This window comes from Balaenoptera musculus, chromosome 13, assembly GCF_009873245.2.
Source record: "Balaenoptera musculus isolate JJ_BM4_2016_0621 chromosome 13, mBalMus1.pri.v3, whole genome shotgun sequence".
Classification (NCBI taxonomy): domain Eukaryota; kingdom Metazoa; phylum Chordata; class Mammalia; order Artiodactyla; family Balaenopteridae; genus Balaenoptera; species Balaenoptera musculus.
In genome coordinates this window covers 21,920,682-21,982,013 of record NC_045797.1, presented here as the reverse complement: position 1 = coordinate 21,982,013, position 61,332 = coordinate 21,920,682, and the positions used below count along the sequence as shown (strand labels likewise).

The 61,332-nt window shown below is 37.0% G+C and overlaps 1 protein-coding gene and 1 long non-coding RNA gene across 2 annotated transcripts; one reads left to right on the top strand and one right to left on the bottom strand.

Annotated features, from left to right (window-relative positions):
* Positions 1 to 1,293: 1,293 nt before the first annotated feature.
* Positions 1,294 to 4,200, top strand: LOC118905661. The gene is made up of 3 exons (XR_005022310.1): positions 1,294 to 1,339; positions 1,979 to 2,217; positions 3,893 to 4,200. It is a non-coding gene; the product is annotated as an uncharacterized LOC118905661 (long non-coding RNA).
* Positions 2,162 to 4,823, bottom strand: LOC118905660. The gene is made up of 4 exons (XM_036872359.1): positions 4,195 to 4,823; positions 3,233 to 3,441; positions 2,675 to 2,714; positions 2,162 to 2,233 (listed from the first exon to the last, which is right to left on the bottom strand). The coding sequence occupies exons 1-3, from the start codon at positions 4,802 to 4,804 to the stop codon at positions 2,676 to 2,678; spliced, it is 858 nt and encodes a 285-aa protein (XP_036728254.1). The 5' UTR covers positions 4,805 to 4,823; the 3' UTR covers positions 2,162 to 2,233; position 2,675.
* Between the last annotated feature and the right edge of the window lie 56,509 nt (positions 4,824 to 61,332).

The following is a 61,332-nucleotide window of genomic DNA, read 5'->3' as shown; positions in this document are numbered from 1 at the left end:
TGTAGCCTGGGAACATAACTGAGGATTGATTCTGGAACCCTGTGGCCTGGGAACATGACATCAGTGGAATCTGGAACCCTGTGGCCTGGGAACATGAGAACGGTTTGATTCTGGAACCCTGTGGCCTTGGAACCTGTCTGAGGTTTGATGGTGGAAACCTGTGGCCTGGCAACATGACTGAGGTTTGTTTGTGGAACCCTGTTCCCTGGGAACATGACTGAGGTTTGATTCTGGACACCTTTGTCCTGGGAACATGACTGTGGTGTGATTGTAGAACACTGTGCCCTGTGAACATGACTGAGGTTTGATTCTGGAACCATGTGTCCTGGGAATATGACTGAGGTTTGATTCTGGAAATCTGTGGCCTGGGAACTTGACTGAGGGTTGATGGCAGAAACCTGTGGACTGGCAACATGACTGAGGTTTGATTGTAGAACCCTGTGCCCTGCATACATGACTGAGGCCTGGTACTGGAAACCCATGTCCTGGGAACTTGACATTGGTTTGATTCTGGAAACCTGTGGCCTGGGAATATGACTGAGGTTTGATGGTTGAACCCTGTGGCCTGGCAACATGACAGAGGTTTGATTGTGGAACCCTCAGTCTTGGGAACATGACTGAGGCTTGATGGTGGAACCCTGTGGCCTGGCAGGATGACTAGGTTTGATTGTGGAACACTCTGGCCTGGGAACATGACTGAGGCTTGATGGTGGAACCGTGGCCTGGCAACAGGACTGAGGTTTGATGGTGGAACCCTCTGGTCTGGGAATATGACTGAGGTTTAATTAGGGAACCCTGTGTCCTGGGAATATTAGTGAGGCTTGATTCTGGAATCCTGTGGCCTGAGAACATGACTGGGGTTTTATTTTTGGAACCTGTGTCCAGGGAACATGACTGAGGTTTTATTCTGGAACCCTGTGGCCTGGGAATATGACTGAGATTTGATTCTATAACCCTGTGGCCTGGGAACTTGAATGTGGTTTGATCGCAGAAAACTGTGGCCTGGCAACATGACTGAGGTTTTATGGTGGAAACCTGGAACTGGGAACATGACTGAGGCCTGATATTGGAACCCCGTGGCCTGGGAGGAAAATGACATTGGTTGCTTCTGGAACCCTGTTCCTGGGAACATGACTGAGGTTTGATTGTGGAACCCTCAGGCTTGGGAACTTGACTGAGGCTTGATGGTGGAACCCTGTGGCCTGGCAACAGGACTATGGTTTGATGGTGGAACCCTGTGGCCTGGCAAGATGACTTAGGTTTGTTTCTGAAACCCTGATCCCTGGGAACATAACTGAGGTTTGATTGTGGAATCCTGTGGCCTGCGAACATGACTGAGGTATGATTCTGGAAACATGTGTCTCTGGAATATGACTGATGCTTGATTCCGGAACCCTGTGGCCTGGGAACTTGACTCTGATTTGATCGCAGAAACCTGTGGACTGGCAAAATGACTGAGGTTTGATGGTGGAACCCTGTGCACTGGGAACATGACTGAGGCCTGATACTGGAACTCTGTGGCATGGGAACATGACATGGGTTTGATTCTGGAACCCTGTTTACTGGGAACATGACTGAGGCTTGACGGTGGAAACTTGTTGCCTGGCAAGAGGACTGAGGTTTGATGGTGGAACCCTGTGGCCTGGCAAGATGACTTAGGTTTGATTGTGGAACACTCTGGCCTTGGAACATGACTGAGGCTTGATGGTGGAACCGTGGCCTGGCAACAGGACTGAGGTTTGATTGTGGAACCCTCTGGCCTGGGAATATGAGTGAGGCTTGATTCTGGAACCCTGTGGCCCTGGGAACATCACTGGGATTTTATTTTTGGAACCTGTGTCCAGGGAACATGACTGAGGTTTTATTCTGGAAACCTGTGTCCTGGGAATATGAGTGAGGCTTGATTCTGGAACCCTGTGGCCTCGGAACATGACTTGGGTTTTATTTTTGGAAATTGTGTCCAGGGAACATTACTGAGGTTTTATTCTGGAACCCTGTGTCCTGGGAATATGACTGAGTTTTGATTCTGGAACCATGTGGCCTGGAATATGACTGAGATTTGATTATGGAAATCTGTGCCCTGGGAACGTAACTGAGGTTTGATGGGAGAAAACTGTGGACTGGCAACATGACTGAGGTTTGATTGTGGAACCCTATGCCCTGGAAACATGACTGAGGCCTGGTACTGGAAACCCATGGCCTGGGAACTTGACATTGGTTTGATTCTGTGAACCTGTGTCCTGGGCACCTGATTGAGGTTTGATGGAGGAACCCTGTGGCCTGGGAACATGACTGAGGTTTGATGGTGGAACCCTGTGCACTGGGAACATGACTGAGGCCTCATACTGGAAACCCGTGGCCTGGGAACATGACATTGGTTTGATTCTGGAACCCTGTTTCCTGGAAACATGACTGAGGTTTGATGGTTGAACCCTGTGGCCTGGCAACATGACTGAGGTTTGATTGTGGAACCCTCAGCCTTGGGAACATGACTGAGGCTTGATGGTGGAATCCTGTGGCCTGGCAACAAGACTGTGATTTGATGGTGGAACCCTGTGGCCTGGGAACATGACATCGGTTTGGATTCTGGTACCCTGTTGCCCTGGGAACATGAAATCAGTTTGATTCTGGAAACCTGTGGCCTGGGAATATGACTGAGGTTTGATGGTGGTACCCTATGGCCTGGCAACATGACTGAGGCTTGATTCTGGAACCTGTGGCCTGGGAACTTGAATGTGGTTTGATCGCAGAAACCTGTGGACTGGCAACATGACTGAGGTTTGATGGTGGAACCCTGTGCACTGGGAACATGACTGAGGTGTGATTCTCTAAACCTGTGACCTGGGAAAATGACATCTGTTTAGATTGAGGAATACTGTGCCCTGGGAACCTGACTGAGGATTTATTCTGGAACCCTGTAGCCTGGGAACATAACTGAGGATTGATTCTGGAACCCTGTGGCCTGGGAACATGACATCAGTGGAATCTGGAACCCTGTGGCCTGGGAACATGAGAAACGGTTTGATTCTGGAACCCTGTGGCCTTGGAACCTGTCTGAGGTTTGATGGTGGAAACCTGTGCCTGGCAACATGACTGAGGTTTGTTTGTGGAACCCTGTGCCCTGGGAAACATGACTGAGGTTTGATTCTGGACACCTTTGTCCTGGGAACATGACTGTGGTGTGATTGTAGAACACTGTGCCCTGTGAACATGACTGAGGTTGATTCTGAACCATGTGTCCTGGGAATATGACTGAGGTTTGATTCTGGAAATCTGTGGCCTGGGAACTTGACTGAGGGTTGATGGCAGAAACCTGTGGACTGGCAACATGACTGAGGTTTGATTGTAGAACCCTGTGCCCTGCATACATGACTGAGGCCTGGTATCTGGAAACCCATGTCCTGGGAACTTGACATTGGTTTGATTCTGGAAACCTGTGGCCTGGGAACATGACATCTGTTTAGACTGTGGAATACTGTGCCCTGGGAACCTGACTGAAGGCTTGGTTCTGGAATCCTGTGGACTGGGGACATGACATCAGTGTATTCTGGAACCCTGTGGCCTGGGAACGTGAGAACGGTTGATTCTGGAACCCTGTTGCCTGGGAACATGACTGAGGTTTGATTCTGCACACCTTGTCCTGGGAACATGACTGTGGTATGATTGTGGAACACTCTGGCCTGGGAAATGACTGAGGCTTGATGGTGGAACCGTGGCCTGGCAACAGGACTGAGGTTTGATTGTGGAAACCTCTGGCCTGGGAATATGACTGAAGTTTAATTGTGGAAACCTGTGGCCTGGAAATATGAGTGAGGCTTGATTCTGGAACCCAGTGGCCTGGAAGCTGACTGGGTTTTCTTTTTGAAACCTGTGTTCAGGGAACATGACTGAGGTTTTATTCTGGAACCCTGTGTCCTGGAACATGACTGAGTTTGATTCTGGAACCATGTGGCCTGGGAATATGACTGAGGTTTGATTCTGGAAACCATTGGCCTGGGAACATGACTGATGTTAGATTGTGGAATCCTGTGGCCTGGGAACATGACATCGGTTTGGATTCTGGTACCCTGTTGCCTGGGAACATGAAATCGGTTTGATTCTGGAAACCTGTGGTCTGGGAATATGACTGAGGTTTGATGGTGGTACCCTATGGCCTGGCAACATGACTGAGGTTTGATTCTGGATCCCTGTGGCCTGGGAACATGACTGAGGCGTGATTCTGGAAACCTGTGGCCTGGGAACATGACATCTGTTTAGATTGTGGAATACTGTGCCCTGGGAACCTGACTGAGGCTTGGTTCTGGAACCCTGTGGACTGGGAACATGACTGAGGTTTTATTCTGGAACCCTGTAGCCTGGGAACATAACTGAGGATTGATTCTGGAACCCTGTGGCCTGGGAACATGACATCAGTGGAATCTGGAACCCTGTGGCCTGGGAACATGAGAACGGTTTGATTCTGGAACCCTGTGGCCTTGGAACCTGTCTGAGGTTTGATGGTGGAAACCTGTGGCCTGGCAACATGACTGAGGTTTGTTTCTGGAACCCTGTTCCCTGGGAACAAGACTGAGGTTTGATTCTGGACACCTTTGTCCTGGGAACATGACTGAGGTTTGATTGTGGAATCCTGTGGCCTGCGAACATGACTGAGATTTGATTCTGGAACCATGTGTCCTGGGAATATGCCTGAGGCTTGATTCTGGAACCCTGTGGCCTGGGAACTTGACTCTGATTTGATCGCAGAAACCTGTGGACTGGCAACATGACTGAGGTTTGATGGTGGAACCCTGTGCACTGGGAACATGACTGAGGCCTGATACTGGAACCCCTTGGCCTGGGAACATGACATTGGTTTGATTCTGGAACCCTGTTTCCTGGGAACCTGACTGAGGCTAGATGGTGGAACCGTGGCCTGGCAACAGGACTGAGGTTTGACTGTGGAACCCTCTGGCCTGGCAACATGAGTGAGGTTTGATTCTGGATCCCTGTGGCCTGGGAACATGACTGAGGTGTGATTCTGGAAACCTGTGGCCTGGGAACATGACATCTGTTTAGATTGTGCAATACTGTGCCCTGGGAAGCTGACTGAGGCTTGGTTCTGGAACCCTGTGGACTGGGAATATGACTGAGGTTTTATTCTGGAACGCTGTGGCCTGGGAACATAACTGAGGATTGATTCTGGAACCCTGTGGCCTGGGAACATGACATCAGTGGATTGTGGAAGCCTGTGGCCTGGGAATATGACATCGGTTTGGATTCTGGTACCTGTTGCCTGGGAACATGAAATCGGTTTGATTCTGGACACCTTTGTCCTGGGAACATGACTGAGGTTTGATGGTGATACCCTGTGGCCTGGCAACATGACCTGAGGCTTGATTCTGGAACCCTGTGCCTGGGAACATGACATCAGTGGATTGTGGAACTATCTGCCTGGGAACATGAGAAAGGTTTGATTCTGGAACCCTGTGGCCTGGGAACATATCTGAGGTTGATGGTGGAAACCTGTGTCCTGGAACATGACTGAGGTTTGTTTCAGGAACCCTGTTCCTTGGAAACATGACTGAGGTTTGATTGTGGAATCCTGTGGCCTTCGAACATGACTGAGGTTTGATTCTGGAACCATGTGTCCTGGGAATATGAATGAGGCTTGATTGTGGAACCCTGTGGCCTGGGAACTTGACCCTGATTTGATCGCAGAAACTTGTGGACTGGCAACAGGACTGAGGTTTGATGGTGGAACCCTGTGCACTGGGAACATGACTGAGGCCTGATACTGGAACCCTGTGGCATGGGAACATGACATGGGTTTGATTCTGGAACCCTGTTTCCTGGGAACATGACTGAGGCTTGACGGTGCCCACCTGTGGCCTGGCAACAGGACCTGAGGTTTGATGGTGGAACCCTGTGGCCTGGCAAGATGACTTAGGTTTGATTGTGGAACACTCTGGCCTGGGAATATGACTGAGGTTTAATTGTGGAACCCTGTGGCCTGGGAATATGAGTGAGGCTTGATTCTGGAACCCTGTGGCCTGGGAACATCACTGGGGTTTCATTTTTGGAATCTGTGTCCAGGGAACATGACTGAGGTTTTATTCTGGAACCCTGTGTCCTGGGAACATGACTGAGGTTTGATTCTGGAACCATGTGGCCTGGGAATATGACTGAGGTTTGATTCTGGAAACCATTGGCCTGGGAACATGACTGATGTTAGATTGTGGAATCCTGTGGCCAGGGAACATGACATCGGTTTGGATTCTGGTACCCTGTTGCCTGGGAACTTGACTCTGATTTGATCGCAGAAACCTGTGGACTGGCAAAATGACTGAGGTTTGATGGTGGAACCCTGTGCACTAGGAACACGACTGAGGCCTGATACTGGAACCCCGTGGCCTGCGAACATGACATTGGTTTGATTCTGGAACCCTGTTTCCTGGGAACATGACTGAGGTTTGATGATTGAACCCTGTGGCCTGACAACATGACAGAGGTTTGAATGTGGAACCCTCAGGCTTGGGAACATGACTGAGGCTTGATGGTGGAACCCTGTGTCCTGGCAACAGGACTATGGTTTGATGATGGAACCCTGTGGCCTGGCAAGATGACTTAGGTTTGATTGTGGAACACTCTGGCCTGGGAACATGACTGAGGCTTGATGGTGGAACCGTGGCCTGGCAAACAGACTGAGGTTTGATTGTGGAACCCTCTGGCCCTGGGAATATGACTGAGGTTTAATTGTGGAACCCTATGGCCTGGGAATATGAGTGAGGCTTGATTCTGGAACCGTGTGGCCTGGGAACATGACTGGGGTTTTATTTTTGGAACCTGTGTCCAGGGAACATGACTAAGGTTTTATTCTGGAACCCTGTGGCCTGGGAACATGACTGAGGTTTGATTCTGGAACCATGTGGCCTGGGAATATGACTGAGGTGTGATTCTGGAACCCTTTGGCCTGGGAACTTGAATGTGGTTTGATCGCAGATACCTGTGGACTGGCAACATGACTGAGGTTTGATGGTGGAACCCTGTGCACTGGGAACATGACTGAGGCCTGATACTGGAACCCCGTGGCCTGGGAACATGACATTGGTTTGATTCTGGAACCCTGTTTCCTGGGAACATGACTGAGGTTTGATGGTTGAACCCTGTGGCCTGGCAACAGGACTGAGGTTTGATTGTGGACCCTCAGCCTTGGGAACATGACTGAGGCTTGATGGTGGAAGCCTGTGGCCTGGCAACAGGACTGAGGTTTGATGGTGGAATCCTGTGGCCTCGCAAGATGACTTAGGTTTGATTGTGGAACACTCTGGCCTGGGAACATGACTGAGGCTTGATGGTGGAACCGTGGCCTGGCAACAGGACTGAGGTTTGATTGTGGAACCCTCTGGCTTGGGAATATGACTGAGGTTTAATTGTGGAACCCTGTGGCCTGGGAATATGAGTGAGGCTTGATTCTGGAACCCTGTGGCCTGGGAACATGACTGGGTTTTTATTTTTGAAACCTGTGTCCAGGGAACATGACTGAGGTTTGATTCTGGAACCATGTGGCCTGGGAATATGACTGAGGTTTGATTCTGGAAACCCTTGGCCTCGGAACATGACTGATGTGAGACTGTGGAATCCTGTGGCCTGGGAACATGACATCAGTGGATTCTGGAACAATGTGGCATGGGAACATGCCTGAGGTTTGATTGTGGAACCCTGTGGCCTGGGAACATGACTCTGGTTTGATTCTGAAACCCTGTGGCCTGGGAACATGCCTGAGGTTTGGTTCTGGATCCCTGTTCCCTGGGAACCTGACTGAGGTTTGATTCTGGAACCATGTGTCCTGGGAATATGACTGAGGTTTGATTCTGGATACCTGTGGCCTGGGAAAATGACTGAGGTTTCATTGTGGAAATATGTGGCCTGGGGTCATGAGTGAGGTTTGATGGTGGTACACTCTGTCCTGGCAAAATGACTGAGGTTTGATTATGGAACCCTGTGGCCTGAGAACTTGACTAAGGTTTGATGGCAGAAACCTGTGGACTGGCACCATGACTGAGGTTTGATGGAGGAACGCTGTGCCTTGGAACATGTGTGAAGTTTGATGGTGGTACCCTGTGGCCTGGCAACATGACTGAGGCTTGATTCTGGAACCCTGTGGCCAGGGAACTTGACTGAGGTTTTATTTTTGAAATCTGTGGCCTGGGAACATGACATCGGTTTGGATTCTGGTACCCTGTTGCTTGGGAACATGAAATCGGTTTGATTCTGGAACCCTGTGGCCTGGCAACATGACTGAGGTTTGATTCTGGATGCCTGTGGCCTGAGAACATGAGTGAGGCGTGATTCTGGAAACCTGTGACCTGGGAACATGACGTCTGTTAAGATTGTGGAATACTGTGCCCTGGGAACCTGACTGAGGCTTGGTTCTGGAACCCTGTGGACCTGGAACATGACTGAGGTTTTATTCTGGAACCCTGTAACCTGGGAACATAACTGAGGATTGATTCTGGAACCCTGTGTCCTGGTAACATGACATCGGTTGGATTCTGGAACCCTGTGGCATGGGAACATGACTGAGGTTTGACTGTGGAACCCTCTGGCCTGGGAACATGACTGTGGTTTGATTCTAAAACCCTTTGGCCTGGGAATATGACTGAGGTTTGGTTCTGGGACCCTGTTCCCTGGGAACATGACTGAGGTTTGATTCTGGACACCTGTGTCCTTGGAACATGACTGAGGTTTGAATGTGGAACCCTGTGGCCTGGGAACATGACTGAGGTTTGATTCTGGACCCATGTGTCTTGGGAATATGACTGAGGTTTAATTCTGGATACCTGTGGCCTGGGAAAATGACTGAGGTTTCGTTGTGGAAATATGTGGCCCTGGATCATGAGTGAGGTTTGATGGTGGAACACTCTGGCCTGGCAAAATGACTGAGGCTTGATTCTGGAACCCTGTGGCCTGGGAACTTGACTGAGGTTCTCACAAGGAGATCAGCTTTGTGCTTTGTGACCACGTAGAGTTATGGGTTAGGGAGGGTGGGTGGGAGATGCAAGAGGGAAGCAATATGGGGATATATGTATACATATAGCTGATTCACTTTGTTATACAGCAGAAACTAACACAGCATTGTAAAGCAATTATTCTCCAATTAAGATGTTTTAAAAAAAAATAGATAACTCCATGGACCTGTCTCCCCACCAGAAGAAAATATGTATATGACAATTACATTTGAAGCTGTGTGACAAACTGAATTAGAGTCATGTAAAGGCAGTTCTGAATTCTTTTTCTTGGAGTCCTTTGTGGAGAGGACGTGAGTCAAGCTCCATGTAAACTTGGGACTTGGGTGAAGCTCTCCACCCAGGGACAGAAGATGAGGGGGAAAACACACACACACACACACACACACTCTGTCAACTATCATAACTGGTGCTGAACTCCTGTTGGGGATAGTGGGAATCAGATAGCCACTCAACTAGAGCCTGGCTTAGTAAGGTGTGAGCTCAGGTAAGTCCTGAAGGTTGAGACCTTGAATCACTAATGTGAGATCTGTTTGTGAACTTGTGAGAACAGAGGATTGGATGAGAGGAACTTAAAAAAACACTGAGAATAAGAAAGAACCATATCCCATTCAAGATAAGTTATCAAACACCTTCCACAGCACAGGTGAAAAATAAATCTCATGAAATTATCACAAAAATTCAGTAAGTTAAAAATACTATGCCAACAAATAGAAATGAGAGGGATATGAAAATGGCTTTGTAATAATTATGTTTCAAATTCCTCCAAGAGAAAAATGAAAGAATTGTAGTTAGAAAACAAGGTCAATAGATTATAAAAAATAAAAAGAAATGTGAAGAGAAAATAATATGAATTATAATGTTCATGCGGGTGATGTTTGAACAAGGTGAAAGAGATGAAAAATCAAATTAATATAAAACAGCATAAAAATAGATTGAAAAGTAGTAGAAGAAATAAATGGTGGAGAGGAAAAAGTTTAATAGAAATGGCTGCAAAATTTAGTGGATTGAAGAAAGATTTATGCACAGTTGGAAAGCATAAAGAAAACAAGTCAGTTTTATAATAAAGATGGCAGAGTAGTAGAATGTGGAACTCACCTCCTCCCACAAATACATCAAAAATACATCTACAGGGCTTCCCTGGTGGTGCAGTGGTTGAGAATCTGCCTGCCAATGCAGGGGACACGGGTTCGAGCCCTGGTCTGGGAAGATCCCACATGCCGCGGAGCAACTCGGCCCGTGAGCCACAACTACTGAGCCTGCGCGTCTGGAGCCTGTGCTCGGCAACGAGAGGCCGCGATGGTGAGAGGCCCGCACACCGCGATGAAGAGTGGCCCCCGCACCGCGATGAAGAGTGGCCCCCGCTTGCCACAACTAGAGAAAGCCCTCGCACAGAAACGAAGACCCAACACAGCCATACATACATACATAAATAAAAAGAATGTAAGCAGACAAGAATAGCATTAAAAAAAAATAATTAAAAAAAAAATTAAAAAAAAAAAAAAAAAAAAAATACATCTACAAATGGAACAATTCTCATAGAACACCTACTGAACACCAGCAGAAAACTTCAGATCCTGAAAGGACAAGAAAGATCTCCATGTAATTAGGTAGGACAAAAGGAAAATAAAAAAAAAAAAAGAAGGCATAGGATGGGACCTGAGCCCCTGGGAAGGAGCTGAAAAAGAGGAAAAGTTTCCGCACGCTGGGAAGCCCCCTCAGTGGTAGTGAGATCAGCCAGGACAGAAAAGGAACTTCAGAGGCCCAGAGGGGACCGCAACAACTGGTTTGTGACAGGCAGAACAAAGAGAGTCCTACGCAGATGGTCCTTGTCACTGCCCTGAACACCCCAGCCTAAGATGAGCATCTGTTGGTACAGGTAGGGGCTGGGGGCTGAAACTTGGAGTTTAGAGGACAGACATGGGGAGAGGACTGCTGTTGGCTGCACGGAGACAGCCTGAAGGGGCTGGAGTGTGGCACAGCCACAATCAGGTGTGTTCACGGAAGAAGCCTGGGCCTGCCATAGTAGCAAAGTACCATTACACACTCTTTCTACACGTGCAGGTCCTGGGGGCAGATGTCAGTGGGATGCCCATTCACAGAGTTCGAGCTGAAACAACTGAGCCCCAGGGGATGCATGACTTAGGAAGCAGGGCTGAAATCTCTCCCCAAAGCTGCGTGAGCCGTGGATTTACACCGCTGCCACTGGCTTTGTAAATTCAGTGTCTGTGGACATCTGAATGGATGACAGGTGCTCCCACAGCTGGAATAAGCCTGTCCTTAGCAGCTTTGTGGGTGTATGCATGTGGGGCTGAGCTGCCTCCATAACTCCCAAAGAAGTTCCAGGTGTGTGAATACTGCAGTCTTGGGGCCTGACTTCAGTGGATCTGTGCTGGTGGCCTTGTGAAAACAACACCTGAAGAGATACCAGGGCCAATTGCTAGCATTCCCAAGTTTGAGAAGGGACTGAGGGCAGTGCCGACAACAATGTACTTTGTGAATCCACACAATGGGTGAGAGGTGACACACAGAGCACACTCATTGGTGAACAGCACTGGCAGAGGAATACTCAGTGGTTCCTCACCCAAAGAAAACACTCCAATCCCACCTACCTTGCACCACAGCTCAGAAACGCAGCTCAGAAATGGATCTGGGGGTTTGCACTCCAACAACTAAGGAGTAGACCCTGCCCCTGACAAGACAGTGACAACCACACAGCAAGGAGGAGGTCCCACTCAACATCCAGTGAAGGCTCTGATCACCACAACACCAGTCACACCACTTATCAAGGAGATAATGGCCAGCACACACCGAGGAAAGAGGTGGCAGACATCCATACTAAAAACAGCTCTCGCGCCAAAAGTATTAAACTCATGCGGGCTACGAAGGGATGAGCCCACATAAAAATAGCCCTCTAAGACCACAGTAGAAAACTGTTTCTCTTAAACTCACAGAGCAAGAGAAATATAAGTAAAATGAAGAAGCAGAGGACCCACTCCCAATTAATGATCAAGAGAATTCCCCTGAAAGAATAAACAATGAAACAGACCTCTTCAGTTTAATAGACACCAAGTTCAAAAAGGAGGTAATGAAAATACTAAAGGAATTAAGAAAGGCTATTGACAGAAATGCAGATTACTGTAAAAAGGAACTAGAAACTATAATGAGGAGCTAAGAAAAATTAGAAAATTAATTTGCAGAAATGAAAGCTGAACTGAAGGCAATGTATAGCAGAATGAAGAATGAAAAAAATGATAAGTGACCTGGATTATAGAATAATGGAAATCACTCAATCAAAACAGCAGACAGAAAGCCAAATGAAAAAATGTATATATATATATGAAAGCAATATAAGAGACCTATTGGGTATATATAAATGCCAATCTATGCATAATAAGGATCCCAAAAGGAGAAGAAAGAGAAAAGGGGATTGAAAAAGCATTTGAGGAAATTATGGCTGAAAACTTCCCAAACCTAAAGAAGGAAACAGATATCTAGGTACAGGAAACCCAGAGGGTCCCATCCAAGATAAGCTCAAACAGAACTACACCAAGACATAAAAATGGCAAAAGTTAAAGATAAAGAGAGGATTCTAAAGGAAGCAAGAGAAAAACAAAGTGTTAATTACAAGGGAACCCCCATAAGGTTATAAGTTGATTTCTGTACAGAAATGTTACAGGCCAGAAGGGAGTGGAAAAATATTTTCAAAGCCTTGAAAAGGAAAAAAAATCTGCAACCTAGGATACTCTACCCAGCAAGATTATCATTTAGAATAGAAGGAGAGATAAAGAATTTCTCAGACAAGAAAAAACTAAAAGGACAGCAATAATAAACCTACCTTAAAGGAAATATTGAAAGGTCTTATCTAAATAGAAAAGAAGTAAGAATCTATAGGAAAGAGAATGTCACAATTGGAAAACAAGTCACTTAAATAAGCCAGTACACAGATTAGAAAAAAAAAAAAAAATCGTGAAAGAGATGATAACCACAGTGAACAGCAAAAAGATGAACATGAAGATGTAAAGAGGACATCAAAATTATAAAATGTAGGGGAGGTGAGTAAGAAAATGTAGATTTTATTTTTCTAGAATGTGTTTGAGCCTATATGTCTACCAGTCTAAGGAAAGTGGATATAAGAAGGGGTTAATATACATGAAAAATAGGGTAACCACAAATCAAAAACATAAAATCAATTCACAAAAAACAAAAAGAAGAGAATGTAGTATCATAGAAAAGAATATCATCAAGCCACAGAAGGAAAAACAAAAAGAAAAAAAAAAGATGGAGAAGAAATATAAGATCAATGGAAAATCAAGGTTTAAAATAGCAATAAATACATATCTATCAATAATTACCCTAAATGTCAATGGACTAAATGTTCAAATAAAGAGACACAAAGTGGCAGATTGGATTAAAAAATAGTCTACAGTATGCTGCCTACAAGAGACCCACTTTAGGGAAAAGGACACACATAGATTGAAAGTAAGTGTATGAAAAAGATACTTCATGCAACCAGAAATGACAAGAAAGTAGGGTTCACAAAAGGTGATAAAGAAAGATAAAGAAGGACACTATATAATGATAAAAGGATCAATACACAGAGGTTATTACACTTGTCTACATATGTGCACCTAATATAGGAGCACCCAAATACATAAAACAAATATTAACAGACTTAAAGGGAGAAATTGATGGGAATACAATAATAATAGGAGATTTTAATACCCCACTCACATCAATGGACAAATCCTCAAAATAGAAAATCAATAAGGCAACAGAAATCCTAAATGATAAAATAGAACAGTTAGACTTAATCGATATTTTCAGGACATTACATCCAAAAAAAGCAGAATCCACATTCTTTTCAAGTGCACATGGAGCATTCTCTAGGATCACCACAGACTAGGGCACAAAACAAGCCCAACAAATTTAAGAGTTTAAAAATTATTTCGAGCATCTTTTCTGACTACAATGGCATGAAACCAGAAATCAAGAAAAAGAAACAAGGAAAAAACAATTACATGGAAATTAAACAGCATACTACCAAAAAAAAAAAAAAAATGGGTCAATGATGAAATCAAAGAAGAAATTTTAAAATGCCTTGAAGAAAATGACAATGAAAACACAACCATACTAAATCTGTGGGATACAGAAAAAGAAGTCATAATAGGGAAGTTCTTCACAATACAGGCCTTCTTTAAGAAACAAGAAGAATCTCAAATAAACATTCTAACCCGTCACACAAAAAAAATTAGAAAAAGAATAACAAACAAAACCTAAAGTCAGCAGAAGGAAGGAGATAATAAAGATCAGAGAGGAAAAAAATAAAACAGAGATTTAAAAAACAATAGAAAAATCAATAAAACCAAGAGCTTGTTCTTTGAAAGGATAAACAAAATTGACAAACCTCTGGCTAGGCTTACCAAGAAGAAAAGTGAGAAGACCCAAATAAACAAAATAAGAAATGAAAGAGGAGAAATCACAACTGATACAGCAGAAATTAAAAAAGAAAAAAAAACCATAAGAGAATACTATGAACAATTATAAACCAACAAATTTGACAACTTAGAAGAAATGGACAACTTTCTAGAAACACACAGCCCAATAAAACTGAATCAAGACCCTGGTGGTCCAATGGCTATGACTCCACTCTCCCAATGCAGGGGGTCCAGATTTGATCTCTGGTCAGGGAACTAAATCCCACATTCCTCAACTAAGAGTTCACATGCCACAACTAAAGAGTTTGCATGCCACAACTAAAGATCCCACATGCTGCCAAAAAGATCCCGCATCCTGAAACTAAGACCCAGTGTAGCCAAATAAATAAACAAATAAATATTAAAAAAAAGAAGAAATAGATAACTTGAACAGACCAAGCACTAGAAGTGAAATAGAATCTGAAAAGGAAAAGAAAAAAAAAAAAAACTCCCTACAAAAAAAGTCTCGGACAAGATGACTGCACAGGCGAATTCTACCAAACATACAAAGAAGAACTTTTGCTAATCCTTCTCAAACTCTTCCAAAAGACTGAAGAGGAGGGAACACTCCCAAAGACATTTTTTGAAGCCACCATCACCCTGGTATCAAAACCAAAGACAATAACAAAAAAGAAAATTACAGGGCAACACCTGTGATGAATATAGATGCAAAACTTCTCAACAAAATTCCAACAACACATAAAAAGATCATACACCATGACCAAATTGGATTCATCCCAGGGTGACAGGAGGGTTCAACATACTCAAATCAATCTATGTGATGCATCACATTTTCAAAAGAGTAGGCAAAAACCACATGATCATCTCAATAGATGCAGAAAAAGCATTTGATAAAATTCAACATCCATTCATGATAAAAATCTTTATGAAAGTGAGTATAGAGGGAACATATCTCAACATAATAAAAGCTGTCTGATAAACCTAGAACCAATATAATATTCAATGGTGAAAAGCTGAAAGCCTTTGTACTGAAAGCTGGAACAAGACAAGGATACCCACACTCACCACTTCTCTTCAACATAGTATTGGTTGTCTTAGCCACAGCAATCAGACAAGAAAAAGAAATAAAATTTATTCAGATTGGTAGGGAAGAGGTAGAATTGTCATTATTTGCAGATGACAGGATACTATATAGAAAACCCTAAAGACTCCACACAAAAACTACTAGAACTGATAAACAAATTCAGTAAGGTAGCAGGATACAAGATTAACATATAGAAATTGGTTGCATTTCTTTACACTAACAATGAAATATCAGAAAGGGGATGTAAACAAAAGGTAAAAGACTTATATGCTGAGAACTACAAAACATTAATAGAGGAAACTGAAGATGATTCAAAGAAATGGAAAGATAGCCCATGCTCTTGGGTTGGAAGAATTAATATTGTAAAAATGGCCATACTAACCAAAGAAATCTACAAGATTTAATGCAATACCTATCAAAATACCCATGACCTTTTTCACAGACCTAGAACAAATAATCCTAAATTTTATATGGAACAACAAAAGAACCAGAACTGCCAAAGCAATCCTGAGGAAAAGGAACAAAGCAGGAGGCATAACCCTTGCAGACTTCAGACAATATTACAAATCTACAGTAATCAAAACAGTGTGGTATTGGCACAAAAATAGACATACAGATCAGTGGAATAGAGTAGAGAGCCCAGAAATAGACCCACACACCTGTGAACAATTAATCTTTGACAAAGGATGCAAAAATTTACAATGGAGAAAAGACAGTCTCTTCAGCAAGTGGTTTTAGGAAAGTTAGACAGCCACATGTAAATCAATGAAGCTAGAACACACTCTCACACCATATACAAAAATAAACTCAAAATGTCTTAAAGACTTAAATATAAGACAAGACACCATAAAACTATAAGAGAACATAGGCAAAACATTATGCTATGACCTAAATCATAGCAATATTTTCTTAGGTCAGTACCCCAAGGCAACAGACATAAAAGCAAAAATAAGCAAATGGGACCTAATCAAACTTTTATGCTTTTGCACAGCAAAGGAAACCAGAAACAAAATGAAAGAAACAGCCTACAGACTGGGAGAAAATATTTGCAAATGATGCAGCCAATAAGGGCTTAGTTTCCAAACTATACAAACAGCACCTACAATTCAATAATAATAACACAAACAGCCCAATTGAAAAATGGGTGGAAGACCTAAATAGACATTTCTCCAAAGAAGACATACAGATGACCAATTGGCACAATGAAAAGATGTTCATCATTGCTAATTATTAGAGAAATGAAAATCAAAACCATAATGAGGTACCACCTCACACCAGTCAGAATGGCCATCATTTAAAAGTCTATAGATAATAAAGTCTATAAATAATAAATGTTGGAGAGGGTGTGGAGAAAAGGGAAACCTCTAACCTGTTAGTGGGAATGAAAATTGCTGCAGTTACTATGGAAAACAATATGAAGGTCTCTCAAAAAACTAAAATTAGAGTTGCCATATAATCTAGCAATCCCACTCCTTGGCATATACACAGACAAAACTCGAATTCGAAAAGATGTATAGACCCCTATGTTCATAGCAGCATTATTTACAATAGCCAAGACGTGGAAAAAACTTAAATGCCCATTGACAGATGAATGGATAAAGAAGATGTTGTATGCAATGGAATATTACTCAGCTATTAAAAAGAATGAAATAATGCCATTTGTAACAACATGAATGGACATAGAGATTATCATACTAAGTGAAGTAAGTCAGAAAGAGAAAGACAAATACCATATGATATCACTTATATGTGGAATTGAAAATTCGGCACAAATGAATATATCTACAAAACAAAAACAGACTTACAGATTTAGAGAACAGACTTGTGATTGCCAAGGGGGAGAAGCTGTGGGGAAAGCATGGACTGGGAGTTTGGAATTAACAGATGCAAAGTATTATATATAGGATGGATAAACAAAAAAGTCCTACTGTACAGCACAGGGAACTATGTTCAGTATCCTGTGATAAACCATAATGGAAAAGAATATTAAAAAATGAATGTCTCTATTACAGAGTCACTTTGCTATACAGCAGAAATTAAACATGACATTGTCACTCAACTATGCTTCAATAAGATTTTTTTTTTTAAATGATTTTTTTAAATTTATTTATTTCTATTTATGGCTGTGTTGGGTCTTCGTTTCTCTGCGAGAGCCTTCTCCAGTTGTGGCAAGCGGGGGCCACTCTTCATCGCGGTGCGCGGGCCTCTCACTATCACGGCCTCTCTTGTTGTGGAGCACAGGCTCCAGACGCGCAGGCTCAGCAATTGTGGCTCACGGGCCCAGCCGCTCCGCAGCATGTGGGATCCTCCCAGACCAGGGCTCGAACCCATGTCCCCTGCACTGACAGGCAGACTCTCAACTACTGCGCCACCAGGGAAGCCCAGATTTTTTTTTAAATCAGTTTAAATATAAATAAATGCACAACCAGAAATATGGTAGCAATGTTGTAAAATATCAAGGTAAAAGAGAAAACTTTAAAAATATCCAGAGAAAAGACATTATCAATGAAAGAAGTGAAGATGACCGCAGTCTTGCAGTAACTACTGATGTTGGGTGTTAAGTAAAACTTTCAATACCTGCCAACCCAGAAACCTATAGCTATATTCAGTAGCACACAAGGGAGGAATGAAGTTGTAATTCAAAATTGCCACCCCAAGACACTGTCAAAAGTGACTTCAAAGGATATTAGGATAATGAAAAAATGAGGAAAAAATGGTGGGAAGAAAGAAGCAATAAGGAGGTAGATAATTAGAAAAAATAGGTTGGTAAATCCAATTTTGTAATGCAACTAAGACTTTTGTTCCTTGTAAAAGTGAAATCAATATTCTAGCTTATAATAACATGAAAGATGGGGTAGTCAGGAAATGGGAGAGATTCTTAAAGAAGTCAACATGTTAATTTAGCTGATCTGGCAAAAGGAAAGAGGTGCTGAATAAAACCAGAATGCATTTGAAAAAACGTAACTAAGCAGTTTCAAAGTTTATGGTTAAATTCTAAGAGGAAATAAATGCATTCTTTAATTTGTAAAATAGCTGATGTAAAAAAGAGTAAAAAATAACTATTTTGAGTTGTGTACATTAAATATGTTTTTTATCATATGCCAATAAAGTGTTATTTTAAAAAGCAATTAAAAGGAAGCAGTTAATGGGGGACAAGATAAATGTGTGTGTGTGTGCGTGCATGTGTGTGTGTAACATTTATACATTGGAAAGTACTAAAGGATCTGTAACCAAAATATAAGAACAATGCCAATGAAAAAAATTGATAATAAAATTTGAATGATTATCAGGAGTATTAAAATTGCATCAACAATATTACGGGACATTAAACAATAGGAAAATAAAATATACTATAGTATACTCCCATTACATTCACAAAAATTTAAATATTGTTAATATGAAGTGTTAACAAGGAGTCAAGGAAAGGAAAACATCTCAAATATTGATAGGTGGCATATAAATTTGTAAAGTACTTTTGGAAAATCCTTTGGCATTATCTAATGAAGCTGACAAACCAGCAATACCTACAAAATCTGTTATAAAAATGGTTGTTCAATAGTGGAGTTAAGTGAAATCAAGGGACAAGTCAAGAAAGGGAAGTACAGTCTCTGCATCACTTCACTGGTGGGGTTAAAATGAGGAGAGCAGCATGATTTCAAGTGTGGATAAATTTCCAAGTTTCTGGTATTTTCCAGCAACAAGGCTAATAGGGAGCTTAGGTTGAAAGGTCAGAGACACACCCTGAGTCATGGAATGAGGAGGAGCCCCACATTTCCAGATACACTAGGGAAGAATGACTTTTGAAAAGACGGCATTTAGACAATTGATTTGCATGTATAATTCTTGGAAGTTTAATCCACAAAATACTGAAAAGATGTATTGATATTTCTACTGCTATTCTCCCACTTTTTCTTTCAAATATTTGGCAGTTTTTCTTCTTGAGTATGAGGGGTTTTATTTCTACGTATAATAATGTATGATGTTCTAAAAATTGCATTGTTAGCTCCCCCTGTCTTGCTTAATTTGAGAGTTATAATTAGCTTCAATTTTCTTGAACAGAATGAATGCAGAGTGTATTGGATTTCAATTTAAAATGCTATTTCATAGTTGATTTAAGTACTAAAATGTAATACACAAATTTCACTTTTAGTCAAATGACTCTGAAGTATTTTTTGAAGTGTATAATTAAAATATTCAAATGTACTGATAAGCCACTTTCAGAAGCTCTGGAGTGCTCCTAAAGGTGACTTGGAAGAAACCCAAAACCAAACTTCTTCTTTTCCTGCCTTCCACAACACCTGGTAGATGCTTTGAATAATTTGTTTTTGAAGTGCTTTGGAATAAGATGCTTTTCACTAGTTATTAACATAACTCAGCAGAGTTACTCTAGTTTGCCTTTTATAGGCATTAGAAGTAGGACACATTTTTAAATGACTACACCTCATTACCTTTAAGAAGAGCAGCCTCCTGCTACTTCTATGGAAGCTATTCACAACTTCCTTGGCATGTGTGATTTAATAAACATGTTTATCTTACATACATAATCATTGCCATCTCATCATAATAAAACATTTTAAGCCCTTGACTTTTCTTCAGTATGGCCTATTCTTAAATATATATAACTTGGATGATTTGTCATGTTTACTTTCTGCATGTTCTTAAAGAATTCAGGTTGCCTGCAAGATAGTGTTTTCTCATCTAAGCTACATAGCCGGCACTGAAAAAGGCAAACAGGCATTTCACTTTGTCACATGATAACAGTAAGATTGAAAGATAGTGGTGACATTTCCTCTCCTCTTTCAGGAAAGTAGTTTCCTATGCTATATTCTGTGTTGGGTCAGTAATTTCTTGCACAATGTATACCAATTGAAATGATATTTCACTCTGTAGATTGAGGTTTCTCATATATCTGTAGAAGATCACAAATCATTACCCTTTTCCCTGATGCCAACACAATTTGAAAATCCAAATTTCCATTTATTAATGTGAATGATATTAATCTCTTTACTGTCAGATACAAGTTTCCTCTTTTAGAACAGATAAGAGCACACTTGGTATACTGTGGGACTTTATTTGTTCCACAAACACACTATGCATACCAGCTTTAAACCCAACTCTCATTATCGCCTCCTAACGTACTACAAAAATCAAAACAAAACTCAAACTCCCAGGACAACCCCCCTTCCCTCCCAAATGAAAACCTCTGTTTAGAAATGAAGTTTAGATCAAACATAATTAAACTTAAAGGAAAAAATTAATTATACAGTTGATGTAATGAGTTTAAAAATCATAATTTATGGACATACTGTATAGTTTCACCAAAATATAAAATGGACAGTGTTAGATATCAATGCATCATCACCTATGAGTCCTTTTTTCTTGCTGCAAAGTTCATAAATTGCCAGCTAATACTCAAAGGTGATGATTTTCAAACTGTGGTCAATGGTCACTTTGAATTAGGATCTCCTGAGAGCTTCAATAAAAATGCAAACTACTTGGATGCTCTCCAGGCCTACAACATCAAATATCTAGAAGGAACACTCATTTAGCCAACTAGCTTGGTGACATCAATGTTCAGTGATGTCTGAAGAGTACGACTCTGCTCTGTGGATTCTACTTTGTGAGTGTTTTCTTTCTCTCATTGCTGTCTCCCTTTCTCTGCTTTCCAGAAAACACATGGAGGGGATTTGGGTGACTGAGGGTGAGAGGGAAGCTTGAATCCTGAAAGAAGAAGGCCATAGACAGGAGCAGAGGGAGAAAGTACAGCAACCAAGGCATGATAGTAACAGTGATTTTTCATGTACTCCATCTGCCAGAAGTGTCAGAGAGCCAGATCCTGGGGCTTAGATAAGAAGCTATCTTGGACCAGCAGTCTTCACTGCATGAAAGCCACAGCATCAGAATAAGAGCCTTGTATATCAACCTGCCATCCAGCTACAGATCTGAGAAGATTTGCACATCATTCAAGTGAATAGAAAGTAAGGTAGGAAAAAATAAAACACCAATCAAAAAATGGAAAGTGAAGGCCTTCTAAATTTCTGACACATTTGAAAATATGTTAGAAACATCATTGCAAGTAGGTGAGTAAATAATTATATAGGACAAGCTTGAAAAGTAAAATACTGAAGAGCAAAGAAAGGAGGCACTATGCTGAAAACTGCCAGGAGTGTCAGGCTTTCGAAAATTATTTCTGTAGGAGCTGAACCTTCTGACACCCTCTCTGCAATAGGAATCCATGGGTGCTGTGTAGGGAGAAGAAAGGCTTTGAGTATACACACATGTAACACTCCTTGTCTTCAGTGACTTTCATGGACATGCCCTCCTAATTATGAGTGCTGGGATTTAAGAAGGGAGGCAGACCTAAATGCTGACTTTAATGCTTCAGTAGCTATTGGCAACCTTGGAAGCAGATAGGACTTGACGAAGCCGCATGCCATGGAGCTACTAGGGCAGGCAATCACATCTTTATTGGGTTCATCAAGGTGAGAGCAGGAACAACAAACACAACAAGTTTTGAGGGATTTCTAAATTACGTAACTAGGAAAAAATACTATACCTCAATGAAAGGAACCACCCTGAAGGCTCACTAGAAATGGATATCTATTTCTACTACATAAAGAGATAGGACAGCATTTTTGGAAAGTGTACAATTTCTGTTTTTCAAGATTTTACAGTCCTTTTATTTATTAAACTAGAACAATTTACAGAAAGAAAAAACAGATTAATAGAACATGCGACTTGAAGATGTAGCACAAGATCACAGAATTTTGTATCATGATAGAGTGATCCTCTTTCAAGTATGAAACAGAATTTGATAAGCAAAAAAAAAGCAAAAAGAGAATTGACAAGTGTATAGATTTTTTTAATTAATAAGGAGAATGATCTGTTTTTGTGTATTTAGTGGCCATTTTTTTGTGTGTCAGAATTGCCTCTTCTCCTTAGTCTGCCGATGTTTATGTTTACCTTTAAATGTGTTCATTTTTTTTATGTTAAAAAAGATCCAGTGATAAGTGTTTCTCTTCTGTGTTCCCCAATGATCCAGTTCCATTTTTCAGAGCAAACGTTGTTGTCAAATTCTTAAGTATCTTGACAGGAACATAATAAGTTTACATAATAAAATCTATGTATTAATGTGTATATATGTGCATGTGTATCCATACCTATGTCTATGTCTACTTTTCATTATCACAGCACAAATTACACTGTACAACTGCACTTTCTTTATAAAATTCATTTATATTTATCGGATTTGTTCCATATCAACAATTCAATATATTTTAAGACCAACATAATATTTCCTTAAGTGAATACACCAGAACTCATGTAACTAGTTTCTTACTGGGAGACATTGAAGCCATTACCAATATTTTGATATTACAAACAATGTTGTGTTGGAAGCCATCCAGATGCTGCAACGCCATGACAAGGTCATGGGGTGCTCCAGTGCAGAACTGCAAGGCGGAACTGCACGTGGAAGGTGGACTACACTCCTGATAAAAGCAATACTTATAATTTCTATATATGTAAATTTAAGTGTGGCAGGATTTGCCCCAAGGAAAAATCTTAGATTTCCTAGATGAAGAAAAACTACCCTGACTCCCCCTTTGAGTACTGTATGGCAAGGCCTGGTGCCTAAAGAGGGACATTGGGAAACAGTGACTAGATCTGGACATAGGGAAATGTTTCTTTGAAAAACACCATCCTCCCTAGAGATACGGCCATATGAGGGTGTTTATGATGATAATAATAATTTGTAGTTCAATATTAATGGTAGTTTAATGATATTTGATCAATTAACTGGTGAACAGACATGTTCTAGATTAGGGACAAATAAAAATGATTTGGAAAGTTATTCTTTAATAGATTATTGGGATCCTAATATTGTTTGTTGCTATATTAAATTGCCTTTGAGTAGCAATATTCAAAATAGAAATTGTAAAATATATTTTAGATATTTTAATGGCATTATAAAAAAGTAATGTCCATGTAGGAAAAGCTATGTGGGGGCTAAGGATATATAGAATATAAGGATATATTTAGACTTAGGTGTTAAGGTTGGTTAACCACCAAGAATAATTCTTAGAACATGTACTGTACATAATGGTAACCTTGGAATTTATCTTATGAGAAAATCTAGAAACTAAAAGGTATGGTTTATGTAATCTTTTAAGGAAATCTTTGTGGGTTCAAAATGATTCATTCTTTCGACTCAAAACAATAGTATTATAATATATGTTAATGATTTATGTAATTCTACTGTAATCTATATATGAGTATATGAAATAAAGAAAGCACAAGATGGTGGTATTTTTACTTGGCTGAGTCCATGAGTCTCAGTCTCCTTCCTGTTGTTCATCGCCGACGCTGTCCATCCTTTTGGGGTATCCTGGATCCTGTTGGAGCTGGACTCCGACAATGTTGCAATAACATCTGTGTACATAAGACATTTTATATATTTATGAATGCATCAATAATATACATTTGTGAGTGCATCTATAATGTCAATTTCTAGAAGTGAAGGTTTTGCTATTTTATAATCCCAATAATAATAGTGTTTATGCCTTCATCCTTTTGCATACAACATATTAAAAAACTTGTTGAATTCTGCTAATCTGACAGAGAAAAACTTTCTCAGTGTATGTTAGCCTTATGTTCTTATTTTGAGTATGTTTGCCTAGGCAAATTTTCACATTTAAGAGGTATTTTTTTCTTTTCTTCCTTTCTTTGTCCAAACTGTTAAAATTAAATAGAAGCCACAAATACTTTTATAGTTTCTAATTTATATTTTGCCTTTGATTATTATTTATTCTACTTTATTCTGCATAATTGTTCCTTTGTAGCTTTAATCTTAACCAAACAAGTGGTTGGTTGCTGCTCTAGCTAAAGTGTTCTCTACAAAAATAAATTTGGCTTCCCTAAATCCCTACTCCTTAAGTGGTAATGTTGTCTTAATCATTCTCATAACTTTATAATCAGTATTTTGTCTGATACACAGGATATGTAAAGTAAGAGTTTCATAAAAGGGTGAGTTAGTCTAATCATTAATGAAGATTTTTTTCTTGGTAATTGAATTTTTTGATAATTTTCAAGCCCAGAGTGAAGTTGAAGGAACACTACACTAAATACCCAAATACTCTTCCTCCAGATTCACAAACTTTAACATTTTGCCACATCCTCTCCATTTCTATACATATGTCTATATCTATATCTACTTTGATGTGTATCTATCTAATCACACACAGATACTTCCCTTTTGTTAACTTATCTTGAGGTAATGTGAAGATATCATGACAGTTCATCTCTAAACATTTTCCGGAACTATGACATTCTTCTTTAAAACCATATCATCATGCAGCGCCTAAGAAAATCAAAATTATTTCAATACCATGAGCTAAGATATGGCTCATATTTCAATTTTGCTGAATAGTTTTAAAATGATCACCAGTGTTTTGTTTTGTTTTGTTTTTAATCCAGAATCCATTTAATGTTCACACATTGCTTCTGGTGTTATGTCTTATCATCTCTTAAAAAAAACAAGAACAATCTCAGTTTCACTTCTTTTGAGAAGGTCAGACCAGGTTTCTTCAGAACTTGAAATTCTGGATTCAATGGACTGTTTCTGCTTGATTAGATCAAGCTCAGTAATTTCCAGCAAAAGCACTACATAAGTGATGCATGCTCTCCTACTGCATTACATCACAAAGGCAATGCTAAACTTCACCACTTAATTAAGATCATGCCACCAAATCTCCCATTGTAAATACACATTTCTTCTTATAATTGAGATATAATCTGTGCAATGATGCTTTAAGATAGTGTGAATAGTGTTTTCCAAGTTTTTCCCATTAGCATTAGCATCCATTGGTGAAATTGCCTGATACAGTTATTACATGGGTTATTACAAAGAGGAGGTTCAGTTTTAATGAGCTAAAAATGTCTTTATGTATGCTACAATTCATTAAATAAAGGACATAAAATTAGGATGATATCTATATCATTAACAATGACAAATCATAATAAATTTAAAGCCCTTATATTAAAACTCATGTAAACCCACAACCAACAAAATTTGCATCCAATAAGTGTGTTCATTTTTAAGTCCTTAACTTTGTTTTAATAGTCTTAATGTTTATTCTAATTTTATAGATTTATTTTTTTACTTTTAAAATAAATTTGCAATCTCTGGGCGAAAACTAAGTTACAGAATCAAATGCAATATCTTCTTGGATTCAAATTTTATTTAGATAATTCACTGCATAGATAATGCCATGTGGATGATCAATAATTTTCAGTCATAATCAGAGAAGAGTAACTTGTCATGGCAGTAGCAGGAGAGTCATGAGAATTTTCCCAGGGATAGGCATCATTGATAAATGCTCCAAAAATGAGGAACAGCTTTAGGAAAACAAAATATTAAGATATAGGAGTTTAGAGGGAAAGAAAGGGGAATGGATCAATATCTGACCATGGATACAATATGTTAATTAGCCAGGTATCTCTGGTATGTGAATAGTCTTTGCAGTTCTGTAACTGAATAAGCAGAGACAGGATGCTTTGACTACATCTTTCACTCCTTAGACATTGATTTATTCCATTTTGCTAAAATTGAATGACCAGTACCTAATTCTTAGCTAGATCTTTTCTTGTTTAACAAATTGAAATACTTAGGTTAGTAACTAGCCATGTGAAAAACTCATAAATATTAATGCAATGTTCTGAAACTTTCCATTTATTGTCCATGAATAGTCATGAAATATAGTGAAATAACTTGATTGAAAGTAAGCCCTAAACTTCTGTAATAAAGACACACTTCATTGGAAATTTTCCTGTAATATCATGGTTTTATCTTTTGTTACTCTTTTTCATCAGTAATATAGAGAATTGCATGGAAGGTGACTAAGAAATAAAGGTCTGAGACTACCAAGCATAGCAAAATTCATTGCTTACATGAGGTTTAATGATCCCTACATTTGTTCAGTATTTGAGTCTGTATATAGTTCTTTACCATATTCAACCAAAATATGATATATTTTTAGATTTACAAAGCAAAAAGTTTGTCTTAAACTTGGGAAAAAATTGCAGTTGCTAATATAAAGTTACATTTTTTAATATCTTGGATTTTTTATATTAGCTAAATTTCTACAAGTAATGATTTGGGGACATAGTATAGCAAAAATTAATGTTTTAAAGAAAAACATGTGGAAGAAGGAAAATGTGGACATATTAATCAGTCACAACTTATTCTGATATAGTTTTCCCCTAAATGTCACTGGTCTATGCCGTTTTGTGAAAATGAGAGTTTAAATAAGATATGACTGAGGTAGAAGCTACAATTTTGGTCAGGGATACCATTATCAGAGTAACACTTCTTAAATGCCCAGTGTATGAGCTTGATTTTATAGATTTGTCCTTTTCAAAGCAACCTGGAACAAAGAAGCCCCCTGCCATCATAAGTAGAAGAGGCTAAGCAATGGGTACATACATGAATATTATCAAGAACAGTGGAATTTCAGCCTTTCCCAACTCTTGTTAATCATGGGTGTAATAACTGTGAACTGTACCACAATACTCAAAGAATAAGTCTGATAGTACAATAATTAAAACATTTGAGTTAATTAAAAATTGCTTCTCATCCATAGTCTAAATTATCAGTAATGCCATTCTCCCTTTATGGGACATTTCTCTTTACCTTTCTCTTCCTGAAAAATGCAAGGGCGTTATGCTACCAAAAATGGGTTTCAGTCTGATTCCCATAAACAAAGTGGGAAAGCTCTGAGGTCTGAAACATATGATTCTGCTACATATTGTGGTACATAGTATCACTGCTAAGTTCTGATAAATACTGGGATAAAACCTTTATGAAACAGTCTTTTACTCTAGTAAAATGAAGGTGATCCCACTGGCTTAAAGCAAAATTAGAGAAAATGTTTGTGACCTTGGGTTTTGATAGAGATTTCTTAGAAAAGCTAACAAAGCCCATAAATAAATAAACAAATATATGATGTCATGAATATTAAAATTTCTGCTGTTTAAAGGACACAGTTAAGATTGAAAAGATAAGCTAAAAACTGAGTAAAATATTTGCAAAACACACACCTGATAGAAAGACTTGTAGCAAAATGCATGAAGAGAAATCACAATTCCATAGCAAAGCAAACAATAACAACAAAAAACCAAAATAATGAAATGGGCTAAAGATTTAAACAAAAGGTATATGGACAAACCCACAACCAACATAAGATTAAATGGTGAAAAGCTGAAAGCCTTCCCACTAAATTCCAGAACAAGACAAGAATGCCCACTCTCACCGCTTCTATTCAACATTGTATTGGAAGTCCTAGCCACACCACAGCAATCAGACAGGAAAAAGAAATAAAATATATCCAAAACAGAAGGAAAGAGGTAAAATTGCCATTCTATGCAGATAATATGATACCCTATATGGAAAGTCCTAAAAATTCCACACAAAAACTATTCAAACTGATAAATGAATTCAATAAAGTAGCAGAATACAAGATTAATATACAAAAGTCTGTTGCGTTTCTTTACATTAACAATGAAATATCAGAAAGAGAAAGTAAAAAAAATAATCCCGTTTAAAAATCTCATCAAAAATAAATAAAATACTTAGGAATAAACCTAACCAAGGAGGTGAAAGACTTAAACACTGAGAACAATAAAACACTGATAAAGGAGATCAAAGATGATTCAAGGAAATGGAAAGATACTCTATGCTACTTGGATATGAAGATTTAATATTGTTAAAATGACTATACTACCCAAAGCAACATATAGATTTAATGTGATCCCTATCAAATTTCCCACGTCATTTTTCACAGAGCTAGAACAAATAACCCTAAAATTTACATGGAGACACAAAAATCCAAAATTGCCATAGCAAACCTGAGAAAAAGAACAAAGCAGGAGGCATAACCCTCCCAGACTTCAGACAATACTACAAAGCTGTAGTAACCAAAACAGAATGGCATTGGAACAGAAACAGACATACAGATCAATGGGACAAAATAGAGTCCAGAAATAAGCCCACACACCTGGGCTTTAATCTTTGATAAAGAAAGCAAGATATACAATGTTGAAAAGACAGTATCTTTAGCAAATGGTGTTGGGAAAGTTGAACAGCTGCATGTAAATCAATGAAGTTAGAATACTCCTTCACACCATACACAAAAATAAACTCAAAATGGCTTAAAGACTTAAATATAAGACATGACACCATACAACTCCTGGAAGAGAACATAGGCAAAACATTCTCTGACATAAATCATAGCAACACTTTCTTAGGTCAGTCTCCCAAGGCAATAGAAATAAAAGTGAAAATAAACAAATGGGACCTAATCAAATTTACAAACATTTGCACAACAATGGAAACCATAAACAAAATGAAAAACAGCTTACAGACTGGGAGAAAATAATTGCAAATGATGTGATCGACAAGGCCTTAATTTCTAAACTATACCAACAGTTCATACAACTCAATATCAAAAAAATAAGCAACCCAATTTAAAAATGGGCAGATTTAAATAGACATTTCTCCAAAGAAGACATACAGATGAGCAATAAGCACATGAAAGATGCTCAACATTGCTAAAGAACTGCAAATCAAACTATAATGAAGTATCACCTCACACCAGTCAGAATGGTCATCATCCAAAAGTCTACAAATATTGAATGCTGGAGAGGGTGTGGAGAAAACATAACCCTCCTACACTGTTGGTGGAAATGTACATTGGTGCAGCCACTATGGAGAACAGTATGGAGGTTCCTTAAAAGAGTAAAAATAGAGTTACCATATGATCCAGCAATTCCACTCCTGGGCATATATCCAGAAAAGTGAAAACTCTAATTTGGAAAGATACATGCACCACAATGTTCATTAGCAACACTATTTACAATAGCCAAGACATGGAAGCAACCTAAGTGTCCATTGACAGAGGAGTAGATAAAGAAAATGTGGTATATATACACAATGGAATATTACTCAGCCATAATAAAGAATAAAATAATGCCATTTGCAGCAACACAGATGGACCTAGAGATTATCACACTAAGTGAAGTAAGTTGACTGAAAATGTCAAATATTTTATGATATCATTTATATGTGGAGTCTAAAAAATAGTACAAATGAACTTATTTACAAAACAGAAAGAGACTGACAGGCATAAAAAACAAATTTACAGTTACCAAAGGGGAAAAAGTGGGAGGGGTTAAATTATGAGCATGGGATTAACAGATAAGCACTGTTCAACAATATATATAAAATGGATTAACGATAAGGATTTACTGTATAGCACAGGGAACAGTATTCAATATCTTATAATAACCTATAATGGAAAACAATCCAAAGAAAATAATATATATATATCTCCAAATCACTTTGCTATACACATGAAACTGACATAACGTTGTAAATCAACTATACTTAAATAAAAATGTTTAAAAAGATATATGTGTGACAATGTAACATATTTAAGATGCTCAACATCATTATTCATTAGGGGAATGAATGTAAACTTAAATCACAATGAGATATCACTACACACATAAAAGAATGAATTAAAACATACACATAAGCAACAACCTGGCAATATCAAGTGCTAGTGAGGTTGAAGAACAATTGGAATTCTTGTACCATTGTTGGTGGGAATGGAAAATGGGAAAGCTACTGTGGAAAATATTGTGTCAGTTATTTATAAAGTTAAACATGATTAAGAAACAAGAAGGAGGTCCCTGTAGCTTCTAAGTATAAGAAATAAAAGACTAGTAGGAAATTTGAGGACAATGCCATCTAGTAATTCTAGGCAAGGTAGATGTTTAGGTTGAAGGTATTTTGCAGGAACAAGATACAAGACTGTCTAATTTACTGCCCTATGGACGATTATCAGCTTTTTGGAATTAACAACTGATAGTGTATTTAATGAGAAGGGCAATAGTGGGAAAAGAAAACATTCAGGGAACATGCAATTCTAGTGCCAAACAAGATTTGAAGAATTGCTCCTTTCATTCATCTATATTTCTCAGGGAACATGATAGACCACTCAGTGCTAATACTGGACTAGATCTTATTAACAGTAACCACAGGACTCTGGACCACCTGTCTTACTAATCTGTTATGGTCCAGAAAAATTCCCTCTTGTTGTATCTTCCCATATATAGAATTACACTATTACAATCATTGATCTCATATAAAACTATATGGTTTTGTTGGAGTCTCAGTCACACATTTGGTAATGCAAGAAACAACAATCTTGTAAAATAGGCAAAATACAAATAACATAGCTAGCAGTATTATTAAAGTCATAAATAAGAATTAAGCCAAAAACTTCTATTAGGTGCAGCCCAGTATATCCTCAGGTCATCTGGTCTAGTCTGTTCTATACCAATCCTTATCTTTCAGGGAAATGATATAATGGCACTATCCATAAGGCTCCCAGCACAATTTCCTAGTGTAACTAGGCTGATTATCCTTAGTATAATTTGTTTCCAAGGTAAAGGAGGGGCTTAAAATTTAAATGACCATAGCCTGGTGTTAACCAAAAAAATCCGTCCCATAATTGTGGGAGGTTTTATTCATTGGCTGAAATTTTGCTTGTTGCTTTTACTGAGCTTGAGTAACTTTTGGGGAAAATTCATTTTTATGGCCAGGTATTATTTATTGGCTAGGTGAGGGGATCCCATCTAGTAATATCAAGAATAGCCTGAACAGGACTGAACATTCCTTCTTCTAAAAGAAATTTCCTAAGAGCCATCCAACTAGAGCCTTGGAGTGGAGAAGTCCTCAAAGGTAATCCAGAAGTACTAGACACAGGTAATTGGCCACAAACCCAACAAGTGGATTGATTTTTAAAACTAGCATAGGATCGTGTCCTTGATATCAAAATATTTGATTTATATGCAAAGGTCTAAGAAGTCAAGAAAACATTATAAATGATCATATGAATCCAGTCCAGCATCGTGGCTAAGCTGTTTACTTCTGATGTTGTCCTCTTTTCTTTCTGTCAAGAGTGTAGTTTCCTCTGTTTGAGAGCCGTTTTAAGGTGAATTTGAGGTCAGCAGACCTCTCTATAGACCAGTCCGGTGCAGGGGCCCTTTGTAATTGGAAATTAATCCAAGAGTCAATTCCCTTCAGTTTCTCTATGCATGAGCTAGTTAAGAGTACCTGATAAGGATCCTTCCATTTAGGTTGGAGATAGTCCTTTAAATTATGTCTTTTCCATTATGCATAATCCCCTGGTTGCAGGTTGTACGTCATCTGATCTTTATCCAAAGATAGATTACTGAGATAAGTTTCAGAAACAAACTTAGAATGTCATTTTAATAATTCAATTAAACTTTATATTAATATAACATAACGGCAAGGAACTATCCAGGAAGTGAGTCTTAGTAAATATAGACATCCATTAACAAGACTGGGATTTAACATTCATTGAAACATCTTTTTCTCTCTAAAATTACCCTCATTTCTACCAAATATAACCAAAATTAAGACTATTTTTTTTTATAAAATAAGTCTGGTCTCAAAAACTTGGCCTGAGAATTTATATAACTATAATTGATCATATAGGCTTTTTGTTTTGCTGACATTGTTATAAGGAGTCTGACTGGACTTTTAAAAGACCTCTCAGGGCTAGGAAATTCACTCCAAGTGCTTATCACAGATTTCACCTAACATCTAAGTGAATTCCTCCCTTTTTAAGGTCCCCCAAATACGTTGAACTTTCTGTACCTCTTACTGAGTGGCCTTCCTAATTTATCTGATAAAGCTGCTGGGAACCTAAGAGTGCACAATCTCTGGAGAGAGAAGATAGAGAAAAAAGATAAATGTTTCAATTCTGCTTACAAAGGTAAATTTTTTCAAATTACTGTAAGTCATAATTAGTTTGAGGGAAAGGTTTCCTTATACCTGGAAAACACAGGTTTAAACCAGTAACTTTTCAGATAGAAACCATAAAAATTATTACTGTATTCACCAGTTCACTCAGTCTTATGTAACTAAATCTTTTTGTTAACAGTATATGAAGCCATCAAGTTTCTCATTAAGATCTTTAATTTCTTACCCAGTTCAGCATTATGGTCTGAAAGTCAGAAACTTGTATTTACCCAAAAGTCCTTTCTATAAATCTTGAAGAGGAAGCATTTTTGCAAAGGCATCAGAATAAAACCATAATTGTCTATAATGACAGAAGACTTAAGAAGGCACGTTTAAAATCTGATTACAATGCAATTGACAAAGAAACTTGATTATTGCTGTGACATACAACACTTTAAGATAATAACTAGAGTTATGGCTGATAACATTTTACCAGGACATATCAGAATTTTAGGAACTCCATATAATTTCTAGGATATCTATATTAATAACATTTACCATACAATATAACCTAAGAAGATTTATTACTCATTTGACAATATTTCCCATGTAATTTAGCATATCAAATGAACCTAATTAGTTTAATATTTCTCTTTGGGATGTTTCAGGGGTCCTTTGAAGTATCCCAAATTTAGCTAGAGGTCAAAAGGACTTCATTAGAATTTGACTTAGGAAGACTTGCCAAAAAATATCAAAAAGGGTTTAGAACACTCAGTCAGATAGGATCACAGGTCACTGTGAAACAATAGTCATTCACTTAGCCAATGTAACAATAAAGATTTCAAAAGCAAATACGAACAGATCACTTAAACGGTAAAGAAACTTGAAATCTGCTATCAAAGGCAGTTCAACATTTTAAGAAATCTTGTCCTCTTAATAGAGAGAGAAGCCAAATTCAAGTTTTGCACCTGCTTACTTTTAAAATTATTCTTAATAGAGTTTATCTAAAAGTTCTTATCTCATTTATGTTTTCTTTCCCTAAAAGTTTCTTCACATCAAAGTACTTTCCTTGCTGAAAAATTTGTAACAGTTATAACAAGATTTTATTCAGCTTATATTAAACCTAGGCACAATAAAAGTATTAGACTTAATGCTGATGACTCTAAAGACATGTATATATTAATTAGATCAACAAACTTAAACAATAATACCAGGTATTAATTTAATACTGAGTATTTCTCAGTTCACATGAACCTGAAATTCATTTAGCTTAATTTCTCTTGTATTTAGAATTGTTTGATTTGTAACTGCTTACTTTTCTTTAAGCCAATTAAAAAGAGCTCACTTACAAATTAACCTCAGCAATATTATCCAAAGACAAAGACGCATACTGAGACATACATATATCCAGACACACACAACAAGAGATCTAGCTTCATTTTCTAAACTTAGTCATAAATCAGATATCACAATATAAACCTTACTAGTTTATAAATAGCAGTTGGAATAAGAAAAAATTTTAAAGACTTTTTTTCCCATACTTTTTTTCCCTCAGCCTCAGGAATTAGAGATGGTCTAGATAAGTGTTCCTGAGAGCTCTGGTTTCAAGACACAGGGAGAGGAAAAACAGGTTCTCCTAGTAGGACTTATTCCCTCAGGGTCAGAATTCTGAAGAGATTTTTTTTTTTTTTTTTTCCTTCAAGCTAGCTTTCTCTCCTGTTGGGAATTAAACAGGAGTCCGTTAACCCTAGACTGGCATTGTGCACTTAATTGGTGCAATTGAAGGTTCATAATTTTTGTAGATACCCCCTTTTCTTTCTTCTTTCCTTTTTTTTTAGTGATCTTGAAAAGTTGGTCAGCCGTTGTAACAAGGGTGTTTGTATGTAACATGGATCAACCTAGATTGTGTCTTTTGACTAGAGTAGCTAAATACTCATCTAAACCTTCTAAAAAGGTGGAGTTAAGCAAAGGATCATTTTGGTGGTTAGAGAATAATTCAGGAGTCAAGCCAGAATATTGCTTAAGAGTTTTTTTTTCAAACCTTTCATAATAGGCCAGAATGTATTCATCCAATCTTTGCTTGCATTTTTGAATCTCTGTCCAGTCTATGGTTTTTGGAAAAAGCTCTGGGATCAGTTCGAGTAATTTCTGAGTTAATTCCTTGCATTCAGTGTGAGCCTGTGGTTCAAAATCCATTAAGGTATGTTTCCTTCCTTTCTTTATTCATTCCCTTGCTTTGCTTTCAGAATCTAATAGCTGTATTAATTGATATAGATCTGAAAACTCCGGGCTCGTAGATTGTGACGGTTGACTCAAATTCCTTAGCAAATCCCAATGGATCCTGACTTGGATCGAGAAATTCCTTAGCCAAGGCTCTAAGTTCTGCTAGGGTTCAGGGTGTGTATGTAAGCACCGAGGACGGTTCGCCTCTCCCTGTAATAGATTTCTCCTTAAAGGGAGCTGTAATTACTGCTGATTTTTTTTCCCCTTTACTAGGGAATGGAGCAGCAGGAGGTGAAATACTTGGAAGGGAAAAAGAGATAGCATCTGGGCTAGGCAATTCAAATAGAAGAGGTTATGTGGGAGAAGCAGAGGGAGAGACAGTGTCAGAGACAGTGTTAGTAGCCTTTTTTTAGTTCTGATATAGTTTCAAGAAGTTACCCTATCATTTCCTCTTTTAGAATCTTCTAGATACCAATCAAAGTAAGCATTCCATTCAGTCTGTTTGAACTTATGGCCGGCTTTTTCTAACTGTGCACACCAAAATATCGATTTTGAAATATCAAAAGAACCCCAATTTGGCCATTTTAGGTTGAGATCTCCTTCAGTATAATTTCCCCAATTAAGTAGGAACTCACAAGTATGAGTTTTGTACATACATAAACCTGGTGTTGGTCAGAGGCTGGCTTTCTGACTCCCCTTGTTTCTGTGTCTGAGAGGCTCTATTTCCCATATTAAAGTTGAATTTGTCAGCAATAAAATTTACTAGTGAAATTGTGTGGTGGGTCAGTGTGCTGCTTGTGAGCTTAACTCCTCTAGGCCTCACCCCAGAATCATTTCAGCCCTCTTACGTGTTTCAGTTTCTCCCTTCGGTGATCTAAGATGACCGTGGATGCTCAGATCGCTGAATGGCCAATTCTTATCTGCGACACGTGGACGAGCAAGCATTTTAATTAATGAGTGGGGTTTCCCTATGGAACCACTGCACAGTATGAGGACGCTGCCTCCACCACTCCCGTAAATTTCTCAGTTGCCTGAGAAAGGCACAACCGGCAGGGAGGAGTATTGTCCCTTTTCTTTGGAGAAAAGCTCTCATGTAATGTCTTCACTTTTATCCCAACAAATTCTGTTAAGGCAGCCGAATTGAGGAAAATCATCAGATCAACCTCTTACCTAAACACTCTGTGCAGACCACTCAGTCTCCTACAACTGAGCAAATCTTGGCACCTTTCTACCAGGCCCCCATTGCACCCAGTATCTTTCACCTGGGTGGGTCCCCAGTATCTTTCAACAGGCCCTCCCCAGTATCTTTCAATGGGGAGGGGGCAGGTACCTGTTATACAATGCCAAATAAAACTCAGGATCATCAACCAATATGGGATATCCGGGGAGACAGCATTTCAGATAGCTCTGAGAAACTGCTCCAAAGAGGTAGGGAAGAAGGCCAGTATATATGTGATTTTGGTGAAGGGGGAGTTCATGCAATGAAGCACATATTTTTTGCAGAAGATTTCTGCTATTCTTGTGAAGGTTACTGCTAGTCATGAGGAGCAGACATCACCATGAAGGATTTTAATGCTTTTCTAGATATGAGGAGATACAAGAATTGGGCTCATAAAATCAGCTCCTGAAAATATCTAACTATCTGAAGACCTGCTCTGCCAGTTTTTCCCAGAGCACAGAGTGCCTCATTTCTTCTCTCCACCCTGAACTCCGTTCAGGGGATGTTGAAAATCAACAGCTGCATCAGCACATGATTTAATCCTTATAGAGGTAAATGGCAAGTGCCAATGGCAAGTGCCAATTTGTAGTTGGCACTTAAAATAGATCAAGAAGGTAGATAAAAATACTATATGATGAGGAGAGAAATCAGATACAAAAGAGATACAAATAAATTGAACTGGAGACAAAAATAGATATCTGCGATTTTAAAATGCACTAAATAGAATTAATGGTAACAGCAAGATATCACTGAAATTTAATTCATACTAAGAGAAAATGTCTACAGTGAAGCAAAAAAGGAAAAACTACTGAAAAAATAAACAGTATAAAACTCTAAAATATGTTTAATTGGAGTCACAAAATAAGGAAGCATATTGTAAAAAAAAAATGGCCACAAATTTTCCAACTGTGATAAAAATATAAACCAACAAATCTAAGAGGCTAAATGAAACCCAAGCAAAATATACATAAAGAAAACCACATCAATGCATTTTAGTAAAAGTGCATCTAGACAGTTTTAAAGGGAAAAATGTTTATAGAAGCCAGATTTCAAAATATGTTATATATAAATAAATAAGAGTTATAGCTGACAACATCAGAATATATGTAAGCTAGAGAAGATGGAACAGCACTTTTAGAAGCCAAAGAAAAACAAGAAAACCCATCAACTTGGAATTCCATACACAATAAAAATATGTTTCAAAAATGAAAGTAAAATAAAGCTTGTTTCTAAAAACAAAAGCTGAGAATGTCCATTACCTATTACCTTCACTATAAGAAATACTAAAGGAAGTTCTTTAAGCAAAAGAAAAATATACCAGATGAAAAATTGAATCTATACAAAGGAATAGAGAGTACCAGAAATGTCAAATATTTAGGTAAATATAAGAAAATATTTTCTTATATTTAAAAATCTCTTTAGAAGTTAGTGGAAGGGATTCTGGGCATCCAAGGAAATGGCAGAAATGTAAATCTGATGTTCCCAATTTTTCTTGCAAAAAGACAATTTAAAAAAAAATTAACATTGCCATATGGATATTCATGTAGACCAACAGAGGAAAACATAGAAACCAGAAACAATGTCACATATATCCAGTCAATTTTTTTTAAACAAAAGTACCTAGATAACTAAATTGAATAACAAATTTCTTTCAACAAAGAATGCTAGATAAAAATGGTGTACACAAGATAAAAGCCAAAAAAAACCCACTGGAAACAGCACATTGTTGAGAAGTGAATGGCAAATAAAATATCATATTATGACATACAATGAAATACTAATTTGCAATAAACACAAAGAAATTATCGATAAATAGAACATGGATGGAACACAGAAGCAGTTTACTAAGCAAAGGTAGCCAAAAACAAAAGAATATATACTGTATAATTCAATCAGTTTAAAGACCTAGAGAGAGCAAAAGTATAGTATTAGAAAGAAAACAAGTGGTTTCCAAGAGCTCTGGTCAGTGTAGGGAACTGCCTGCAATAAAGTAAAAGATAATTATTGGTGTGATGGAAATGTTCTCTATCATAATTGTGGTAATAGGCACATTACTGTAAATTGTAATGCATACTTTTCAGATAGCACACTTAAAATTGATGAATTTTATTTTATTTAACTATACCAAAATGAAGCAAGCTTTTAAAAAGCAAGAGATATTGATACAATATTAATCATCCATTTATTATCATTTGTACGAAAACTTTTCTGTAGTTGGCCCCAATGTAAATGGTGGCAACTTAAGAAGGGTATAAAGTAGTCAGAGACTGCTGAATGAGGACAAGAGTCTCTTTCTCTGATCAGGAGTCAGGTTTCCTTTAATGTTCAATATTCTTGCTGTTTTCTCTGGCTTCCAAATAATTTCTCACTCTCAATCCTGTTATATTTGTGTGGGGGGAGACAGGAAGGTGGTGGTGAGAGAAATCATAGGACATGGGTATTTTCCTCTTAAGATAGGCAGAAAAGTGGTCTAACCACAATATTGACATTATTGCTCTTATAGAGATAAGTCTGTTTGCAGTACAAAAATAAATAATATTTATTAGGCTAAGTTGTGCTCACTAATGAATGATCACTTATTTGTTATCTTTTAAATTTTTACAGTGAAGACATATGTACACTAATTAAGTCTGTAGATTCATTTTTAGAAAGGAGGAGAAAAACAAAATAATGTGAAAGAAAATTATAAATAAACAGAAGTTTTGAAATTGTTCAGGATTAGAGAATCAGTTGTAAAATTTAAAAATTAATCCTCTGCAGAATCCCAATTTAAAGGTGACAAAATAGAAGTTCACTGTACCTGAGACATTTCATAATGAAGATATTGCAGATGTGAAATTATGATATGCAATGATATTTTCTTCACGTGACATTATTTTCAAATATCTTCATGTGACAATTTTTGGTTTTCATAAAGTACAGAGAAATAAATCCACCAGTTAAGAGATATGATTGTTGACAAAAATTATAACACAAATTGTATATCACAAATAATATCACAAATTTTCCTTTGACCACTTTTAGAAGAATTTGTGATGGGCCTGCGATAATCACTGTTGATGCTCATATATCATTTAGGATCACAAGTACCTCAAGTGAGTCTTCTGAAATGTTTCTTCTTGTACACTATGATTCTGTGGCTATAAGATAAATGTGTATTCAATAATGTATATCTCACATTATATATACATTATGTTTATATTACATAAACAGTTGACCCTTGAACCAAATGGATTTGAACTGCACAGTTCCACTTATATGTGAATTTTTTTTTCAATAAATATGTACTACAGTACTATACAATTTGTGGTTGGTTGAATCCAAAAATGCAGAATCTTGGACAGAGAAGTCCAACTGTAAAGTTAAATGTGATTTTTGAGTGTGCAGGGATCAGCACCCCAAACCCTTGTGTTGTTCAAGGTTCAACTGTATACACACATACACAGACATATATAAGTAATATGAGATATACATTATGTGTATACACGTGTTAAAAAACACAGAATATTGTATTAAGAAGATATAGACTAAGTGTTCAGAAGTTGCTACTGAAATAAACTTGCAAATATAAAAATAATAAACCATCAAAACATGATTAAATGATTACCAAAATTGAGTTAGTTAACGTATACATACATCACCTCACATAGTTATAGTTTCCTTTTTTTTTTTTCTTTAAGTGTGGTGAGAACATATGATCTACTGTTAGGAAATTTCAAGTATATAGTACAGTATTATTAACTATAGTCACCATGTTGTACATTAAATTCCCAGATTATTTGTCTTATAACTGAAAGTTTATAGCTTTGACCAACATATCTCCATTTTCCACACCCCCCGAATTGTGGTAACTATCATTCCATTCTCTGGTTCTATGAGTTTGTCTTTTTTAGATACCACATATAAATGAGATCATACAGTGAAAAATCCTGCAATGAACATGGGAGTTCATATTATCTCATTGAGATACTGATTTCCTATCCCTTGTATGTATACTCAGTAGTGGGATTGCTGGATTACATAGTAGTTCAATTTTTGAAAATTATTAAAGAAACTATATACTGTTTTCCATAATGGCTACACCAGTTTACATTCCTACCAACTGTGTACAAGTGTTCCCTTTTCTCCAAACCCTCGTCAATACTTGTTTCCTCTTTTCTTTTTGATAATAGCCATCCTATTATCCTATTGGATGTGAGGTGTTATGTACCTTTTCATGTACCTGCTGGCCATCTGTAAATCTTCTTTTGAAAACTGTCTATTCAGTTTTCAGTTTCTCTGCCCACTTTTGAATTGGATTATGAGATTTTTCTTTTCTTTACTTCGCAACTTGCACAAAATGTTCATCTCTAGCACATTTAGATAAAGGATAACTAACTATAACATAAAAATACTGGGGGAAAAGAACCATACATCAGTAGAGTCTCAAGAAAAAAAATGTAATAACATTTGAATCCCTTATTGTGGCTGGCAAACATTATAGGTGTAAAAATCACATTTCTATATAACAACTGACATATAATATGTGAGCACTTGAGAACCTTTGTAAGGCTGTGGGTAAATTAAAATGTAACACATGGATAGAGTTTCAGAATGTACTGTCAGACCGACTTCCACAGTCTTGCCTCCAGGGGTTCTTAGACTGTGGCCAAGAGGGACTGGAGCTGGGTCATAGGCCAACTTCAATGTCAATAGCTGGGATCAAAGTCAGCAAGCCTGTTACCTGAAGCATGGCTCCTCCCAGGTCCTTTGACATATTGTGCTGATGGCAGGACCAAGGCCAAATAGGGCTGTGGCTGAGTTCACAAGGGTGCAAAGCTACTGAGTCAGCCAACTGAGCAGAGCCTGCCTTCTCAAAATGACCCTCTTTGGTCTTGGACTCCACTGCAGTTTCACAGTCTTCTACCTGGATCACAAAGCTCCCACAAATGCACTTTTGTCTATGGATAACTTCCATATTACAGTTGCTGAGGAGGGATATGAGCAAGAGATCTATTCTGCCATCTTGTTGACATCACCTAATTTGCAGATTTCAACTTTTAATAGTGTTTTCTTCCACCAATGTAAGTGCTTGATCCTGGTTTGTGTGACTTTTGAATACATACTTTCTTGTAAGTTTGAATATATTTCCTCAGCAATTTGGCATTTTAGTCACTGACATGAGTTATAAATGTATGGTAACAATAAAATAGAGTAAGATGCATTTTTAGGATTAAAAAAAATTCTGGCTGTAACATTGTATTCAAAGAGACCATAAAGTTTCTCAGAGAAATGAACAGGCTGTTATGCTCATTAAAAGCTCTTAATTAATTAGCTTCCTTCAGGTGACATTCTTGCACACTAATTTAGGACACTACACAAATGACAAAGATGCCATTGGAGCATTGGGAAGGTTATTTAATGACTGCCCAACGAAATAAAGTACTGTATGAATCATTTAATTGGATATGTTGCTTAAACAACTAAGTTTTTTTTTTTTCCTTTTTGTTATCAGGTACAGAGGTGACTTTCCTGGCTTTTCTATTATTATTTTAATAGTGTATGGATGGATCAATTTGAAATTGAACAGTCAGCTCTAAAATGCTAATTCTCCTTAGTGCTCAAAGGAATTTTGAATGTTAGAAAATGCATTATTTTTCTCTGTATGTCACATATTTTCCATTGCTTTTCACCTTCTTTTTAAAAAAGATGTATCTAGTCATTAAATCTTGCTTTTGAAATATAATGGTTTAGAAATCTGATTAATTTCAAAAATTTCATAGAAGAGAGGATGGAAAAGATGATAATTAACAGAATTTTTTGTTTAAGTGGTAATAACGGATTTGAAATGAAAATACAGCCTGTAGAAGCAAGCTTTATTAGTTCTGAATATGGTTTCCATCAAGTTAATAAGGTAACCAAGTAGGGTTTTTTTTAACATATAGATCCCAGCAAGGATGAAAAGTTGTATTTGAGAGTTTGTTGGTGTTGTTTTTCCTACAGAAAATCTTCTTTTCTATGAAATTACATTAAAATCAGTCATTTTACTCCAAGCAAGGTACCTCTGATAGATTGAATTCAATACTTCTGATATTGAAAATTGGTGTCATATTATGCTGGATTTGGAAATGTTAAATAAAATATGCAGTTTTCCTTTATTTAAAAGATAAACCTGCTGTAGTAAGTACCCCTAATGGTTTATTCTAGCTCTAAAACAAATTATTTTAAATATGTTTGAATATGTTATAATAGCAGCAATTGGGAAAGAGGGAAATTTCTTGATCACTTTTCTTTTGTCTCTGTTCTGCTTCACCCCCACAAATATGAAATTCATCTCTTCTTCATTTGATAGCGTAACACAATTAGATTTTCTTTCATTTTGCCTCCCTGTGCTTCAGGCTGCATGTTTTCTTCTGCCTTATCTCTGGTTCATTAATTCTTCTTTTCATTCTAAAACCAAATAACTGCATCATTTTTAATAGGCAAATTTAATCAGCCTACATATATTACAACCAATGAATATACATTTCTGTCCTGTCTTGTGTTCCCTATATAATAAACTTTCTTATTTCTTCCATTCTCAACCTTCCTCTCTGCAACACATGATTCTTCAGTATTTTTGTAAGGTAATTTTTCAAGAACTCTAGGCTGCTTCTTTCTTTTTCTATCATAATCCTGTGACAAAACTATTTGGGACAGAAATTAACATTGTTAGTAGAGTGGTTCTTCTACTCTGCTTCTTGAGGGTGGGGACATATGCTCAGCCTACTTTGTTAAAGAGAATTCCCCCAACTGCACATTTTTTGGTAGTTAATATTTACCTTAGTATTTGTCCCAGGACTCTTTTCTACTCTTTTAACACAAAATTTGAATTTTTTTTTTAAATAAGAAAAACAAGTAGTCTGCCATTTGTAGTTGCTTTCTCCAGTGTGTGCTGTATGTTTGTTAGTTTGTTTTTTGGTATGTATTATTTTTAGATTAGTGCTTTCTCTGCTCCATTGTATCTATCAGTTTTATATGCTGTTTATTTTCCAAAAAGTCATTAGTGTCTCTTTTTTCTATTGCCCAGTTTTGTGAATTTATTATTCTCGTTTACATCTTTTCTGCCATTTCAATAGACTTTGGAGTAAAATGGAAGGTAGCTGCATCCTTGCCTTTATTCATTCTAACAAATATTGATTGTGATCCATTTCATGTCAGACATTAGTCTAAGTGCTGGTGATATAATAATGAATAAAACTAATTCCCTGATATAATTACCCTTAAAATTAGATGCATGTGTGTGACAGAAACATATAAATATTTGGATAAATCTCTAATATTTCAAATACTGTGTAATGATTTAACAAAAAATAAAACAATGTAATAAAAGTTGGTAGAGATTTAAGAAGGGAAGTGCTATTTCAGATAAGGCCATCCAAATCAGGGTAAATTTCTTTGATAGATATCATTTTCTCAGGTACTAGGATGAAGTGAGGGACAAGCAGAGTAATATCTGAGTGCAGATCTTTCCAGAAAAAGGAAAAGTAGATGTTTGATTTTACTCCTTGATCAAAGTTAAGGGACTAATAATACTATATGCAACACAATACAAATAAAAATATTGCATGAAACAAAGGATATAGTGGCTAATTTTACCTAAAGGAATACAGTATTTAAAAATAAAAATAGTTTTGAATTGTTAATATAAGTAAATAAGCCTAAGAAGCAGAAGTGGAGTATGTGTGTGTGTGTTTAATGTCTTGATCCCTCTCAGGAACAATAAATACAGCTGACTAGTGGCCATCCATTAATTCATTAAACTGAGCATTCAAGTAAGATATATTAATAGAAACACATATAGATCAAGTAATTTATTTTGTCAGTAATATAGAATATTTTCACCTTAATTACTTCCTTAATGTCTCTGACACACAGTTCCATCTATATTCCTGTGAAGAAAATTGGTATTTGAAAGTAATAATCCAAGTGATGCTTTACCCTTTGCTTATTACATATTCACATGACATTTATCTCTTGAAAGTAAGTAGTTTGTTGAGAATTAGCACTATTATCACACTATTGTGCCAGAATATTTCAGGGCATTGGGGACACAATGATCACTGTATAGCTCACCAATGCTGGTCAGTACATACTTCTAGAGTATCTTGATTATTTCAATAAATAAAAAGCAGCAACTAAAGGGAAACATAAAAATAGCAAAAGATATCTGAAAAAGTGCACATTTCAAATATCATCTTACATCATAACAGAATGAAAGAAATTAAAACTGCATCATATATATATGGAAACAAACATGGAAAATAAATTACACTTATTGAGAAACAGTCCTTGAATTAACTTTGAATGAAAGTCAAATACCAAAAATAACTGGGTTCAGATATGAATCAAGGATTTCACCAGCATTTAAAATTTCCAAGTTAACTTCTGGAACATTATATACAATAAAATAATTTATCCCAACTGATAATATTTATCCATTTGGCAAAAAAGACAATGTTTAATTATGAATTGATGGTGTTTTAATTACCAACTTTATGTCTCAAAATTTGAATATAAACTTCTATTATTAATAAACATCTACATTAACTTTATTTTTATGAAAATCAGCTTCATATTGAAATGTCAAGACTTTTTTTATTATTTTTGCTCTTCACTGGAGATAACTTGTGACATTTCCCTAGTAACTGACAGCCCTAAATTTTAATTTGTTTGCTAATACAATTACCGTTGTGTACATAGTTACTTGTTTTTGGATATTTATTTTAATGACTTTTTCCCTCTTAAAAGTACTAGCAATAATTCTCAAAAATTGTTTTTTCCTTGATTTTCTGGGTTAAGTCAAAATCTGCATACTGAATGGTAAGACCAAGCAACAACTGACTTCATCTTTTTGGATCCCATAGTTCATATTGAAGGACTGGAGATAGAAGATTCTTGGTGGGAATAATGAATATCCAAGAAGTGATATTTAGTGGTTTCCCATTTTTACACCATACATCTGACTAATTAACATATGATGAGGAAAGACATCAACAAACCCCACCCATAAAACAAGTAATCCAATTTTATTTTTTAGTGATCCATTATGAAAAATAAATACAGGGAAAAAAATAAGTACTTTTGTGGGAGGCACTGAGCATGGACAATAAGGTCTTTAACTACAGGAAAATAAAACACACACACACACACACACACACACACACACACACACACACACTAGGGAACATTAATGGAGCATCAGAAAGCCTAAAAACTAATTACTGTCCACAAAGAGATCAGGAAAGATATCCAAAAATTTGAAGCATTATAATTTGGAAAACTCAAAGAACAAGAATGGATTTTTCAAAATTAAACATTTGAGTATGTACCCCCAAATTCAGTAAATTTGCTAGAATTTTAAGTAATCTCAATCTTCCAGAAGGTAGAAGAATCCTAATAATGAGAAATATGTGTAATATGAACAAAAACTCCCAAATCCAATCAGAGATATCTAACATCAAAGTAATAGATACTCTTGAAAAAGTTAAAAAAAAAAAAAAAGGAAACAGAGAAAAATTATTAAAAACATGCCACAAGAAAAATAATATAACAGAAGGATATGAATCTTCCTTTTGGAAAGACAATAACTATAAACGAATCACCAAATCTATCATTATAAGATTTCAGAAAACCAGGGAGAGGAAAAGGGAAAAGAGAAAGGAGAGGCGGGGAGCAGAGCAGAGGTAAGAAGGGGAAAAGAGATTGCATACAAAAACATCAGAATGAGAATAACATCAGACCTTTCAAAAGCAGCATTCTCTTTTAGCAGAAAATAGAGCAAAACATTTTCAAAATTCTGCTGGAAGATATTTCTAAGTTAGAATTTTGTAGTTAAATATTCATAAAAATATAAGGTAAAATTTTACCTTTTTGAATATTCAAGTTCTCAAAATAATCACCCACAATGTATCATTTTCCAGGAAGTTACTTTATTTTATACTCCAATGAAACAAATATTCAGGCAATAAAGAAATCAACACAGGAGAGAAATGAAGGAAATGTGAAGAATGACATGAAGGATGACATGAAGGCAGTTCTCAGGGTCATATCCATCCAGAGAGCCCAAAAGCAAACAGCCAGATGATATTTTGACCAGGATGGCAGAGACTCCTGAGAGATGGACAGGCTATGAGGATTTTTATAACACCCAGCAGAACTAAAGCAAAGAATAGAGAATATTAAGCAAAGGTATATAGAGAAAAATATGAAGTAATTATTGTGTAGGCAGGACACTTGTGTGTACTAATTTGGGTGTGCATCAGAATCACCTGTGAAGTTTATTAAACCACAGATTGCTAGATTGTTGCCTTCCACACACCACACACACACACACACACACAAACCCAATCCTGCCCAAGAGTTTTACCTACTTCTAAGTGGGCATATGAGGCTGGTTCTGGGAGTACCAATGAAATGCTGGAGATAAGAACCAGTTTCAGAGCATGAGGAAGAGTCATTTCTGGGATGTTGACTGGAACAGAATACAAGCAGGAAGGTTTAAGTCCCTCCACCTTCTACCTTTACTGTCCCCCTGTAGCACATGATGCCAGGAATTAGATGTTAAATTAAATTCACTTAATATTAAATCATCTAAATGTGAAACTAATTATGATGGATTTAAGAAATTCATGTAAGAATGATCCTTCCAAACTCAAAGTTTGTATATGGGGTTTCTCTAATAACAGATGTGTCATTTTGGATTCAGAGATTAAGATTTAGAGATAGAATGAACAAGAAAACTGTTTTAATTTAGCTGTTTTTAACACTGTGTCCAAAATAACACTAGCACTATATACAAAAAAGTAGTTTATTTCTCTCTCACAAAAAAAAAAAAAATGCCACCTGGGGAATAAGGGGATTTAACAGCTCTATGGAAATCAGGCCCCTTCTATTTTTCTGCTTCACCATCTTACTGTTGATTACCATCTTGGAGATTCCTCCAAGTTCACAGATAACCGAGAAAGCTCTAACTGTTATGTTTGCATGTGTGATTTGGAGGGGCAGGAAGAAGAAAGTAGGAAAAAGCATGATAGCTTGATGTAGCTTTCCCCAAAACCCCACAGATTTCTGGTTAGATCTAATCAGTCAGACTGTTGTCAAAGGCTACATTCTGCAAGAAAGGCTCAGGAGTGCCATCTTTTATGCAGCTTATTGAATTCCTAAATAAATTCTGGATTCTATAATTAAAGAATGATGAGGGAAAAGTTATTTGGTGGTAACTGGCAGGTTAATCCCCAGAAGCTAATGTATTAAGCATTAGATATTTTGTATTTTGTAAAAGCTATAATAGGATAGTAGTATTAAAGTATTAAGTAAAAAGTATTAAGTATAAAGTATTAAGTGCAGAAACTGGTTCATATATGAAATTTCATTTAACTTGAGTATTGAAGGATGAATAGTAATTGGCCAGGAAATAATCAGTTTAGGAGGAAAAGAGGAGTTTCAGAGAGACAAACGCATATGGAAAGTACTGAAGATGCTGGAACGAGAAGTAATGAATTATTTTTAAGGGAAAATATTAATAGCGGCTTTGCTTAGGGAATTTAGAAGTATACAAAATCATTTTGAAAACAGCCTCCTACTACATGGTATTTGAGAATGGTAGATACAAAACAAAAAGGACAAAATTACACTTTATTATTAGCTGGGGATTTTAGCTCCAAGGCCTAAGATAAAACTCCTTAAGCTGGGTTGAACCCTCTTTGGGGCTCCTTCATATTTTAGTCTCCTAGGGAGCCTTGAGCCAAATATGACAACTCTCTAAATATCTTACCCTACATCAATTCCCAAACCTAAGGCTCAAGCCAAACAACTCTCATGCAAGAAAATATAAAAGTAGATCAGCACACACACCTTCAAACATCAAAAGGAGAGGAGTACAATTAGAAGGGGTACTGTTCTTGGCCACTGCCTAAGTAGGGCAGGGATAGTGCAGCCCTCATGCACAAATTGCCTTCACATTGAATGCCCATCTACAGAGTGCTTAGCAGGCTCCAGACCTCATACTTGATATGAAATATTTTAATCAATAATTCTTTTTAGGTAGGTAGATCTACATGCAAGATGCTTAACTATTGGGTTGGCCAAAAGTTCCTTTGGTTTTTAAGTAAAAATAAAAACATATTTTTCATTTTCACCAAGAACTTCATTGAATAATGTATTCACCCTTTTGTTCCACTACCTTCTGCCATTTTTCAGGCAACTTCATAATTCCATCCTCCCAAAACTTTTTATCTTTTTGAACAAAGAACTGTTGCAGGTGCCTTTTACTATCTTCCAGGGAATGGAAATTTCTTCCATTAAGAGAGTTTTGTAAAGAACAAAATAAATGGTAATCGGAGGGTACAATGTCTGGTGAATATGGCCGATGAATCAGAACTTCCCAGCCAAGCTGTAACAGTTTTTGCCTGGTAATCAAAGGAACATGCAGTCTTGCAGTATCCTCATGGAAGATTATTCATTTTCTGTTGACTAATTCCAGACGCTTTCACTGAGTGCTGCTTTCATTTGGTCTAATTGGAAGCAGTACTTATTGCTTTTCCAGAAGGAACTCATAATAGAGGACTCCCTTCCAATCCCACCATATACACAACATCGTCTTCTTTGGATGAAGACCAGACTTTGGTGTGGTTGGTGGTGGTTCATTTTCCTTGCCCCACGATCTCTTCTATTCCACATTATTGTACAGTATCCACTTTTCATCACCCATTACAATTTGTTTTAAAAACGGAACATTTTCATTATGTTTCAGTAGAGAATTGCATGCAGAAATATGGTCAAGAAGGTTTTTTTCACTTAATTTATGTGGAATCCAAACATCAAGTGATTCACATAACCAAGCTGGTGCAAATGATTTTCAACGCTTTATTTGAATATTTTGAGTATGTCGGCTATCTCCTGCGTGGTATAACATTGGTTGTTCTTAATTAATGTCTTGATTTGATCGCTGTCAACTCTAACTCGTCTAGTCGAACGTGGAGCACCGTCCAGCGAGAAATCTCCAGCATAAAACTTCACAAACCACTTTTGATACGTTTGATTAGTCACAGTACCTTCTCCACACACTGCGCAAATCTTTTTTTGCATTTCAGTTAAGTTTTTACCTTTCTTGAAATAATAAAGCATAATATGCTGAAAATGTTGCTTCTTTAATTCCATCTTCAATATAATAATGGCTACACAAAAATTTACTAATTTTGATAAGTCTTTTTTAATCCATGCTGATATGACAGCTGTCACAATACAATCTAACAAAATGTTTCAAATGAAGTTAAAGACAACTAAGTGCTAATAGAGCCATCTTACAGAAAAAAAAAATGAACGAAACTTTTGGCCAACCCAATACTTTCCCAGATCACTCTGATCACATTGGTTGAGCCAGCTTGTAAAAACCAGGGCGTTTGAATCCTGACCACTCATTCCTTTCTACTATGCTACTCTGTCTCCTTGGTAGAACATTTTTGTTAATGTCCTACTAATTGACCTTCACAGGAATACTGTGAGAAATACAAAGAAGGTATGCTAAGTATTCCATTTTTTAGCTGAGAAAACCGAGACTCAGTGGGATTTACTCAATGTGCACAACCGTTGATTCCAAGTCCAATTCTCTTTCCACTTTACAACTGGTCAAGATTTGTAAAGTCACTGCCACTTTCTGTTCTTAACTCAAATGTAGGAAGCTTTAATTCAGGCACATTCATAGTAGAATAATACAATACATTGTTTGGACATCTTGGTCCACCTATTGGAGTTGGATAGTAATTCTTTCTGTTATAATTATTTTGCACATTACAGTTTGTTGGCAAAAAAGAGGTGCTCTGAAAACAGTAGGATCATCTGAGTCTTTGCTAAATCATGTGAATTACTTCCCACATCTCTGTGAACATGTGTATATTCAGAATTCATTTACTTTAATATCAGGGCTCCCAAGTCAAATACATATGTTTTCCTATTTTATTAATTCAGAATTTGAGGTGGAATGGATGTCCTTTAGTTAGGTTATGTTTGAATTATTCATCCTGGCCAAGGAGTCTGAAACAACAATATGGGAGAAAATGATTTCAAACATGTGGAACATTATTTATGTGAAGCTGTATTCTGTAGGTGGAGATAATAAAGTTAAAAATTATACAGAAGAGTTACAGGAAGTAGATTCAGGAGATCTCAGAAGACTATAATAAATGTTGGAAGAAGTTGTTTATGTACATGCAAACAACCCTAGCCTGTGCTTAGTCAATTTTCAACCTTAGCTTTAAAGAGCTGGAAGGAGTTTTAAGTGCCATTTAATTAAGTTGCCTTATTATCAAGAAAGGCTGCCTTATCCAAACCCTTTACAAAGCCTTCACTAATATAACAGACTCAATAAAGACATTTTAAAGCCAGAGGAGAAAACACAAAAAGGTATGCATGTGTATTAAATATTTAAAAAGTAAAAGGGCCACTGTGTTCATTTAAGAAACACCACCACATTATCATAATGAATATATACTGAAGTCAAGAAAAGCTAAGGATAGCGGAGCAAATATGTTAATAAAGTTGGTAATTCTATTTACTGGACCACCAGAAGCAGATCAGAACTCTGAGATGCTTGTTATTTCAAAAGTTATCACGTCTAAGATTTGAAAACAAGGAAACAAAAAAAAAAACAGGTGAAAAAAACAAAACCCTTCCCACAATCTTAAAAATAAGATTGAGGGCTGTGTGTAGAGAGGGAATAACATTTAAAGGAATATTGACTCTATATTGGAACTACATAAATGGACCTATACAATTCCATAGAAACTGTTTTATGACTATCATAGTATCATAGTATTCAGATTCTACTCATAGAAGTAATACTCTTCTTCTGTAACTAAACAGGACCCTATGGGGCCTCCCTGGGACAGGCCTTCCCCCATATCCTCTGCTTTAGCTCCTCTCTGAAGAACTTAGATAATAGTATATGATGCACATTTCCTGAGTTGTTTTGCAGAAGTGAAACCCCCCACACACAAAATGGAGTGGTTAACTACTTGATGACCATGAGCACATAGCCCCAGGCCTCCTGGAGCCTAAGGACTGATAATGTTAACCCCTGTGACACCATCCTGTTACCTCACCATCAGCCAATCAGAGAATTGTGCACAAGCTGATCACATACCCTGCAACCTCCCCACCTCACCTGGCTTTTAAAAGTGCTCTGTGGAAACCCTTCAGGGAGCTTGGGGTTTTTTAGGGCATGAGCCACCTGTCTCCTTGCATGACCTTGCAATAAACCTTTCTCTGCTCCAAACTCCAACGTTTCACTTTGTTTGGCCTCACTGTGCATTGGGCACACAAACTTGTGCTAACACTTCTAACCCAAGGACTCCCTTATTCCATAACATTTTTTTTAATTCCGTAACATTTTAATTGAACAGCCATCATAGGCCAAGTCCTCTGCCAAGCATTGGGAGAAGAAGAAGAAGAAGGGAGAAGGCGAAGAAGAAGAAGGAGAAGAATGAGAAGAGGAAGAAGAAGAAAAAGAAATGAAATAGTTCTGCCCTCAAGGAATTGAAAGGTCAGGAGAAAAATCAAACTAAAATCTAAGAGTGCTACATGGGCATATACATCTAGCAGGACTTGTACATTGTTAAAAAATGAAAAGGATTTTTACCAGTGTGTAACCAGGACACCAAAAAAATTGATGATGGCTTAATATTTTGAGGAAATAGATCACATTTATGACTCTTATAGAATAATTGTCATAGTGTGATTCTAGGTATGGGAAGAAGCAACATACTTCTTCCCATACCTAGAAGGGAAAACATTTCCTGGATCATAATAGACTAGTAAGACAGAGGATCCAGAGAATCTTTAATTATCAACAGGGCCTTATCCAGATATTAGCACCTGTAGTGGCATCAACAAGAATTTTCACCTAATAGGGGACAAGCCTCTCAGTGCCGTGGAACAAAAATTGGTCATGAAATGTCTCCCAAACATTGATCAACTTTCCAGCCAAGAGGAGGAGTTGGTAAATGGAATATAGCCTGCCATATCAGTAAACAAAGGATGTCACAGTCATCAGCGATTGCAGCCATCCAACGTGAGCCAATGAGCCCTGAGGAAACTCAGGAAGGAAAGAGTACCTGCCATTTAGCAGCCTTCAGACTGCAGCCACTCCCTATGGTGAGCCCTGAGGAAACTCAGGATGTGAAAACAAAGGATATTGACCCCAGATAGCTGAGGTGTATATCAAAAGAATGATTTCAGTGAGCCCAGACCTTGCATCTTCCCATACATAGAAAAGCGCTTAATTCCTTAACTTGGGATATCTGGTTTTCTTTAATTAACAATAATCTTTTGATGTTCAGACTACCTTTGCTGCAAAACTTCTATATAAACAGCTCCCTTGCTTCCTCAGAGAAGTTCTCTCAGGGTTACTTGAGATGCTGCCTCCTGGGCTTGAAGTCCTAGAAATTCCCACCGAATAAAACGTAACTCTCAAAAAAAAAAAAAAAAGTATAAGAAGGATTTTTAGAGATGGTTTCTTGTTTCTGCATCCTGATGGATAGTGATGTCATGTACCAAGATGATAAACCAAGGAAGAGAAATAGGCTTGGAGATTCCTTGTGGAGAATTTTAATAGTCAGCTGGACATATTCAGAACACAGAAAAGATCTGAAAGACATGTAAATTTGGGAGCAATCGGATAATAACCAGAGTTGAGTGCATAAGACCTTCCTGAAGACAAATTAAGAAGAAAACATTGCAAGAAGAGAAACCTGAAGATTATCACCACGATGTAATTGATGACTGAAGAAAATCCATCTCTAAAGGAGGCTTAAACTGGATCCCTGGTGAGGAAAGAGTAAGAGAATAAGTGTGGTGCTATGGAAGTCAAGATAATTCATACCTAAAAAGAACTTGGCAACAGTGTCAAATCACTCAGTGAAACAGAGATCAGGCCCAACAATTTCAAAGCTCTGTTGTCATATTATTAATTAAAATATTTTAAAGTTAAAAATACTTAAATTTCTATTACATGATAATGTAAACAAATACAGAGAATTCATTGTCATGGCTTCTCCTGATTTTAGAAGTTGTCCACATCCCTTGGCTCATGAACCCATTTCTCTATCTTCAAAGTCAGTAATAGACAGTTGAATCTTTCTCACATTGCATCACTTTGCAACTCCTCTGCCTCCCACTTCCTTCTTTAAGGATTTTTGTGATTATATTTTAGATCCATCTGTATTATATAGTTTTATCTCCTTATTTTGAGGTCAGCTGATTAGCAACCTAATTTTACCTGCAACATTTTTTTCTCCCTTGCCATGTAACCTAATATTGTCATATACCCTAGAGATTTGGACATGAACATCTTGGTGAGCCATATTCTTCCTATCATAGTATTTTCCTGGTTAATTAATTTTATCATTTCACTTTCAAATGTTATGTGACATATTCATTAACTATGCTCAAGGTAAACCTGAGATAGCTGGGTCTTTCTTCTTTTATAGCTTGATTTGCTAATCTCTATTTTTAATAGATAAAGTAATAAATATGGTGCATTATGATTACTACTAAATTTGCTTGACTCTTTCTCATTTTTATTTTCTTTTCATTGTGCATTTTTATTTTCTTTTCATTGTGCATTTTTATTGCTCTCTTTTCTTTCTCGTCTTGACTTCACAGTATTTATTCACAGATCTCTTTTATTTTCACTCTAACTTTGCTTCACTTTATTACACAAATTTATTCATGCACTTTAATACAGTCATACCTCCATATCCCAGGAGATTGGTTCCAGGACTCCCTGATGTTACCAAAATCAGTGGATGCTTAAGTCTTTTATATAAAATGACATAATATTTGCATATAACTTACATATTTCATCTGTCATATACTTTAAATAATCTCTAGATTACTTATAATATCTAATACAATGTAAATGTGATGTAAATAGTTGTAAATAAAATGTAAATGCTATGTAAATAGTTGCTAGAGTGACAAATTCAGATTTTGCTTTTTTGGAACTTTCTGAATTTTAAAAAAATATTTTTGATTCACTGTTCCTTGAATTTGCCAATTCGGAACCCATGGAAATGAAGGGCCAACTGTACTACTTATTTATTCAGTGAACTTCCCATCCTATAGTTTTGCTATTATTGCATAAAGATATAATTTCAATATTTTAAACACAAAATATATTTTTGTAGTCATTAAACAGATATACTGTCTCATAATGAATTCATTGTCATGCATTGTTCCTTGCTTCTCATTTTTTCTTTCCACTTTCATCTTTCTTCTCTATAAATATATTCTACACTAAATACTTCATCAAGGCGTTGTAGGTTATATACTTTGATAGCTTTTTTAAATCTGAAAATGTATGCCTTGATTAATATGGTTGGCTGAATATAGAATTCATGGTGACACAATTTCCTTCAACACTTTGAAGACATTACTTCATTGTCTTCTTACATCTGGAATGCTTATTCTGCTATTATTCTGTGATTACTCTGCAATTAGTCTGATTTTATTCCTTTGAATATCATTTTTGTTTCTTTCAGGTAGTTTTAATATTTTCTCTTTATCATTCATACTCTGAAGTCTTACTCTTCTTTTCTAGATGTAGATTTATATTTATATATCTTTGTGAGCACTTATGAGTTTGCCATCTATAGACTCATATTTTTTATCAATTCAGATAAATTCTTAGTTATTACATTTTGAATAATTTTTCTGTCATTATCCCTATTATCTCTCCCTAAAACTCTTATCAGGCATGTATTGAAATTTTGTTAATCTTTTCTACTCTCTTTTAAACTCTGTCATATTTTTCATTGTTTTATTTTTATGTCTTTCTATCTGGGTCAATTCCTTATTAAAAGTATCCAAATAATGTATTTTCACTTTGGACAAGTTGAGTCTAGATTTTCAAAATGTTCTCAAGTTTTCTAATTATTTCTTTGCATATCTGTGTGTAATGCTTTTAAAATATGTCCACACATTCTTTGACACTCCTCTCACAAAAGTTGACGTCTGATTTGTGTCCCTTTAAAAGTCAGCCAGGCTTGGTTACTCACTTATACACACATAACATGTAGAGGAAATGATGCTGCATGGCTTCTGAGGCTATGTCATAAAAGGAAATACAGCTTCTGCTCCTCTTTGTCCTTTCTCAGTCTGTCTCTCTGACTGTCTCTCTCTGTCTCACTCTTCTTTTTCTCTGAAATTTTAGAATTATGAATTACCAGGTAAGATGTCTGGTTATTCTAAAATCCATCCTCCTGGGAAAACCATGTGTGGACAACACATAAAGATAAAAAATAACACTCGAGAAGACTCCAGCTCCTGCAGACCTCAGATGTCCAAATCTTTACAGCTCAGACAAGTAAGTTTAAAAAAAAAAAAAAAAAAGAGCTTCCTGTAATGAATGCCTCTCATCCTGGAAAATAAGGAGTGTCTAAAAAAGGAGCTGCCCACTTACCTTTTTTTTCAGAACTTTGAAAACCTGAGTCACCGTGTCAGAAGTCTGGTTGACTAGAGGCCACCAGGATAAAGAGACCATCTGGAGAGAACACACATAGATAAAGATACTTGAGGAAAGAGCAATTCCAGCTCAGCTATTCTAGTCTTCCCAGATTAAGTTCAAGACATGTGAATGAACAAGGCATCTAGATGCTACCAGCCCCTAGTCTTTCAGCTTCCACAGCTGACATCAAGTGGAACAAAAGTGAGTCTTCCCTCTGTGCTTTGTTTAGATTCCTGACCCACAGAATTTATGAGGCTAATAGATGTTTGTTTTATGCCACTGACTTTTGGGGCTTTTTTCCACATAGTAGCCAACAACATATGACCTTTATTCATACCTGTTTGTTTTTGTTTCAAAATTACTTACTTCTCTATATAAATATTATTTCTGTTTTTAAGTCTCTTTGAAACTCTTAATTTTAAAAATTATTTCATAGTTATTCTAGGATTTACCTATTATTAATATTATTAGAATAATTTCAACTTTTTGTTAAGTTAGTTGGCTTTTCTTTTTATCTAAGTTTTCTTCATGTATTTCAGAGAGATAATTTGTATATTTACCTGGAGTTTACTTCTTTTTTTCTTTTTTTGAGCTCAGCAATTTTGTATAGTGTTACTGTCATTTTATCCAGTTGCTCCATTCCACCACCTAAATCTATTTCAGAACAAAGTATTTTTAACTAAGGATTTTGTGTTATGGTGATATTGTAGACATTGCCAAAATTATTAATTAGCTATCATAATGCTCTGTCCAGGTTTTATCTGCCTGATATTTTTCATTTCCTCCTGCTTATGCAGGTAATCAACATGGCACAGTCTCAGGAAGTAATGTAATATTTTTTCAGCCTACTTTCTTTTTGAGAGAGACACAGGAGGTTCACTCATCTAGGGAGTTTTAAATTTCCCTTTGGATAGGAGGAGAAGAAAATGACCCAGAGACCATAGAAATATTGCCACATTGCTTGCACAAACTGCTGTGGCCCAATTTGCCTGTTTGCTTGATAAAGTGTCTGGCAGGTGGATAGATCCAGAGATGGAAGTTTCCCAGTGGATACAAAGAAAAAAAGGTAATAGAGTAAAAAGTTGCATATTCCCACAAGGGTTGCTGAGTGTTGAACAAAGCAACATTATCTACATAGGCAGGAGAGTGTTGACAAGGAGAAAGGAACCCTGTTGTGTGGAAAACCTAGCTGCTCCAGAGCAACTGGGTGATGGATAAAATTGTGAGTCTGATGTATTCAGAAATGGAGTGCTTACATTTAATATTTCTGATACAGAGAGTTTAAGATGATTTAGTTATCCAAAATGTGGCCATGTGAGTGAGCTGAATGTACATAGTGTTCACCAGAATTGAATAATCCAAACTGAAGCATTGGCTTGGGGATCCTAAGAGACACCAAATTCTCCAGAGTGATTGCAGCACTAGAAGCACAATTAGCTAGCTAATAAAACAGGTCAGTCAATGATAAGAGAATGGGACATTCCTGGTTTGACCATATTAATGATGTTAGAAAATATTCCTTTACAAAAAGTAGATATCTTAAGGAATATTTGTTATAATATGTATTTTATAAACATACAAGTAAATACAATATACATATTAATCAAATGCTAAAAAATCACCAGAATTATGAAGGACAAAATGGTAAGAATCTGTTTTATGGTTTTGTACATTTTTTAAAACATCTTTATTGGAGTATAATTGCTTTACAATGGAGTGTTAGTTTCTGCTTTATAAAAAAGTGAATCAGCTATACATAAACATATATCCCCATATCTCCTCCCTCTTGCATCTCCCTCCCACCCTCCCTATCCAACCCTTCTAGGTGGTCACAAAGCACTGAGCTGATCTCCCTGTGCTATGCACCTGCTTCCCAATAGCTATCTATTTTATATTTGGTAGTATATATAAGTCCATGCAACACTCTCACTTCATCCCAGCTTAACCTTCCCCCTCCCTGTGTCCCCAGGTCCATTCTCTACGTCTCTGTCTTTATTCCTGTCCTGCCCCTAGGTTCTTCACAACGAATTTTTCTTTTAGATTCCATATATATGTGTTAGCATACAGTATTTGTTTTTCTCTTTCTGACTTACTTCACTCTGTATGGCAGTCTCTAGGTCCATCCACCTCACTAGAAATAACTCAATTTCATTTCTTTTTATGGCTGAGTAATATTCCATTGCATACATGTGCCACATCTTCTTTATACATTCATCTGTTGATGGACATTTAGGTTGATTCCATGTCCTGGCTATTGCAAATAAGAGCTGCAATGGACATTGTGCTACATGACTCTTTTGAACTATGGTTTTCTCAGGGTATATGCCCAGTAGTGGGATTGCTGGGTTGTATGGCAGTTCTATTTTAGTTTTTTAAGGAACTTCCATACTATTCTCCATAGTGGCTGTATCAACTTACGTTCCCACCAACAGTGCAAGAGGGTTCCCTTTTCTCCACATTCTCTCCAGCATTGATTGTTTGTAAACTTTTTGATGATGGCAATTCTGACTGGTGTGAGGTGATACCTCATTGTAGTTTTCATTTGCATTTCTCTAATGATTAGTGATGTTGAGCATTCTTTCATGTGTTTGTTGGCAATCTGTATATCCTCTTTGGAGAAATGTCTATTTAGGTCTTCGGCCCATTTTTGGATGGGTTGTTTGTTTTTTTGATATTGAGCTGCATGGGCTGCTTGTAAATTTTAGAGATTAATCCTTTGTCAGTTGCTTCATCTGCAAATATTTTCGCCCATTCTGAGGGTTGTCTTTTTGTCTTGTTTATGGTTTCCTTTGCTGTGCAAAAGATTTTAAGTTTCATTAGGTCCCGTTTGTTTACTTTTGTTTTTATTTCCATTTCTCCAGGAGGTGGGTCAAAAAGGATCTTGCTGTGATTTATGTCATAGAGTGTTCTGCCTATGTTTTCCTCTAAGAGTTTTATAGTGTTTGGCCTTACATTGAGGTCTTTCATCCATTTTGAATTTATTTTTGTGTATGGTGTTAGGGAGTGTTCTAATTTCATTCTTTTACATGTAGCTGTCCAGTTTTCCACTTATTGAAGAGGCTGTCTTTTCTCCATTGTATATTCTTTCCTCCTTTATCAAAATAAGGTGACCATATGTATGTGGGTTTATCTCTGGGCTTTCTGTCCTGTTCCTTTGATCTATATTTCTGTTTTTGTGCGCGTACCATACTGTCTTGATTATGGTAGCTTTGTAATATAGTCTGGGAGCCTGATTCCTCCAGCTCCGTTTTTCTTTCTCAATATTGCTTTGGCTATTCATGATCTTTTGTGTTTCCATACAAATTTTGAAATTTCTGTGAAAAATGCCTTTGGTAGTTTGATAGGGATTGCATTGAATCTGTAGATTGCTTTAGGTAGTATCATCATTTTCACAATGTTGATTCTTCCAATCGAAGAACACAGTATATCTCTCCATCTGTTGGCATCATCTTTAATTTCTTTCAACAGTGTCCTATAGTTTTCTGCATTCAGGTCTTTTGTCTCCTTAGGTAGGTTTATTGCTAGGTATTTTATTCATTTTTTTGCAGTGGTAAATGGGAGTGTTTCCTTAATTTCTCTTTCAGATTTTTCATCATTAGTGTATAGGAATGCAAGAGATTTCTGTGCATTTATTTTGTATCCAGCTACTTTACCAAATTCATTGATTAGCTCTAGTAGTTTTCTGGTAGCATCTTTAGGATTCTCTATGTATAGTATCATGTCATCTGCAAACAGTGACATCTTTACTTCTTCCTTTCTGATTTGGATTCCTTTTATTTCTTTTTCTTCTCTGATTGCTCTGGCTAAAATTTCCAAAACTATGTTGAAAAATAGTGGTGAGAGTGGACAACCTTATCTTGTTCCTTATCATAGAGGAAATGGTTTCAGTTTTTAACCATTGAGAATGATGTTGGCTGCGGGTTAGTCATATATGGCCTTTATAATGTTGGGGTAAGTTCCCTCTATGCTTACTTTCTGGAGGGTTTTTATCTTAAATATGTGTTTTACTTTATCAAAATCTTTTTCTGCAACTATTGAGATGATCATATGGTTTTTCTTCTTCAATTTGTTAATATGGTTTATCACATTGATTGATTTACATATATTGACAAATCCTTGTATTCCTTGGATAACCCCACCTGATCATGCTGTATGATCCTTTTAACGTGCTGTTGGATTCTGTTTGCTAGTATTTTGTTGAGGATTTTTGCATCTATGTTCATCAGTGATATTGGCCTGTAGTTTTCTTTCTTTGTGACATCTTTGTCTGGCTTTGGTATCAGGGTGATGGTGGCCTCGTAGAATGAGTTTGGGAGTGTTCCTCCCTCTACAATATTTTGGAAGAGTTTGAGAAGGATAGGTGTTAACTTTTCTTTAAATGTTTGATAGAATTTTCCTGTGAAGCCATCTGATCCTGGGCTTTTGTTTGTTGGAAGATTTCTAATCACAGTTTCAATTTCAGTGCTAGTGATTGGTCTGTTTATATTTTCTATTTCTTCCTGGTTCAATCTCGGGAGGTTGTACTTTTCTAAGTATTTGTCTATTTCTTCCAGGTTGTCCATTTTATTGGCATAGAGTTGCTTGTAGTAATCTCTCATGATCCTTTGTATTTCTGCAGTGTCAGTTGTTACTTCTCCTTTTTCATTTCTAATTCTATTGATTTGTGTCTTGTCCCTTTTTTTCTTGATGAGTCTGGTTAATGGTTTATCTTCTCAAAGGACCAGCTTTTAGTTTTATTGATTTTTGCTTTTTTTTCCTTCATTTCTTTTTCATTTATTTCTCATCTGATCTTTATGATTTCTTTCCTGCTGCTAACTTTTGGGTTTTTTTGTTCTTCCTTCTCTAATTGCTTTAGGTGTAAAGTTAGGTTGTTTATTTGAGATTTTTCTTGTTTCCTCAAGTAGGATTGTATTGCTATAAACTTCCGTCTTAGAACTGCTTTTGCTGCATGCCATAGGTTTGGGGTTGTCATGTTTTCATTGTCATTTGTTTCTAGGTATTTTTTGATTTCCTCTTTGATTTCTTCAGTGATCTCTTGGTTATTAAGTATTGTATTGTTTTGCCTCCATGTACTTGTATTTTTTACAGATTTTTTCCCTGTAATTGATAACTAGTCTCATAGCGTTGAGGTCGGAAAAGATACTTGATATGATTTCAATTTTCTTAAATTTACCAAGGCTTGATTTGTGACCCAAGTTATGATCTATCCTGGAGAATGTTCCATGAGCACTTGAGAAGAAAGTGTAATCTGCTGTTTTTGGATAGAATGTCCTATAAATATCAATTCAGTACCTCTTGTTAAATGTATCATTTAAAGCTTGTGTTTCCTTATTTATTTTCATTTTGGATCATCTGTCCATTGGTGAAAGTTGGGTGTTAAAGTCCCCTACTACGATTGTGTTACTGTCGATTTCCCCTTTTATGTCTGTTAGCATTTGCCTTATGTATTGAGGTGCTCCTATGTTGGGTGCATAAATATTTACAATTGTTATATCTTCTTCTTGGATTGATCCCTTGATCATTATGTAGTGTCCTTCTTTGTCTCTTGTAATAGTCTTTATTTTAAAATCTATTTTGTCTGATATGAGAATTGCTACTTCAGGTTTCTTTTGATTTCCATTTGCCTGGAATATCTTTTTCCATCCCCTCACTTTCAGTCTGTATGTGTCCTTAGGTCTGAAGTGGGTCTGTTGTAGACAGCATATATATGGGTCTTTTTTTTGTATCCCTTCAGCTAGTCTATGTGTTTTGGTTGGAGCATTTAATCCATTTACATTTAAGGTAATTATCAATATGTATGTTCCTATTACCATTTTATTAATTGTATGGGTTTGTTATTGTAGGTCTTTTCCTTCTCTTGTGTTTCCTGCACAGAGAAGTTCCTTTAGCATTTGTTGCAAAGCTGGTTTTGTGGTGGGGAATTCTGTTAGCTTTTGTTTGTCTGTTAAGGTTTTAATTTCTCCCTTGAATCTGAATGAGAGTCTTGCTGGCTACAGTAATTTTGGTTGTATGT

What these genes read in the sequence shown, in the direction of transcription:
- LOC118905660 (XM_036872359.1), bottom strand. Translation starts at nt 4,804, where the DNA reads ATGTTCCCAGTGCACAGGGTTCCACCATCAAACCTCAGTCATGTTGCC. An exon ending in CGCCTCAGTCATGTTCCCAG is followed by an intron (nt 3,442 to 4,194) that starts GCCACAGGGATC and finishes TCATGTTCCCAG; the next exon opens with GCCACAGGTTTCCAGAATCA. An exon ending in TCATATTCCCAGGACACATG is followed by an intron (nt 2,715 to 3,232) that starts GTTCAGAATCAA and finishes CCCAGGCCACAG; the next exon opens with GTTCCAGAATCAAGCCTCAG.